At 36.6% G+C, this 72089-nt stretch overlaps 3 protein-coding genes and 1 long non-coding RNA gene across 4 annotated transcripts; 2 read left to right on the top strand and 2 right to left on the bottom strand.

Annotated features, from left to right (window-relative positions):
- The first annotated feature begins 32167 nt into the window (after positions 1 to 32167).
- Positions 32168 to 42132, top strand: LOC147404858 (cyclase-like protein 2). The gene is made up of 6 exons (XM_086440952.1): positions 32168 to 32637; positions 32744 to 32788; positions 36136 to 36208; positions 37962 to 38059; positions 38934 to 39004; positions 41750 to 42132. Exons 1-6 carry the CDS (start codon positions 32214 to 32216, stop codon positions 41873 to 41875), a joined length of 837 nt encoding a protein of 278 aa, XP_086297078.1. The 5' UTR covers positions 32168 to 32213; the 3' UTR covers positions 41876 to 42132.
- A 6761-nt stretch (positions 42133 to 48893) lies between these two features.
- On the top strand, positions 48894 to 51493 carry LOC147404857 (uncharacterized). The gene is made up of 2 exons (XR_015177262.1): positions 48894 to 49010; positions 51062 to 51493. It is a non-coding gene; the product is annotated as an uncharacterized LOC147404857 (long non-coding RNA).
- Positions 51494 to 51995: 502 nt separating this feature from the next.
- LOC147404856 (germin-like protein subfamily 1 member 11) lies at positions 51996 to 54643 on the bottom strand. The gene is made up of 4 exons (XM_086440951.1): positions 54518 to 54643; positions 53152 to 53240; positions 52687 to 52755; positions 51996 to 52602 (listed from the first exon to the last, which is right to left on the bottom strand). The coding sequence occupies exons 2-4, from the start codon at positions 53236 to 53238 to the stop codon at positions 52177 to 52179; spliced, it is 582 nt and encodes a 193-aa protein (XP_086297077.1). The 5' UTR covers positions 53239 to 53240; positions 54518 to 54643; the 3' UTR covers positions 51996 to 52176.
- Positions 54644 to 69375: 14732 nt separating this feature from the next.
- LOC147404855 (cyclin-D3-2-like) lies at positions 69376 to 71428 on the bottom strand. Its single transcript, XM_086440949.1, has 4 exons — positions 70330 to 71428; positions 70039 to 70243; positions 69819 to 69949; positions 69376 to 69723 (listed from the first exon to the last, which is right to left on the bottom strand). The coding sequence occupies exons 1-4, from the start codon at positions 70801 to 70803 to the stop codon at positions 69472 to 69474; spliced, it is 1062 nt and encodes a 353-aa protein (XP_086297075.1). The 5' UTR covers positions 70804 to 71428; the 3' UTR covers positions 69376 to 69471.
- Between the last annotated feature and the right edge of the window lie 661 nt (positions 71429 to 72089).

The raw sequence follows: 72089 nt of genomic DNA, 5'->3' as shown, positions 1-72089 counted from the left end.
GCGACACCTGCATGGTAGGAAATTGGATATCTATTCTCAACCTTGTATTGTTAATTTCTCTTTTATTTTCAAATGAAAGTAATATATATATATATATATATATATATATATATATATATATATATATATATATATATATATATATATATATATATGTAGCTATTTTGTGAGCTGTTAAAGAGTCTGTGAATGCCTGAAGGGATAGTGCGTCATATCATCCGGAGTGGTGTATTATCCTGGAATGTACGGTAGGGACCACCAAGCTCATACGTGGTATGGGACGCGTATGAGAGTGGAGTCACAATTGGAATCTGGGTTATTCCTCTCTATCATTACCAGTGAACTTGTTATGTAAAGGTGGTTGTATGGGACGTACGGTAGGGACCACCAAGCTCATACGTGGTATGGGACGCGTATGAGAGTGGAGTCACAATTGGAATCCGGGTTATTACTCTCTATCTTTACCAGTAAACTTGTTATGTAAAGTTGGTCGTATACGAATTGTTTGTATATTTGGGAATCACATGTACGCCTGATAGGCATTGACGAAGATGATTAGTCAGTGATCACTAACAATCTATAGTAGTCGAACGTTCTGACACATCGAAAAGAGACCCATTGCTTACGGTCACGTCAAACGACTAGCCTAAGTCGGATAAATGGTCAACCAACCGTGGTAAGTGCAGTGACCGGCCACAAAATCAGGAACTAGAAGTTAGAGAAGAATTATAACATCATGTCCCGACTGGGAGCGATCCGGTCGTGAATCCCAATTTTCTAATTCCAATACTCCATCATTGTGTATTATGTATCTGTTGTCTTATTTTGATATATAAAATGAATTGCATGTTTAATGTTTCCATTTGATCAATTAGATTTGTATAAAAATATAATGTTATAGTAAGTACTGTTGATCGATGTAATGTGAGTTTTAAAACATTTAGTTGCTCATCCCTGGCTATATGTACCGGTTAATCGTAGTTTATTATGTAAAATTTGATTATTTTAAATTGATTTAGTATGCTTATTCGTTCATGTTAGAAGAGGTTATTTGCAGAAATTATGTTATTCCTTACTGGGTAACCATTGTTACTCACCCTTTCCTTTTCCATTTTTTTAGTTTTAGATCAGAGGTTTGACGAGGCAGGTATAGAGCACGAGTGAGAATCATCTGGTGGGTCAGATTGACAGTCAGAGTTCATCACTTGGTGAGTATTGAGGTTATTACCTCTAGTGGTGTCGATTTGTCTGAGAATAATATAGATTTTGATTTTGAGCGTTAGGAATTTTGTTAGAGTGAGAAATAATTGTATAATCCTGTATTCTGGTTATTCTTCCGCACTCTGATCTTTCGTACGTTAGTAGACATATATAGGCTTCCGCTAGTATTCTATTTTTTGTGTATATATGCAGGATTGTATGTCATTTATCAGGTGCAAGTTATATGTCTTGAAATGCTAATATAAACAGATGAGACCATGCCGAAATTTCGAGGTGCCACCTTGTACCTCGAGATCTGACATGGGGATTTGTGTTAGTGTTCGGTGGGGCACCACATTTAAATTTTGAGAAATTTGATGGATCATCTCGTCAAATATACCCGTCAAATATTTTCTTGTAGAATTTTTTTTTGACGGCCTTAAACTATCAAATTATTGAAAAATGAGCTTAAAAAAAATATCCATAGAGTATAACCGTCGAATATGGAGGTTTAACAAGTATTAAGACGGTCCTCTAATTCACTAATCACAACAAACAAAATAGTAATAAAAAAATTAGAAAAAAAAATCATAAAACAATGATCACTCATAGAAACCAAATCTTGCCCACACAAGAAACTCAACTCACATAAAATCCAATTACAAATAAAATACAAAATGTATCATTCCAATACCAACTAATTCACAAACAAATTGTTCAACTAAAATTAAGAATGAGAAACAAAAATGTAGGTTCCAAATTCAAAACTACTTCTCACCAAAGATGTAAAGATGCCAATTGTTGATGCGCCCTTCCAAGCCCATTCATCATATCATCAACCTTAGATCTGTTTTGTTGAGTTTTAAATTTCATATTAAATCACATTGTCATGTCATATCAGAAATAATAGATTCGCAAGATTAATTGATTTTTTATGGACTTAATCTTGACCATGTAAGAGAAGAAAGTGATCGGCTGCCACATACCTACAACAAATACAACATAAAACCATCTTTGGAGCAATATTCTTCCCAATCTACACACACAACAGTAAATTTTCCTTGGGGCTTCATGTGGCGCCCCGCCAAACGCTAACACAAATTCCCATGTCAGATCTCGAGGTACTAGGTGGCACCTCGAAATTTCGGCATGGTTTCCTCTGTTTGTTTTAGCAGTCCAAGGCGTTCAACCTACACCTGATAAATAACATACAATCCTGCATATATATACAAAATTTAATACTAGCAGAAGCCTATATATATCTAATAACGTACGAAAGATCAGATCGCGAAAGAAGGAATTATAATACAAGATTATACAAAAATTTCTCACTCTAACATAATTCCTAACGCTCAAAATCAAAATCTATATTACTCTTAGACAAATCGACATCACTAGGGGGTATAACCCCAATACTCACCAAGTGACGGACTTTGGCTGTCTATCTGACCCACCAGATGATATTTTCTCGTTTTCTACACCTGTTTCGCCAAGCTTCGGATCTGAAACTAAAAAAATGGAGAAGGAAATGGTGAGTAACAATGGTTACCCAGTAAAGAAACAAACAATTTCTGCCAATAACCCCTCCTAACATGAACGAATAAGTATACTGAATCATTTTAAAATAATCAAAGTTTTACAGAAGAAATTACGATTAACTGATACATATAGCCAGGGATGAGCAACTAAACGTTTTAAAACTCACATTACATCGATCAACAGTTCTCACTATAACATTCTTTTTTTATACAAATTTAATTGATCAAATGGAAACATTAAACATGCAATTCATTTTATATATTAAAATAAGACAACAGATACTTAATACACAATAGTGGAGTATTGGAATTAGAGAGTTGTGATTCACGACTGGATTGCTCCTAGTCGGGACATGACGTTACAATTCTTCTTTGGCTTTTAGTTCCTGATTTTGGGCCGGTCGCTGCACTTACCACGTTTGGTTGACCATTTATCCGGCTCAGGCTAGCCGTTTGACGTGACCGTAAGCAATGGGTCTCTTTTCGATGTGTCAGAACGTTCGACTACTATAGATTGTTAGTGATCACTGACTAATCATCTTCGTCAATGCCTATCAGGCGTATATGTGATTCCCAAATATACAAACCATTCGTATACGACCACCTTTACATTACAAGTTCACTAGTAAAAATAGAGAGGAATATCCTGGATTTCAGTTGTGACTCTACTCTCATACGCATCCCATACCACGTATGAGCTTGGTGGTCCCAATCGTACATCCCAGGATAGTACACCACTTCGGATGATATGACGCACTATCCCTTCAGGCATTAACAAACTTTTTAACAGCTCACAAAATAATTACATATATAGATTATTTTCATTTAAAAACAAAAGAGAAATTAACAATACAAGGTTAAGAATGGATATCCAATTTCCTACCATGCAAGTGTGGCCACCCAACTTAAAATAAATAACATAACAGAAAGGTAAACAGCGCCTCGCGCTAACAAAAATTTAAATAAACATGCAACCAACAATATTATCCTTGGATATCTGTTCACCAACCTACACACAACACAACAACAAAAATGCAGACATCACCCCTCGGGTGTGACTCTGACATTTTACCGTTTCATACCCTTTTTTCCCTTTTTCCGATTTTTACATTTTTCAATCTCTTCAATAAAATATCAATTTTCTAATATTCATCAACTCAATATGAGTTCATTGAATATTAAATTATATTTGCCAACTATAAAATTTATTTTTATCAATAATATTGAAAAAGAATACAAATTTTATATCAAAACAGGATCCGAGCAGCGTACAAGACCCAATTTATGGAAATAACTAGTTAAAATACCCTACCCACGTATAATTTGTTAAAAATACAATTAAACATATCAAATATGCAATTTCTGACGTGAATTTTTGAAATAACAAAAGAATTCTATATTTTAGAAATACATCTAAATTTTTTTTGATAAAATCTTAAATGTAATATTATAATCTATGATTACTAATTGAAATTGAGAGTTCCTTACAATCTATAGGCGAAAGGATCGAAGCGCGTGCGCGAAAATCAAGGTGATCGGCGTGAAAATCGAGATAGACTGAACTTTGAAGCGATTGATTTTTGAATCTAATACGGTGGTTTTGAAGATCTCGATGTCGTCGTCCTTTCTCCCTTCTGCGACGGAAGACGGTTTGACCCCGAAATAGACGAAATCTAAGGTCGAAGTTTCGAAATCCCTATATATATGTATACGGCTGATTTTTGACAATATGGGATGAAAGAGAAGATGAAATGAAGGGATCTTAAGCAGGTTTTATAAATGTCGAAACTGCGGATCTTTTTTCCTTCTACGACGGTTGTTGACGGTGAGCCGTTTGTCGTAGATCTTCAGTGGAAAATCGAAGAAAAATAAAAAAATTTTAAAACCGTTGGCTGGTTTGGACGAGTTGGAGAAGACGAAGAATTAAAAGAAAATTTAAAAATGTTATTTATATAAAATTTGGGACGAAATTGGTATTTTACCTATTGTTTCGATCGATGATAACTTGACCGTCCGGACTCCAAAAGTGACGAATGAATACTCTATTTCGCCTAATTTTTCGTTCTAGATCAATGGTACAGTCAATTTCTACAAATTCTGTCTCTAACAAAAATTTACATTTTTGGCCTGAGATGACCCTTAAAATTGATGTCGTTTTTATTTTTGACGATAATTCGACTTTTTGATCTTCAAAAATGACAAATAAGTAGTCCATGCTCAATAATTTTTCATTACAAACCCAATGATATAATTGAATCATAATAATTCTTGCTCTAGAAAAAAGTCATTATTTTAGCCTGATCCGACTCGGTAATCGAGTATTTTGCAACTTTTATATTCGGACTCGCATTTGAGCGTGCTTACAGGCTAAAATATATTTTTTGATCATTTTGAATCTAATGGCGAGGTCAGATTCCATTAAAAATGATCAGAAACATCTTAAAGTTTTATTACTAAGTCCCACTTTCAAGATTTTCTGAAAATTCCAATATTTATTTTTCCTCGAGATACGAATTAAAAACTCGGGGTTTTACACTTCACCTATTAGGACCTTTTAATAGTAAAGAGTTCTAAGCATTAATTATAGGGTCAGGTTAACAGGGCATTTTAAAAACTATCTACTCCCATAGTTCTAATATGTAATCCACATATTATCACTATAAGTTTAAATATGTTTTATGTATAATTAACTAATCTAGAGAAAAGATAAATCTCATAAACAACAAACCAAAACCTCTTTACATCAACATGTATAGAAAAACCACAGATGGAAATAACACCCACAATACTATAAAGCACACATGCCTTTTAGTTCCTCTAAATTGACTAAAAATTTCTCACGGAGACTAGCGAGTCTAATACCTACTAAATTCCTACCATTGGCCAGACTCGGGAGATCCATCTCCATAAGAAACGAGGCCTTGACCACCAGCAGGAGTACCTGAAGGTGATCTAGACATGTCATTGCTTGCACGCTTTAGAGGCTAAGAATCAAACGAGGACCTCAACTCTGATGGACATAATTAATTAACCCCTCTACCCACATTTATGAAATCAAGAAGAGCCATCTAGTCCCAATTGCAAAACGTTTGGCCTTGTTACATTGCAGAACAGATCCAGTTCCATAAGACTTGTAGATTCAACAATGAACTCAAGGAAGATATGAAGTCATATACGAATTAAGAAAATATTACGTTCACTTTACCACTATTGCACCTATTCTCTATAAGAATGAGTAAGATGTTCCAGCAAAAGCAACCTGCAAAGATGATTAAAGGGCGCATAAGTAAATATATAACTCTTATAGAAAACATTTAATTATAATTTAATCATTTTATTTTAGAGAAATAAACAAGAACCTGAAAGGCATTTTCTGGGCATCTATAGAAGAACTTAGCAATAGTCCAAGTAGTGAGTGCAAGGGGTAGCCAAAGAGAAACATTAGAAACAGGAAGCCAAACTATCATAAAATCAGCAATTTTGCTATTACCTAAGAAGAAAGTTAACTAGAAAAGTAAACGTTAAGAACCATATAAATTCAAACATTCAATGGAGAAGAAAAATAGTTATTACTTCAAAAAAAGTGATTCTTTTGCAACTAGACAAGACACTTCTAATAGGAAGATACATACAAACACAGGCAAAAGTCGTGACCCAACATGCCATGTTATCTTCTAATAATCATAAAAGATACAACAATCTGAACCACTTTTTAAACTTAAGTACCAGTATTTTTTGACTTAAGCATCTAAATGGCATGAAAAAAAAAACTAAAAGTTACTTATTCACAACAGACCTGGGACAATGCTGGAAGTACTGGTTTGCCAATACTTTCAAGAAGCCCACTACAGTCACCAATTGAGAACATATCTTACATAGTAGGAACGCGTAACCACTCATCAACACCGATCATTTTAACACATAGAGAAATTATTAGAACTCCCTCAATATATACTAGCATATAGGCCTAAGCATAGTTTATGACAATCAAATGAAAGTAAAAGAGCTGTAGACACGTGATTTCACCATTACGATGACCACATCTACAATGCTTTGGAGTCGCCACCATTCATATTATAAGTGGGTGTGAATGGTCACCCGATGTGCATTTTTTGAAAAAGTGACATTTTTGACGTTTTAGTGACTCTCGATGGATAGGAACTATTCAAAGAATGAGATTCGAGGTAAGTGTCTCGATTGGAGAAAAGGGAAGGTGTTAGGCACCCTTTTCTTCCCACTAAAGAGTGGTAACCTCTACTCAACTCGATCATTTTTTATTTAAAAAGGTGTGAAGACAACGTGCCACGTGTTATGCATTTGTACCCTAGATAGGGGTTCATTTTCGGCTTGATCATAGGGTCATTCCATTGATGGAAATGACCCTTATAGACCTTTAGCCTTGGGGTCCATTCATCCTAAAAAATAAAATGAAGGGGAGAGGGTGATAGAAGAGGGATGAGGAGAGGGTGTAGAAGAGAGAGGGGAGGGATTGCCTTGAACCCACCTTGTATCTTCTTTCTTCTTCTTGAGTCCTTATTATTTTATGAAAATACAATTCTTGTATGGTTGAAGGAGTAGAGAAGAGATGATGAGAGAGATGAGTGGAGTATAATAATTTTTTTTTGTATATGAGACTTGAGGAGGATTGGTGATGGTTGTTAGTAGTGAGAGTTGGAGAGAATTTTGTAGTGAAAGTTGGGGGAATTTTTGGGAAGAGGATGAGGGTATTTATAGATGTTGATGAGTTATTTTAGGGATATAATGGGGTGAAGTGAAAAAAAAAAATAGAATGGTTATGAGTTTGAGAGAGAAGTGGGTGTAATTTAGAGGAGATTGGAGGATATTTAGGAAAGGGGGGTTAAATGGGTGAGTTTTGACCCAAATGGTTTGGATCCTACCCAACCCATTTGGGTGGAGTGTTTGGTGATGTGAGTTTAAGATGTTGGTTGAGATTAAATGGTATTTGGTTTAAGAGAATAGAGAATTTAAAGAGGTGGTTGATGATATTTTGGGAGGGTGAGGGAGATGATGCCATGTGTCAAAGTGGTTGGAAATGAAGGGTTGAGATAGGTTGATGGGAGAGGTTGAGTGTTTGACTTGAGAGGATGGAGTAGGTTTAGGTTGTAGATGTAGGTTTTGTAGGGAATGATTAGGGTATATTAGGGGAGGTATAGGTTAGGGGGGTGGGTTGATGTGTTTGATTTGAGAGAAAAGGTGATGGGTTGATGTGTGGGTAGATGAGGTTTAAAGAGAATTAATGGGGTAGGTGGTTGGATGAGGGAGGTGAGAGGGAGGTAATGACATGTGTCATCTTTTGATGATAAAAGAGTGATTGGTTGATGTGGGTTGTGGTTTATGGGTTTGGGTTGTGGGTTGGATAATGAATTGGATATGGTTAATGATTTGTGGGCTTTGTAGTGTTGGGCTTGGATTTTAGAAATGGTTTTGGGTTTTAAGGATTGGTTGAGGGTTATTTTGGAATGGATTTTGAGGGTATAGGTTGGTTTTAGATTTTAGGTGATGTGGGATTGATTTTTGGCTAGGGGTAAGGTGAGAAATCGATTTAGGAAAGTGTTGAGGGCTTGTGGGCCTTAGGTGGGCCTATAGTTTTTGTGGATTCAGAGGCGGAGCGGTGGTAGTAGAGAAGGGGTAGGCATCCCAAGTCTCACATTTTTAATTTTTTAATTTTTTTAGATTTTTGCAATCATTAGTTTGATCAAAAATGCCACGTGTGAAAATTTGGCGTTTTTAATTTTTGGAAGCGGAGCGGTGAATATTGGGAAAGCGTAAGGTAGGCCGAGTCCTTTTGGTGGGCCTCCTAAACCATTGAGAGGTCTTAAGGGCCTCGGTTTGGTAAAAATGTCACTTTTCAATGACTTGGGCCCTTAAGGCCCGTTGGCCCATTTATTTGGAAAATCAATATTTTTGGGTCCTTTGGAGAAGTGGCCCGTTCAAATTGAGGTGTCTACAGCTGCCCTTCTTTGCAGGAATTGCGTGCAAAGAACTGCAAAGAATAGACTAAACCCCTATTTGTACGAGCCAGAAAAATTCTGTAAAAACACAATCTTGAATTATCGATTGTATTGAAGATTTTTGTGGAAAATGGTTACTCAAGCACGGGGTCTGACAGAGTTTTGCCTTATTAATTCATTGATCTCGATGGCGCGGAGCTCGTGTGAGATCTTTGATTTGATGGAAATTTGATGAGTTTTGAAATCCGACTATTTCTTCGATCGTGTTTTGACAAATCGGAGTTGAGTGCAACTCGAAAGGATTTTGAAATTCTTTTGATTTTTTTTTTTTGCCTTCTTTTGTTGATCTTGCTCGGTTTCTATCATAAGCTAAACCTCTCAATTCATGCATTGTCCCTTGATACTTTTGACCCTTTCAATGGTGCAAGCACTGAGGTTGTTAGCAGTTGCCACAAATCCAAGAGAAAGTTTTGCAGTTGGAACACAATTGACCAAGATCTGGAATACGATAGTCCATAGGGATCCACCAGACCCAACTTCAGTAATTCTACCTCTATTTACTGTTAGCCCATCGAGGAGTATAGCAAAATCAAGGGGGGGGGGATGAGTGCTACACAGTATGGGTCTCCCCCATTTAGAACCACGTTCATTGCAACAATATCCACATGAGCATAGATTACAAAAGAGCCCGTTGCATCGATGCTACTCTCTTGTAATATCAACATGTTGTTCTGACTGGAATTTGGAGTATTAACTCGCAGTCGAGAAACACAGTTACCAGGGTCTCTACCATTAGCAATATGCGCCATTTCTTGAACAGCACCGCCATTAGAAAGAATGTCCCACTCACTTCTAAAGTTCTCATCGCGAAGGAAATTGAAAACTCCCTTTGGTGGGACTGGAAGCCAGAAAGAAGTAACTGCACTTAGCACAATACCAGGAGGCCTGCCGGGATCATCTATGCTTTTTCCAATCATGGCCCTTACATCTTCAGCGCCACTTCCAGATAATGTTGTCCATGTGTGAGCAGTAGAAGCACTTACACCAGAACAAAAACTCATCACCATTCTTTCAGCTAACTTCAACATACTCTTTTGCCCTTCTTGACTTGTGATCACACCAACATCTTCAGCGGGCATGTTACTAGCCATAACACTTGCAAGGCGTTCACATTGTTGATCTAGGGTAGCAACCCAACGCTTTGCGCCAAACCCAAGGCTGGAGTTAACCAGTGTTTTATATATACTATGAACTGCTTTATCATCCACTTCTACGTGTTCGACCCATATAACCTTGGAGTAACCATTTGGCATTTCTTGGATTTAAACAACCTGATGGCCTTCTTCGACATCTCGATATCAGGCTAGGACGCAAATGATCCAAGGAAACATCGATCACCACCCAAATTCCCTCAGCATGTTGTTTACAATACCTTACAAAGAAACTCTCTCGAGTCGGAACAAGAGGTGAAGGGACTTGAAATTCTGTTGTCATCACTTGAAGAGCTCCATTATAGTTTTCTGCTAGTTTGTTGATACGACCTCAAGAGTTGTTGCTTTTGAAATAATGTTAGAAAACACGGGGGACCACTGATTCACATCTATAAGGATCTCAACAAGGTTAATGTGATTCATGATAACAACGGCCGTTTCTCGAGAAACTTTTGATTTCAATCCAAATGATTTTGACCCAACTCCCCTCGAGAATGTTCACTTGTACTCATCTTCACTTAGAATCTCATAAGCATGATCAAGGCTATGCATCCATAAGGGTTTTCCTAGTTGGGTCATTCTTATAAACTCTTCCATTGCTACAACTGCGAGTTCGATGATCAATTGTTTATCTACCTCAGTAGGCTCGGAGAGTGATCTTAGGAGGGGCTTGCTTGCGGTCCCTTTTTCGATGCCTTCGCGTCTTGTCTAGTGAGTCGTGATGATGAGTCAGGCTGAAAAATTGATGATGAGTCAGACTGTCCGGCTCCGTGCTTTGTAAGAACGCCTTGACTCTTTTTTTCAAGATGTTTGATTGATTTCATTACAAAGTGTTGAAAGATTAATGCAAAGAAAATAGGTTTTGTACTTACTTGGCCTCAAGTGTATCTAATGCTTTGAAAACTTGAAGTTTGAATAAGTCCTAGAATCTTCATCATCGGCCAAAATAGTAGTTTTTCTTTTTTTGAAATTTTATGAAATATCTTTATCAAATGAGTACGATAAATTCAGAGTTTGTAAAATATTTGGTTGCGACGATCTTGGTGCTTTTGCCAATCATAGAGGATATAAACGTCAATTACTCTTTTGATTCCTTTAGAGTCATTCCCAGTGCCATGGTATTAAAAGACTATTTTGGGTCTCAGGATTTTGGAAAGATTTTGCCGTTCACAGTTTATACTCTTGCGGGCCAGGAGTTTTTTTTTTTTGTTAACCTTTATTGCCCCTGATGCCAATTACGGTTTTCATCAGACCCGGTTTTCACATTTTTACGTATCGACGTCCTTTTTGGGATTTTCATCGTGCTGGTGGCTTTGATCTTGTCATAGTCTGATTCTTTTACTCATAGCGCCCTTTCAGGTTTTCACTATGCCCTTTCAGACTATGCTTGTATTTTTCTAGATTTTTCATTACAATTCTTCTCGGAGTCTCTGTGTCTTAGTGGCTTGGTGACTTAAGTTGAATTGCAAGATCGACGACTCTACTCTTGTAGTGGCACTTTTTCTTGAGTAATAGATCTAAATTCTCCTCTCGAGCTTGCTGACGACTATTCATGGTTCTCCACCTTCAGTTGAGCCGCTAGATCGACTACTCTACACTTCGAGTACTCTTTTTTTTTTTTTGAATATCCGATCTGGATTCCCTTCTCAAGTCTTCCAACGACTAACAAGACTTTGAGGTCCAGATCAAGTTGCAAGATCATTGGTGCTGCCACTGTCATTATGTTGCTTTAGAACATTTCCTGATCAAAAAGGACTTTAAGTAGGACGAAACGTTGGTTTAGGCTTATGGTAGTGGAAGGTTACAAAAAGATTAAGGTCTGGGTCTTAGTTTATCTAAAGTGGAATAAACATGGGGTTCGTCTATTTTTGTTTCGGAAAAGTGATCTAAGTCTCCTCCCAGCGTCTCTCAAACTTGTTTAGGCTGAAGATTTGGGTCGAGCCAAGATCAAGTGTTCGAGTTTTTGACTTTCTTGATTTTTTTGTATTTTTAGCCGTTCACAGTTTATTCTCATGCTGGCCAGGAGTACTTCTGATGCTTTTGATTTTTCTATTTCTTTCTGATTTTTTTTTGTAGTTATTGACTTGCCCCAGTCTTAGGTTAAGAAATGAACGTGATGGCTCAAAAGGTTTGACTAGGGTGTGATGGTTTGTTTGGGATAACAAAAATGGCCTTTCGTCATCTCAGGGTCAGGTCTTAAGCGTAATATTTCTTAACAGTGTCAGCATTGATTGGTTGCGGGAAGACTTGTCCGTCCATTTCTGTGAGAATCAGAGCTCCTCCCGTCATTACCTTCTGTACGATGAATGGTCCCTCATAGTTTGGTCTGAACTTTCCTCTAGCGTCTTCTTGAATTGGTAGAATCTTCTTTAAGACCAGGTCTCCTGGCGAGAAATCCCTAGGCTTAACTTTCTTGTTATAGGCACGGGCTATTCGTCGTTGATAGATCTGTCCATGACAAATGGCTGCAAGGCGTTTCTCTTCAATCAGATTCAGCTGATCAAACCGGGCTTGAATCCATTCAGTTTCATCTAACTTTGCTTCTTTTAAGATTCGGAGGGAAGGAATCTCAACCTCTACGGGCAAGACTGCTTCCATTCCGTAGACCAATGAATACGGAGTTGCCCTAGTCGAAGTTCTGAACGAGGTTCGGTAGGCGTGTAGCGCAAATAGCAACATGTCGTGCCAATCTTTGTATGTAACTACCATTTTCTCGATTATTTTCTTGATGTTCTTGTTGGCTGCCTCGACTGCTCCATTCATCTTAGGTCTGTAGGGTACAGAGTTGTGATGGGTGATCTGGAAGTCTTCGCACATTTTGATCATATCTTTGTTCTTGAAGTTCTTGGCATTGTCAGTTACCAATCCGCTTGGAAGTCCATACCGGCAAATGATATTGTTTTTGACAAACTTCATGACGTTGCTTTTGGTGACATTGGCATATGATGCAGCTTCTACCCACTTGGTAAGGTAATCGATAGTGACAAGGATGAAGCGATGCCCGTTTGCAGCTTTTGGCGAGATCTGCCCAATGACGTCCATGCCCCAAAATGAAAAGGGCCAAGGAGTAGTCATATTATGTAGTTCTGAAGGTGGGGCATTAATCTTGTTGGCGTAGATCTGACATAGGTGACACTTGCGGACATGTCGATAGCAGTCACTCTCCATTGTCGACCAATAGTATCCCATCCTCATGATCTTTTTAGCAAGCATATGACCATTCATGTGAGGTCCGCAGACTCCCCCATGTACAGTCTCAATTAGTTGTTTCGCTTCTGTTTCTGCCACACACCTAAGTAAGATCTTATGGTGCGACTTCTTGTACATAATACCGTTGCTCAAGAAAAATTGTCCCGCTAGCTTCTGAATGGTCCTTCTATCATTTGGCATTGCATCTGTGGGGAGCGTTCGATCTTCAAGATATGCCTTGATGTCAGAATACCATGACTTTTCTTCAGCTTCTTCTACTTCGACGGGTAAGCAATAGGCTGGCTCATCTTGAATTCCAATCTCAATAGGGTCGATGATTAAGTCTTCCGAGATGTTGATCATAGAGGCCAGTGTAGCTAGTGCATCTGCAAATTGATTCTTAGCTCTCGGCATGTACGTGAATGAAATCCTATCAAAGCACGAGCTTAGTTCTTCCAGATACTCGTGGTAAGGGACCAGTCTCTGCTCTCGGGTCTTCCATTCTCCAATCGTCTGATAGACTACCAAGCTTGAATCTCCGAAAACATCGATTTCATCTACCTCTAGATCCAGTGCTACCTTCAACCCTGCTATGCATGCTTCGTATTCAGCCTCATTGTTAAAACATTGGAATTTTAGTCTGATTACGATTGGCACGTGGGATCCACCTGGCTTGATCAGAACTGCCCCTATTCTGTTTCCTTTCTGATTGGCTGCTCCGTCGGAGTACATTTTCCAGCCTGGTTCATCATTATCGTCTTCAACCTCAGTGATCAGTATGGCTTCGTTAGGAAAGTTCGTCTTTAATGGCTCGTAGTCAGGCAACGGGTGCTCGGCGAGGTGGTCGGCGATTGCTTGTCCTTTGATGGCTTTCTGAGTGATATAGGTGATATCAAACTCAGATAACAATAGCTGCCATTTTGCAGTACTACCTATTAATGCTGGTTTCTCGAATAAGTATTTCAAGGGGTCCATTCTAGCAATAAGCATAGTTGAGTAACTCAGTAAATAGTGACGTAGTCGTTGAGATGCCCAGACTAATGCGCAGCAAGTCTTCTCAAGCGTTGAATATTTTGCTTCATATTCCGTAAATTTCTTGCTGAGATAGTAGATGGCCTGTTCTTTCCGTCCTGATTCATCGTGTTGCCCTAGCACACACCCCATTGACGTTTCTTGTACCGAGATGTACATCAGCAAAGGTCGCCCTATAGTAGGAGGGACTAGGACTGGCGGATTGAGCAGATATTGCTTAATCTTGTCGAACGCTTCCTGACAGTCATAGTTCCACTTCTTTGGCGTGTCTTTCCTGAGTAGTTTGAAGACTGGCTCATAGATAGGTGTAAGCTGAGCAATGAAACGGCTAATATACTGTATCCTCCCCAAGAATGCCCGAACATCTCTATCTGAAACGGGTGCTTTCATCTCGAGGATATACTTGGTTTTTGTCGGATCTATCTCGATGCCTCTTCTGCTAACGATGAAACCCAGTAGTTTGCCCGATGTTGCCCTGAATACACATTTTGCAGGATTTAGCCTTAAACTGTATTTCCTCAGCCTGTCAAACAACTTCTTTAAATTTACCAGATGATCTTCTTTAATGCCGGATTTAGCAATCATGTCGTCTACGTAGACCTCCATTTCCTTGTGGATCATATCGTGGAATAGTGCGGTCATTGCCCGTTGGTAAGTTGCCCCTACGTTCTTCTGTCCGAATGGCATGACTTTATAGTGGAAAGTACCCCATGGTGTGATAAATGCAGTCTTTTCCTGGTCTTCTTCCGCTATTTTTATCTGGTTATAGCCTGAAAAGCCGTCCATGAACGAGAACATGCCATGCCCTGCCGTACTATCGACTAGAGTGTCGATGTGTGGAAGTGGGAAATCATCCTTAGGACTGGCCTTGTTTTGGTCCCGATAGTCAACACACATGCGTACCTTCCCATCTTTCTTGGGTACTGGGACGACATTAGCCAACCACTCAGGGTACGTAGAAACTGCAAGAAATTCGACTTCGAACTGTTTAATGACTTCGTCCTTGACCTTGAGGGTCTATTCTGGCTTTAATCTTCTCAATTTCTGCTTGATCGGCTTGCTTCCGGAGGCAATTGGTAGCTTATGCACAACAAGATCTGTGTCCAATCCTGGCATATCCCTGTACGACCATGCGAAAACATCTTGATAATCTTGTAAGAGTTTGATCATTTCTTCCTTTTGTTGCGACGTTAATAAGGCTCCGATCTTGACAATTCGTGGGTCCTCTTCGGTACCAAGATTGATTGAATCTGTATCCTCAATATTTGGCTGAACACCTTTCTCGTGACGTTCTACCAAGTCTTTGATTTTTTTAGGCGGGTACTCCATTTTGTCCTCAGACTCTTCTTCGATTCCCATGAGGTCAAAGTCGAGTTCAAGATCGAAATCATACTCGTCCCTTTCAAATTCTGTTTTATCTGGGTACTCATTTGATTTAGACATATCCCTTGAAAACTCTTTTTTTGACTTTTGGAAAATATCTATTTTTTTTGCAATTTTGAAAGTTTTTTTATTTTTTTTGACTTTTGAGAAATTTTTGATTTTTTTACTTTTTGAGGATATTTGTTTTTTTGTTGCTTTTCGAATACCTGAAATAAGAAGAACAATCATGTGAATTCATTAATAAAGATAGGGAGCCCTCAAAACAGTCTTTACCCGAGGACGAGGGCTTGTTATGATCCTCGGGAAAATTAGATTCGTTTAACGACGTTTTTTTTTGGAGGCCTCAACAGCCTCAAGGGTCAATGGGAATTCCTCCCAATTGTTCAGAACTTCTCCTTTTCTGAGGGGGCGGATGAGATGTGAAAGTGATGTGTTGGGTGATTTGGTTGGTGGTTCGGAGATAACCATGATCACCGATTGATTTTTATCAGATGGGGGCATAGTCCCTCCCAAACTCGGTGGGACGACGACTGATGCCCAGTCGATGCTAGTGGGGAAGGGTGATTTTTTCTCTTGGCTCACGGTGGTTTTCATGTTGGTGGATTCTGGAGTCGTTTCTGATAGACTTTCATCGGAATCCCTATTGAATAAGACATCAATGCCTTTTATGAAGGATGATTGGGACTCAACGACTAAGTCTTCTTGACTGTGCTGGGGTTTGAAACTCACTATTTTCTTCTTTCTGGCTGGCTTTGTTGACAGTGGTTCTGAAGGACTGTCGGGTCTGACTTGTGATTTCGGGAAACTGACGCTGATATGAGGAATCCTGCCCAGATTCCAAACATTATGCTCACGATTTTGTTTTCTAGCTAACCGGAGTTCCCTTTTTTTGTCGTTCATTTCCATAATATCTTTTTTCGTGGGCCTGAATCCCAAACCAAAATAAGGAGTATGTATCTTTGCTTCAACTAGCGTAGCTTTCCCTTTTCCTCCAGGTCCTAACCCTTGCTTGGGTCGATAACCTGCATTTTTCAAGACCCGACCGATCATCAGATTTGCCCTTGATAGTTCTGCCTTCACCTTATCTTTCCCTTTTTCAACGTGGTTAACAGCAGCAAACTGATAAGAATGATATAACGCCTTGTCTTTCGTCATCTCTATGTCAATAAAGGGGACGTCCGGAGCTCTCCCAGCTGGAATCAAGTTTTCTGCTAGTACAGATATCATCCTCTGTCCCATAATAAATTTGACTCTTTGATGTAAAGAGGAAGGCACGGCCCCAGCAATATGAATCTATGGCTTGCCCAGCAGCAAGTTGAAAGTTGTAGGTATCTCCATGACCTCGAATGTTACCTCGAAGGTACAGGGTCCTATAGTGATTGGTAAATCTATCTCTCCCAGAGAGTCTCTTCTCGAGCTGTCGAAACCTCGGACAACCTTATTGTGGGGTTTAACATACGACCAATCCGCATTAAGTTTTCGAAATGTTTCGAGAGGACAGACATTGAGAGCTGAACCATTATCGATTAACACCCTAGCAACCATCATGCCCTTGCACATGACCATGATATTTAGTGGCTCGACGTGCCCCCGTCCCTCTGGCACAAACTCACTTTCTGTGAAGATGATGGGGTTGTGAGCCATGATTTGACCCACCGTTTGTTCTAACTATGTCGGCGAAGTAGTTGTAGGTACATGCGATTTTCCCAGAATTCTCAGCAATGCTTCTTGATGTTCTTCTGACTTTTGTAGTAGACCCAAGATGCTGATCTGAGCCGGCTGTTTGTTCAGTTGATCCAAGACATTGTGTTCACTCTTACGAATGAGTTTAATGAAGTCTGCTGCTTCCTTGTCTGTCACCTTCCCTGTTTTCTCTTTTTTGTCCTCTTTTTTGTCCTCTTCGTTTATCTTGCCCTTGCCATTTTCCTTTCTTTTTTCCTCATTCATTGTTTCTTTTGTTTCTTCCCTGATGCTTACCCCTTTTTCTAGCAACTTTTGGCACCTTCCCTGCCTTTGTCATATGGCCAATGTCAGCTACCATTGCTTTCTTCATGGTTTCAACCGCTGCGGTTGTGGTGATGGTAGTCTCGTAGCTCCAAGGAATTGCTTGGTTGGAGCTATAGGGGAATGGTTTAGGTGAGCGGATGGTCATTGGAGGTGGGTCAGGTTTAACACTGAGAATGAGGGGTGGTGGTGATGATTTGGATGTGGTGATGATAGAAGGAGTTGCATGAGGAGTTGATGGCGTGTATGGAATGACGAGTGATGGACGTGAGAGTGAAGTATATGGTATATGGAGGGGGGTCGGGTTGATCCCGGAGAAGTTGACAATGTGTAGGGTATAACAAGAGGAGGTCGGGCTTAACTTTGATGGCTTAGTGATTCGTAAGGTATAACTAAAGGTGGTCGGATAGTGGTATTTTGATGAGTGGGATGGATGGTAAGGTCAGACAATCTGAGAGGTGGTAGTGAATTTTGGGATGAGTTTGTTGTGTGGTGGTTGACTGTGCTGATTGTTGGTGCTTCTGATCGCTGAATCAGGTAAACCCTGATTTTGGACCCGATAGGTACTATTAAATCTGAGGGATTGAAGTCGAGTTCTCCACAGACAACATTTACCCTGTGCCCACTCCCCTCTCCATTGTGAGTAGGTAGGGGATTTTGGTTGATGTTCTGTTGTTGGGGTGGGTTGGAAGGCCCATCTAGGATGAGAGCCTTTTTATCGATCAGGTTCTGTACTAGATGCTTGAGCTGCCAACATTGATCTGTGGAGTGCCCTGGTGCACCCATGTGGAACTCACAGAACAGGTTAGGGTTGTACCCTGGTCCTTTCACAGCCTCAGGATTTGGTGGACGTTTTACCAAATATTCTCCTCTGAGTAAGAGTGGCAGTAATTCTGATAGTGTCATGGGAAATCTGGTAAATACTCTGTTTACCCTGTTAGGTCGTGCCTGCTGGTTTTGCCCATACTGTGGTGCTGGTTGTGCTTGCAGAGGAACTGTCTGAAAGGGATTCTGTGGTGCTGGAGCCCAAGCAGCTCGAGGTACTGGCGCCCAAGGGACTTGTGGTGCCTGCGGCCTCTGAACTGGTGCCTGAATGAAAATAGGTTGGCTGGGTTGTACATTGTTAACTTGGGTTTCCTCTTTCTTTTTGACAAAATGCACGAACTTCTTCTGTGTCGATGTCCCTGTCGCTGTACTTAGGGCTGTGAAGTCAAATATTAAACCAGTCCGGATCCCGTCCTCGACCCGGTCTGCCACTTGAACTAAATTTGAGAAGGTGCCTGTGGTGTGTCCAACCAGATGAGTATAAAAGGCATGCCCTAGTGTTGAGATGAACGTGGTGTTCATCTCTTGTTCAGTCATTGCAGGCCTCACTTGTGAAGCAGACTCCCGCCATCTCTGGGCGTACTCTTTTACTGTTTCCCTTTGCTTTCTAATCATCTTGGCCATATCATTTCGATCCAGACCTACATTTGTGTTGAACAGATAATTATGCTAGAACATTTCAGCCAAGTCTTGCCAACTTTTGATAAGCGTATGGTCCAATCCGGAAAACCATTTGAGTGCTGGCCCTGTCAAGGTTCTTTGAAACAACTGCACCAGTAGCCTGTCATCTTCGCCGTATTGGCACATGGATCCGCAGTATAGTTTTAGATGTGACAGAGGACACCCCACCCCACTGTACTTCTCAAACTCCGGACATTTGAATTTGGCCGGCAACTGTGCATTAGGATAAAAGCAAAGGTCCCTGAATCTTGTCTCTCCTAAAGTATTTGTACCCTTTATTCGTCTCATTTCTTCTTGGAGAGACTCTATCTGCTGGGCCATTTTGTTATTAGTGGCATTTTTTGCCTCAGGCACCCTGAAGTCACACTCATCATCTGGGATTACCACCGGAGGTGGTTGATTCTGTGGGATGTAAAGTGGAGGGCCCTAATACATTGGCACCGTAGGAGGTGTGGTGGTCTGTTGATCTGGTCGTGTCTGTTCAAGGGGTTCCGGATTTGATCCAGATGCTTGGTGCTGAGCGGCTTGCGCTTGTAGGAAGTTAGTATTACTAAAAACAGCCATCAACATTTGTTCTTGTCTTTTCGTTGTTTCTATTAACTTCGCTATCATTGCATTAGCTTCAGCAAGTTTACTTGTCGTAGGTTGTGGGTCCTCTGAGTTGCTCATAGTTGATGTAGATCGAAGGAAATACGGAGGCTTCTCAGGGTGTTTGTACTTCTTTCGTTTGGCCACCTTTGGGTACAGAAGACCAAGCATTACTATCTTGTTTACAAAAAAAATGCCTCACATTTTATTAGGTCGGGTAAAAGTTATTTATTTTAAAGCGAACGAGTTTTAAAGAAAGAGTTCTTTGGTTTGGAGCCGACATTAACGCAAAGTTGACATCAACACGGGACTGGCAAAATATTTTGAAAAAGAATTACATCAGCACGGAGCTGGCATCGACACGGAGTCGGTAAAATTAAAAACGATTTCATTAGCACGGAGCTGGCATCGACACGGAGTCTGTAAAATTTAAAAACGATTTCATCAGCACGGAGCTGGCATCGACACGAAGTCGGTAAAATTAAAATGATTACATCAGCACGGAGCTGGCATCAACACGGAGTCGGTAAAATTAAAAAGATTTCATCAGCATGGAGCTGGCATCGACACGGAGTCGGTAAAATTTAAAAACGATTTCATTAGCACGGAGCTGGCATCGACACGGAGTCGATAAAATTAAAAATGATTTTATCAGCACGGAGCTGGCATCGACACGGAGTCGGTAAACTTAAAAATGATTACATCAGCACGGAGGTGGCATCGACACGGAGTCGATAAAATTAAAAAGATTTCATCAGCACGGAGCTGGCATCGACACGGAGTCGATAAAATTTAAAAACGATTTCATCAGCACGGAGCTGGCATCGACATGGAGTCGGTAAATTTTTTTTTTTTTTTAAATGATTACATCAGCACGGAGCTGGTATCGACACGGAGTCGGTAAAATTTTAAAAACGATTTCATCAGCATGGAGCTGGTATCGACACGGAGTCAATAAAATTTAAAAATGATTACATCAGCACGGAGCTGGCATCGACACGGAGTCGGTAAGACATTTTGAAAAAGAAGATTACATTTTGAATTTTGTACACCAACCCATTAAACAATTCATTTATGCCATGATTATCCACAAATAAACTGAAAGAAATTTCATTGAACTATTGAAAATTGTTTGCCAAATAGGATTTTCATTGAATAACAACTTTCAATAACTGTTACTTAAACTTTTTTACATGGACGCTTGGATTTGTTTTGATCGTCATCAGGATTGCTAGGACAATTAGGCTTGCTTCTCTTGGTTCTAACAACTAGCTCCTTAAACTCTGCTGGTCCATCTGGATACCCTAAGGTGCGCTTGTTCCAAGCCTTCTCAATGAGATGCACTAACTTTTCAGTCAATGGTTCGGGAGAAAAGAATTGTTTGTGTTGAGGTAGCGAAAACTCTATAGGTACTCCATACTGTTCTGGGATCAAGGCAGGTTGGTAAAAAGATGTCTCCTTCAGTCCAATCAAACGGACATAATAGGATCCTTTGGTACCTAAAATAGAGTAGTCCGTTATCCACCAAGGGCATCTCAAACCAATATGACGGACAAGGCGAGAATCCAACCATTTGCCCCAAGCCTTGACTGAGTTGTGACGCACTAACATGTTTCTCCTGAAAAAGTGCTCTGGCCTATACTCGAGGGTTGAAGGAATGTCCACAATTTTGAGACGGTCGCAGAGCCACATATAAAGTAGGTGAGGGCTTCCTTTGAAATCCCTTCCCTCACCATTTTTTATGGCATCCAAACCTGAGAAAGTTTCGGCTAGAATGAGAGGTACAGGGTTGACTTTTCTAGAGAGCTGGGAAACTATGTCTATGAAAGACTCAGGAACAGTTTGACCCTCACTTTTGGAGGTCAGTATGTATTGGGCTAAGATTCCTAAACACAATTGATAGTCTCTAGTGGCTCTCCAAGCTTCTGGCTTTACATTGATGGGATGACTACGAGAGTGGTATGGACTCAATAAGGGTACTAAATCCAATCTCCCGTTACGGACTAAGGCTTTGGCTTCTTCCTTTGAAATGTTTAGGCTTTTGGCGAGGTCACCCGAATATCCTATCTTCAATGAAGGCCTAACTAGAGGACCTGAAGTAGATATCCCCATAATGCCACAATAGTCTTCATGAGTAGGACACAAGTGCATATGCCTAATGTGGAAGATGTGAAGATAAGGGTTCCAACGCTTAGCCATAGCGCGCAAAAGATTCCAATCTATCTCAAACTCGTGAAAGTACAAGGCGCATCTCAACATGAATTTTGCAAAGTTGAATTTCTCTACGGTGTGCATCCCAGTGATAGTTGTTTTGACCAATTGGTCGATTGGGCAGCCAGCATCCTGAGTTGACACAAGAGAATAGTTCAGTACATTTCCAAGGTCTATGTAAAATTACTTTTCTTTTGAAAATCTTTGTTCTTATGAAAAACACTCTCTTGAAAACACTTTTCTTTTTTTTTTGAAAACATTTTCTTTTCCTAAAGAACACTCCTACTTTCTGGAAAATATTTTTCTTTTGTAAACCACTTTTCTTTTTTGAAAATTTGATTTCCATTTTGATTCAAGTGGCCCGGCCTATCATGATTATTAGATCGAGATGGACTGGGTCATTATTGAATTTTTGCAAGAAATAGATTCTTTATTGGGTTGGTGCACCCATTTTAATTTCTGAACACAAAATTTTGATCCTTGAGGACAATCATAAACTCTGATCTCATCATTCACATCATCCACATACATCAATCATCCGGTTCCATTCAACAACCCGGGAACACCTGCAATAAGTTCGAGTCGTGACTTACGGGGAAGGTTTCTAGACTCTAAGCTTACTATTGCAATGCATTTTTATCTGGCCACTCTTGCCCAAGCACACCTATATACCTCTCAAACGTACTCAATCAGACGGTACGTGGTGACTTGGTTTGATATACCGTATAGGTGATAATCTAAAACTTCAATTCACTTCTCTGAAGCCAAAAACAGCCAGTTTGATCCCCAGTTGAGAGGTGGCGCACGATGCTGAGCAAGGGCCCACTTAAGTACCTCTCGTCTAGAATAGATGTAGTCTATCCCCCTCGTACAGTAGGGTACAGCGGGGCAAGATCTTGCTTAGGCACTGATTTTAACCAAGAAGTGCAATTGATGTACTTGGATTATCTTTTATATACCTACAGGTATGAGTCAGGAGTTGTAGCTTTCATAAATGGTTTTCGCATCCCGCGAGGGGACCGACCACTTACTAGTACTACGTTGACAATCGGGACATGTGACCGTGCGGCTTATAATAGGACAAAGGCTCAGGTCGCTCCAACGTGGGTGTATCAATATACCTTTCAGAATCACCTGATCAAACGGTATTGATACCCCAATTTTATATACCTTACGGTACGTGATTGGAGTTGTGGTTTTCATTAATGACGTCGCATCTCCGAGGAGACCGGGCCATGCACTAGTGCCACGTTGGCTATTAGGGACATGCAAGCGTGCAATACAGTAAAGTAAACGTGCTAGTGGTGTCTGCAAATAGGATAGGGTGTGCCCGGGGCATTTTCCAGATGAGTGGGCCCGTTGGTCAGATCATAACTTTTTAGATAATTTGTCCATAAAGGTTGCACATTCATAGTTAAGCATCAACCAATCGATTTTTTTTTAATCATTTTTTTCAATTTTACGAATGAACTAAGCATAAAAGGACTTCTCTTTTTTTATTATAGTCCAACCGATGATCACTTTGAATTTTCATTTTGATCAATCAAAAAGTGGCGAGCGGTACGCCCTGAGTTTGAAAAAGATGATCCGTTTGATCTTTTAAAGCTTTAAAACTTAAAATAAAAATAAGTTCCAAGAGGAAAGTTTCCAAGACTGATGTAAGGAACAAGTTGAGCAAAAAATAATTTTTTTTTAAATTTAATTATTATTATTTTTTTTAATTAAATTTTTTTTTAATAAAAAATTTTTTGTGCTCATTTTGAGGCACATTGCCTCTGGTTTTTGGCTTGGGCCAAATTTTTTTCCTTTTTTAGGTTTTTTTTTCCTACTCATTTTGTATCGCGACGAGACGTCAAACGGAAATGATAGCGTAAGCGATAGTAAATGAGCTCAAAAATCGATTCTGACTTGTCAAAATGTTACTGACTATGCCACATTTGGTAGAAAATTTAGTTCTACCCTAAATCGATATGCACTAATAGCTAATCGGAGATCGGACGAGAAAGTGATGATCATTTTAAGTTTGACTGTCCATTCGACTAAAAAAGAAGAAAAACAACTTTTTTTTTTAATTTTTTATATCCATTTTGAGATACACTGCCTTTGATTTCACCATTACGATGACCACATCTACAATGGTTTGGAGTCGTCACCATTCATATTATAAGTGGGTGTGAATGGTCACCCGATGTACATTTTTTGAAAAAGTGACATTTTTGACGTTTTAGTGACTCTCGATGGATAGGAACTAATCAAACAATGAGATTCGAGGAAAGTGTCTCGATTGGAGAAAAGGGAAGGTGTTAGGCACCCTTTTCTTCCCACTAAAGAGTGGTAATCTCTACTCAACTCGATCATTTTTTATTTAAAAATGTGTGAAAGACAATGTGCCACGTGTTGTGCATTTGTACCCTAGATAGGGGTTCATTTTCGGCTTGATCATAGGGTCATTCCATTGATGGAAATGACCCTTATAGACCTTTAGCCTTGGGGTCCATTCATCCTAAAAAATAAAATGAAGGGGAGAGGGTGATAGAAGGGGGAGGAGTAGAGGGTGTAGAAGAGAGAGGGGGGGGGATTGCCTTGAACCCACCTTGTATCTTCTTTTCTTCTTCCTTAGTCCTTAGTATTTTATGAAAATACAATTCTTGTATGGTTGAAGGAGTAGAGAAGAGATGAGTGGAGTATAATAATTTTTTTTTTGTATATGAGACTTGAGGAGAATTGGTGATGGTTGTTAGTAGTGAGAGTTGGATAGAATTTTGTAGTGAAAGTTGGGGGAATTTTTGGGAAGAGGATGAGGGTATTTATAGATGTTGATGAGTTATTTTAGGGATATAATGGGGTGAAGTGAAAAAAAGGATAGAATGGTTATGAGTTTGAGAGAGAAGTGGGTGTAATTTAGAGGAGATTGGAGGGTATTTAGGGAATGGGGGTTAAATGGGTGAGTTTTGACCCAAATGGTTTGGATCCTACCCACCCATTTGGGTGGAGTGTTTGGTGAGGTGAGTTTAAGATGGTGGTTGAGATTAAATGGTATTTGATTTAAGAGAATGGAGGATTTAAAGAGGTGGTTGATGATATTTTGGGAGGGTGAGGGAGATGATGCCATGTGTCAAAGCGGTTGGAAATGAAGGGTTGAGATAGGTTGATGGGAGAGGTTGAGTGTTTGATTTGAGAGGATGGTGTAGGTTTAGGTTGTAGATGTAGGTTTTGTAGGGAATGATGAGGGTAGATTAAGGGAGGTATAGGTTAGGAGTGTGGGTTGATGTGTTTGATTTGAGAAAAGGGTGATGGGTTGATGTGTGGGTAGATGAGGTTTAAAGAGAATTAATGGGGTAGGTGGTTGGATGAGGGAGGTGAGATGTGGTGATGACATGTGTCATCTTTTGATGGTAAAAGAGTGATTGGTTGATGTGGGTTGTGGTTTATGGGTTTGGGTTGTGGGTTGGATAATGAATTGGATATGGTTAATGATTTGTGGGCTTTGTAGTGTTGGGCTTGGATTTTAGAAATGGTTTTGGGTTTTAAGGATTAGTTGAGGGTTATTTTGGAATGGATTTTGAGGGTATAGGTTGGTTTTAGATTTTAGGTGATGTGGGATTGATTTTTGGCTAGGGGTAAGGTGAGAAATCGATTTAGGAAAGTGTTGAGGGCTTGTGGGCCTTAGGTGGGCCTATGGTTTTTGCGGATTCGGAGGCGGAGCGGTGGTAGTAGAGAAGGGGTAGGCATCCTATGTCTCACATTTTTAATTTTTTAATTTTTTTAGATTTTTGCAATCATTAGTTTGATAAAAAATGCCACGTGTTGGCGAATCGGACTTTTTAAGTCCGTTAGTGAAATTTATCGAAAATTTGGCGTTTTTAATTTTTGGAAGCGGAGCGATGAATATTGGGAAAGCGTAAGGTAGGCCGAGTCCTTTTGGTGGGCCTCTTAAACCATTGAGAGGTCTTAGGGGACTCGGTTTGGTAAAAATGTCACTTTTCAATGACTTGGGCCCTTAAGGCCCGTTGGCCAATTTATTTGGAAAATCGATATTTTTGGGCCCTTTTGAGAAGTGGCCAGTTCAAATTGAGGTGTCTACAAGAACATAACAGACCAGAAAGATGAGAAGATAGTGAAAGACTAAACTTATTAGACAAAAGAATTCCATTCCTTATTCCTAAAGCTTCATGTATCGCTCATGAGCTTTTTGGTTCTCTATTTCCTCTCTGCAAGCAAACAACAAAATATACTCTATGAGGAATGCAAAAAGTATATTAAAATCATAGAATGTGCAAATACCCACAAAGTCTAAGAAATTTTTGTAATTGCCTGGTGAATGTTCTCAGAACTAAAACATTGAACAACTTATGAATAAGATAAATAAAATAAATTGAAAAAGAGAGAAAAACAAAAGTTGTTATCACAAGCACATTGTATAGTTTTGGCATTGTCCCTTTCCATTGGTTGAAAGACCAAACACAAATGCTTATCAACACAATTAGCTTGAATTTTAAAATACCAGATTTTCTAGTCTAAGCCCAATAATTGCATGGCTTAGGTCCTTGTGCATGTCCTTATCAATAGGGTTGAGTGTCCATAGTGTTCTACTTGGAAATGTTATGGTTGTAACCTGTACCTAATCATCATCTATTTTTCTTTTGCTAATTATTGTGGTAGCAGTGGCCATTATTTGACTTTAATAACATCACTACAATATATATGTTTGTATTTATATTAGACACTACAATACTAAATGTTAAATTGTGTAATGTGTCTTTAGAATTTGTGCTCAAACAAGGTGACTTGAGGAATAATACCAATATGAGAAGGCAGCGTGAGACAAGACCATCTCAGAAGTCGACCACATTCATAGGACCTAAGCTTTATAAACTTCCTATATTGAAGACAATCTCAGTTAAGGAAAGGAGGAAAGAAAAATTAGGGATACTTGTGATATGTTAGCATTTTGTTGAGATGATATCATACAACATTAAATAATTAAGTCCATCTATAAAATAGAAACATTAACACAAAAAGAAAATAAGAACTTGGGAATAAACTTGTATCACTCACTCTTGAGATTGCACAACTAAGCATGCTTGTGTGATCAAAAATTCCCTACAGTTAAATTCTATATGGAATTAACTCCAAGCTCACGAAAAGTGAAGACAATTTCTCCATTTGGTAAAGAAATGTGACAAAAACACCTCAATATGTTCATATAATTCCTAGAATAATTCAATTGTGCATGTAATAAATTCTGACATTGAACTTTTATGTTGGAAAAGAGTTAAGTTGACAACCGTAGGTTGAGATTATAAAAGTCCTTTGATAAAAGGTACAATTAAAAAATAAATTTATTAAGAGCCTTGCTATCGTAATTCAAAACAACACTTAACCTTTAATTGTCTTCAAGCGTATAACATATGTATCTTAAGAAAAAACATATATAGATTTCTACACACTCAAGTGCTACTGAAGTGTTATTTGAAGTTTAGCATTTTTCATAAAGGAAATGCTAGCCTCAATTGACATTTGAGGCATGACATGAAATACATGGATATTCCCAACATTTCTTAGAAACAAGTTTATAGGAAATTAGTACAAATCCCTAGGAAATCTTTAATCTTAACTCCCATTAATGCTTTGCCTCAAGCCTCCAACAATAAATAAGGTTGAAAGACTAATGATAAACATTAGTCCCAAACCTCTTTAGAAGATCTCTGTCAAATGAATGACTCAGATGAGAGGATATTCCTTAGGATGTCCCTAATGAAACAAATACCTAGGACAATTATCAATTCCTAGGAAAGCTTTGGTTTTACTCCCATCTCAATTGTTTATATGTTGTTATGCATCAAATTCTTTTATAAAAGAATTTCTATTTCAATTGTTTTTTTAAGTATATATTTGGCTATTCTTCCAAACAAGTCCATATATTTGCAAAATGCACCATACCCAATATGAATATAGCTGCTCTAATTCCTCCCTAAATTTAATCTTGAATTGTGAAGGTTTCTACTTCTATTTCCAGTTCTTTACCACCTCTAGATTTCCCATGAAATACCTACTTTTTTCCCGACAATAATAATTCAAATATCAAAATGTAAATAATAGACCTATGTCGAGTTTAGTTTTCAGCTTGGTAGATATGAACAAATCAATGATGGTTCTCACAAGAAAATTCAAAAGTTCTGAAGCGAGATTTGGTAATTGTAACATTCATCAAATAAGAAAAAATAGTATTTCCATTTCTACCAACCAAATTAGAAACTAAAGGTTAATAAATGCAAGAAACAAATGAACTCAATTTCCCTAACAATTCACACAATGAAAACTTCAATTTCAACAAATAAACAATCACATAAAAATGCATAATCAACCAAAAATAATGAAAATCAGTTTAAAGGGAGCATGCCTGCTTGTTGTAATCAATGTAGAGGGCTTGTTGGGGATCAATCTTCCTGTCTTTCTTGAACAAATGACAGATAACAAAGGCACATTGCACAAGGTGAAAATATTCAGCGAAATTGGACAAGGTACACACAGTTTGCACATTCTACCTATTAATTTACATTGATTGGGATTCCTCTAGTAAGCTATTTCACAATTAGATGCCCTAGGCACTCCAATTTCCTAAATATGTCTAACTGAAATTACATATCCAAGAAAACTTGGGATCACATCTATCATCCAGTGTAAGGGAATTCCTATTAAAGGCCTTCACCCATCATATAATCTGAGTTGAGAGAATAACAGGGCACTTTAGAATAACATTTTTCCTTGTGAAGAACACATTACCAATAAATGTTATGAATTGGATGATAACCGATTGATGAGATGAAGTGGATATATAAATCAGAAAATATATCTAGGGTTTAAGGGGATCATACCTCATTTGGCAAAGCCCAAATAAAGCTCAAAGTTATGAAATCTTCAATTTGAGTTCTAAGAACTTCAAAAACCCTTCAAACTCCATTTTCAACCTTGAGAGATTGAGAGAGAGATGTGAGATCGATATATAGAGACTATTAAAATTCTACCATTTTCAACATTCAGAGAGAGAGAGAGAGAGAGATTATTAGTGAAACAATCGAGAGATTGCAAGATCGCAAGAGATTGAGAGATAATGAGATTGTAAGAGATCGCTAGAGATGTGAGATCGGGCGATCATGGGAGATCAAGATATGTGAGATCTCCAAAGTTTTTGAGATGTTAGATGGAGATTGAAAAGAGAGAGATAAGAGGTAGAAAAGCAAATGAGAGAAATTATACATCGTTGTTACTTCTTCCCACTTCTATTTTCTTCATAGAGACTCTGTTTTATATATATAGAAAAAATATAAAAAATCCAATTTGACGGGTTAAAGCTCGCAAATAAAATTTTCAAAATTCTTCGACTTATGCCTCACGAATTTTTCCATCAAATTTTAAGTTTTTCACGTAGTTTGATCCCCTTTGAAGTGGATCAAAATTGTTCATAAGATCAAAGATCCTATCATCTGATATCAAAACTTAAGATCTTGGTGCTCAAGATGGTGATTGTTAAAGAGGTAAACGAGAGAATCGACATGTTGGAGCCATGGATTGAACAACAGAGCATTGATATTCATGAGTTGAGAGAGGAAATGCGAGTGATTCGAACAACCATAAAAGGTTTGGTTGTTTGTCGATCACCAATTCGAGAAGCACCACATGCTCTTGATATTGTGCATCAAAAAGGATAAAATCAACAAGGAGGTGCGATAATTCAAGGTCATTTGTTTTGTATTGATTTTCCAAGGTTTGATGGAGGTGATCTGGAAGGTGAATTTTTCAGACTGAACAATATCAAAAGTTGAACGGTTTACCCAATGAACAGATGGTTCCCTTGGTCTTGATTCACCTAACCAGAGACGTTATAACATGGTATCGTTGGATGACTCATTTGATTGGTTTAATGTCATGGGCCCAATTCACTCGAGCTTGATGCTCTCACTTTGGCTATTGGGAATTCGTAGATCTAGATGCGGCATTATGTAAATTCAAACAAACTAATACGGTTCATAAATTTCAAGGTTTATTTGAAAAACTTGCCAATCGGATTAACGATTTACCAAAATCATTTTTAATTAGTTATTTTGTCTCGGGCTTACGTGACGACATACATGCCAAAGTTTAGTTACTTAGGCCTTGATTATGAAACAAAGTATTCGACTTGGTTATTTATTAACAACAAACAATTAAGGTAACCTAAGAAATTTCTTTGTGCCAAGTAATACCTCTAGAGCCTAAGGCACCTCCTATTCATCGATTTTTTGCAATGAACTATTCAAATCGGGACATCGTTGCAAGAAACCTCAACTACTCCTTTTGGAAATCGATGTGAACACCCTTAAAGACGAAATTGCTTTTAAAATTTTTTCAACCTGAGGACAAATCATTTTGAAGGGGTAATGGATGTTAGGATATTTTATTTAATATTTTAGGGTACGTAGGGTATATTATTTAGTAGTTTTATTAATTGTGGACTCTTTAGTTGATAATTGACAGTTTTACTATTTTGGGACTTTATATTCTATTAATTAGGAAGTTTTGTTAATTTAGGAGTCTATTTCCAAATCATAGAGTTATAAACTCTATATAGAGAGTGAATGTATTGGTTATTCTCAATCAATAAATTAGATTGGAGGAAGATCCTCCTTGAAGTGGATCAAAATTGTCCATAGGATCAAGGATTATATCAGTTCAAACTCCCTCTTGAAGAACCTTAGATTTCGTGCAGAATCCATTTTTTTACTGACGAGAGAGAAGAAGAAATCCTAATAATTATTTGATAAAATTTAAAAGTCAGGGACAAGATGAATAGTTGTTATATTTCATGAAAGGCATACTTGTCACACTAAAATATTACAATTGCTAAGTGCCATAAGCAAATAGCGATAAGTAACATCCTCTAGCTTATAATTTTCACTCAATTTTCAGCATTTTTTGCTAAAAATACCAAGTTAACAACCACACTATTTTAAGGATAAGTGCTCGAATTGACGTAAACAAACAACCTCTTAGTTTCCTTCGTTAATACTTGGGAAAAATTACTTAAATGACCCTAATGGAGGGATTTTTTTCTTGATAGTCCTTAGTTTTGGGCGTTCTCTTAATACTCCATTTAGTAAACTTTTCTTTTCTTAACAGTCCTTGAACCTTGTCTCCAACGTTTTTCACGATTGAATGCCCTAACTATTTGAATTCATCATTTTCATAAATAAAAAAAAAGGATTTTTAGCATCTCAATCGATTTTCGAAGACTCCATAACAACAACTCTCTTATTATTAAACCCATACAATTTCTATAACAACAACTCTCTTATTATTAAACCCAATTTAAATGATTGTTTATCACACCCTAATTGAAGATTAAAACACACTCTTCAAACATTATCAAAGTTTGATATAGACTTTCATCTCAATATTACAAAGCAATATAAAATTTGTACAAATAATTTAAATAGTCGTTTGGAATTATGATTAAGCTCATATAAAATTCTAAAACCACAAAATATTGAACAAAAAAAATTCTAAAAAAAAAAAGGCATTTTGAATTGAGACATCACACAGGTTGGCCAAGAAAGCTGGGAATGCTTTACAATGTCCATGGATTTAGGAAAAAAACATTTTAATACATAATGAAATAATCGGACAACAATCCCATCGTATCTAGATCATTCAAAATATCCTGAAAAATTCATGATCAAAGTATACAATAAAATGTTCAACTAAAATGATTAAAGAGATTACAATAAAATGGTTAAAGTTTTTGAGTTGCAGAGACAATAATGGTTAAAGAGATTAAAATAAAATGGTTAAAGCATTTGAGTTTATGACAGTCGTTCGGCGATGAACCTCATTCGACGATGAGCCGTTATTCTTCTCCTCGTTTGACAATGAGCTACTCTTCATTTTGTTGAGATTAGGGATTTAGGTCAAGTAGGACAATAGATGTAAATCTTAAAAATATAAAAGGACAAAATGATTGGCCCATAAATTTATCGGTGCTGAGCGTAAATAGTTATCATTGTTAAATTAAAAAATTTCACTTAAAATTTCAGTCAATTTTTCAGTAATTTTTGTTGAATTTTTATTATAAACAAACACATTAATTTCGTAGCATTGCTGAAACTGAATAATTTTCAGTGTTAAGTTGTTATTTTTCTTCAATGATGCGTCGTGGATTGTAATACAACAAAGCTGCATAAAACTGCAAGAAATATAGGCTACAGAAGATCCACTCCCATAAATAAGTGACATGTGGACGCTTGCCCGTCACATGAATTCCTTAACAGCAAATCTTATTCTTCAAAAAGATAAAACTAACTTCGACAAGTTCTCTAAGAACAAAATTAGTCTCTTAGTTCATGATCATGGGAAGAACAAGAAGGATGATGAAGATAAAGATATGGTTGACTCTGCTACTATGCACCGTTGACATGCTATCTGTAGCACCAAACGAAGCTTACCCATCAGTATCAGATTATGAAGAGTCGTGCAGCGTGAGTGAGTACCTTGTCCCACCAAGGAGGGAAGAGTTTGGAGAGGGAAGAATATTGGACATAACACACAAATACAGAGTTGACATGCCATCTTGGTTTTCATTAGATGAAGGTCTTGGTCAGTTTCTTTGGCTACGTGAAAGCATGAAGAATGGTTCCATTTGCAACATTTCTGAGATGAAGATTACTACCCATTCTGGCACTCATGTTGATGCTCCTGGTCACTACTTCGATAACTACTTTGATGCTGGTTTCGATGTCAACACACTCGATCTTGATGTCCTTAATGGTATATATGTATCCATTAATTCTCTTTTTTTTATGCACTAATCTTTGTTTGTCAAAACTACTTATGCCTTTTTTTAGTCTAATCTACTGGTTTGATCAATTAATAGGTCCTGCCTTGTTAGTGGATGTCCCAAGGGATAGCAACATAACTGGTAAATTCTACTTAAATTCGAAAGCACACTGATGTTCCTCTCAATGTTTTTAGATATATTATATTCTAGATATTAGAAAATTTATATGCCAAGAATTGTTAGAAAATTTGGTGAGTTCATTGGCTGCAAATCCAATTTAAATTCAGAATTTAATTAAGTGTCCAACTTGGATGTGCATATATAGTTGCTTTTTGAAGATTTGTTCAAGCCTTCCTTGAGGTGCAAGGCAGACACTATCTGATGCTTGATTAGGTTTAACCCCTTCAGATATGCTAAAAGGGATCTGTTTTACAAATTGCCCATTTCAAGTCCTAAAATCGTAATTAACAACTACTTCGTAATTAACAACTACTTCTGCTAGCAGATTTCCATTTTAGAAGAAAACATAAACAAGCCAATGAATCTATCTTCAGGTAAACTTGATTTAAAGTTTCATTTGAGGCTCAATTAATAAAACAAAACTCAAAGGTGCTATACTTTTTTGTGATTGATCAGGGATTCCCATAAAAAATATCTCGTGTTCTTTCCTTTACGCATATGTTCTTTTGTGCAACCGATTGATGGAGGTACTCAGAAAATTGCCACCACAGAATTAATTTTGATCCCTTTTGGTATGAGCACTAAAGGTTTCCTTGTTTTGCCCCTTTCGTGGTTTTATATAGGCCACTTATGACTTAGCTAAGAGTCACTGAAGACTTTTTTTTTTTTTTTTGGTGTGGAAAACTAGGTATCTAGTCTCTTAGACCATCTGACTAATCATCGGGGCACATGCAGTCTCCTCCCCCATGCCCCCCCATGCGCACCAGGTAATTTCTAGGATGAATTTCTTATAATTTGCTTTAAAGTGATCTTGTTATCCCAAGGTGCATAAGGGTTGGCATTGTTTCTTCACACCTAACTCCTATCTATGGGGAAGTCCAAGAGTCCACTTGGTTGATGAGGATCCAAGAGTTTCTCTTAAAATACGTTGTTATTTGGATGATCAATAGTCTGGCAACGATCCAAAACATGGTTGAATTTGATGTAATCCAGGGGCCTTTTGCTCAAATGATCACAATCTTAGGTTGTGCCCCATTTTGGCTGGATGGCCAGCCTAAGGGTTGGTACCTCTGGATAGGAGAGTTTGACTATGAGAGAGGTAGTGGTGAAGTTATTCAAAGAGCATTAGAAAGTTTAAATTCTCATAGCAAGGTAGTAGAGACAAGGCTGTGCAACGGCCCCCAATTCTCAACACCAACCTACACAAGTGATTTTAGTACCAAAATTTATCAAACTTTGTTTAATTATTCTTGCTTGTATCACTTCTAGTTTCCCTCTTCCTTTGATTGTTAATTTGAAATCTAGGACTTGATAAAATCCCTTTTGTTGGTTTGCTTGAAGGAAGAAGATGAAAACTTGTGTGGGATTTTCCTTAATCAAAATAGGGCCCAAGAATTGGACCAGAGTATATGATCTAGTGTTAAGCCCTTACCTCAAAGTCTCTACACATAAATTTTTGTATTTTGATCATATTCTCAACTGTGTTCATGAGAGTGATATATACATATTTATATTAAATGGTAATAAAATGATATAAAAGTACAAATCTGATCTATCATGATTTGGTGCCTCGTGTAACCTTCATTGTACTCTTTTAAGGGTCAAATGACCATCAAATTGTCCAAGTTTCTGTCCTTTGATTGTAGCAACGAAGGAACATAACTACCCCAAAAGGATAAACATTCCATGGTAATTTAACATGGTTAGCAGGTAGAGTACACCATGGTCGAAACATGTATAAAGATGAAGTTTTTGAAGCATTCCACAAGAAAAACAACTTTGGGAAGCGAAATCCAACATTTGATGAAAATAAACGAACTAGAAAGTTAATCATTTTTAAGTAGAAATGCTTCAACAACTTCTCATACCATAGGAGATAAAGGTTTCATGAGATCTTCAAGGATGGTCAGGGGCGATCACCAAAAGTCCATCACTCTTACTGAGGTAAAAATTACTTTGGACAGTTCTGTTAGCTGTTTGTTGGAGAACTTGAAGGCTCTAGTGATTGGAAGAACATTTTCTTTGTTGTCCCAATGTGTTGCACAACTAGCTTCAGCCCATATACCATATATGGCCATTTGAAATGCAAGGTCCACCAACATTATAGGTGTGAGAAGATGACTTGGCTGAACTTGGGAATAACACTCAGCAATAGTATGTTATTGTCGTTAACATTCGAGATTGGGTTTTTTGAAGCGGTGAAGAACTGATGTAACCCAATACATGGGGGTATTCTATTCAAATGATTTGATGTGCGAGCCGTATTCATTTTTATTAAATGGTTGAGATAATGCGAGGAAAATTTACTGATATAGATTTTCGATGGTAGTTCCTGGTTGGGTTCCATCCGACTTGTAGATCATGAGCTTCCGCTCATGACAGTGTTTTAATGGACTCATAAAGCGTCAAATCCATTCCTTTTGAGATTCTACCCATTTGTAGCACATGAAACTTCACCCATAGTGGGATTCCTACCGACTTGGCGAATGTGAAGAATCGCATCGATTAATGTCCCCAGGGATCCTTGAGTTGTGCAAGATCTTGATGAACTTTGAACGTGTACAAAATTGAGATGTCCCTTATATTAATTATGGCATGTCACACCTATTAAGTAAGGTTCAAAAGGTCAGATTGTGTTGGGCCTACAAATCAAGAAAATGTACATACAATAAATACACGTATTGGATCGAGAAAACCCAAAAATTTCATAATTGAGCGGTTCGTCATGCAATACTCTTTCTCTAACCATGATCTCCACTCAAATCAATCTGCAGATTCATATTTAAATGTGCTCATACCTTGTTGTAGGGCCAGGTGAATTAGGCTCTTGCTTTCTTCCAAACTTACAATGCAGCAATATGTAGTTTCTGCTGTAGATATTGCATTTTGTGTATCATAAATGGAAGTAAGTAAACAATTAGTTGCTAACAGCTTTTTTTGCTTAGTCTATTTATCACGAAATGTTGAGTTATATAGAAGTTGCGTTACCAACCTATTCTGTATATTTAGCAAGTTATGTCACAGAAATGGACACAACAGACTATTTTTCATGCATAGAGAAATTTTGTTGAAGAAATATGACTATTTTAGTGTATGTATTTTGGAATATATGCCACTATGATTAATGTACAGAAATATTCCATCTTTTATTTATCCCTTCATGGAAGAACAGTTTGACTCTAGACAATGTTGCAATTTTTAGTTCTTGTGAAAAACTATTAAATAGCCACATTTATTTCATAACTGAGAATTTTATGTAATTTGTTATTCTCATACAATAACTTAATTAATGACGGTTCTACTTGCAGCTGAAGTTATGAAATCCTTGAATATCCCAAAAGGAGTACGTCGTGTGATCTTCAGAACATCAAACACTGATAGGTATTCCATTTGTTTTTTTCTGATAAGTAATCAATTTTATTGAAGTGGTCGAGGTGACCAACCGAAAAGAGAAAGGTTACAAGAACACTAGGACATTACAATACTACACATCCATTCCCACCCAGCAATAAAATCATCAAAGAACACCCCACCTAAATTCCGTATAAACCTTACCCCAAAAGAACACACAAGAGAATGTCTGAGCATGCGAAATCCCCACTTGTTACTTTCCCTTCGAAAATCCGCCTCTGTACTGTCCATAAATATAACTAGTTTCTTGAAAATATAACTAGCAATTGGGAAATATAGCTTTTAATAATTTTCTCGACTCTTGATCAACAATAGATTAAGAATTTTGGTGTAGTGACTAATTACTTAATATTTTTTAGAAACTATATATTTTATTTCTTTAAAAGATTTCATTATTACACCCTTACACCATAAGAAAATCATTATCATTAGAGCCAGTCATGGTTCAATGTATCACAATGACCAGTATGTACTGAATATTTCAGAGAATTCCAAATGTTTCAGGGATGTTTCATTTCATTTTGGTGATTTTTTCCTAGATCGAAATGTTCCCCCAAAACAACAATTTTTACCTTGGAGCCACTCATCTACTATTTTGTTTGCTCTTCAAGCACAATGTTAAATTTGATTTGTTGGTATTCGCCTATTCGGTATTCCTATTGTCTCGTTAACTCTCAAAAAATAAATAAATAAAATCCAAGCCTGTCCTAACTCTCAACTATTTGGGGTTAAAATGCAAATCCTGTTTTCCATTCTGTTCTATCCAATGTTATTTTTATTTGTGAATTCATACCCTCCACGTGATTAAAAAACCAAGTTTCTTCCTTTTCTATTCAGCTATATATATGATCTCTAGATTCTTCATCTACTCTTATTAGTGAATTCTCGCATATCATCATCATCCACACGATCGTCATTTTTGTTAACCAACCAACTACTCCAAAAGATCGATTTATTGGGGAGGGGGAGAACCATGAGTAGAAGAGGGTCACGGGGCTTAACTGGGGTATGACACACCCGAGAGTGGGAGGCTCCCTCACCCATAAGGGTGGAAAGAATTGAACCCATGACCTATACAAACTTAACGGCTAGTGCTCTGATACCATGTTAACCAACCAACTACTCCAAAAGACTGATCTCTTGAAGAGGGGGAGAACTGTGAATATAAGAGAGTCATAGAGCTTAACTGGGGTATGACACACCCAAGAGTGGAGGAAAATATACACTCGAACAATTTTCATCATCATTAAAGCTTTAGCCCTGATATTTGGGCTTGTGTAAGTGAATCTATACTATCTAAAGCCATATCTCTTGTTATTATATCATCTACACTGTCAAGTAATATATCATAAGCATTTTACACTTCGTAAGAAGGGAATGTTGAAACAACCATAAACAGAATGACATAATGGTGCAAAGTTCTAGTTTTCTTAATTGGAAAGGGTCTTTATTTCGTAGTGAGAGGCATTGGGATCGAAACGCATTTGAACCTTGAAGTTATTGATCTTATTAAAAACAAGCTTACCTGTGGCAGACTACTTCCAACCAACAGAACAAATTTGGTTGTTCTTCCGTTTTAGGATTACAATTAAAAAAAATCGTAAGATTCTTTTCATTACCATATTCAAATGGTAAATTTTTTATCATCTTGGATTCAGTACGGATTTCTCGTGATGTGAATAAGCTCAGTTCCATGAAAATAAACATTTTTATTTCACTTCAGGGGGCTTATGTGGAAAAAAGAGTATGACACAAGCTATGTTGGATTTCTGAAGGATGGCGCCGAATGGCTGGTAGAAAATACCGATATCAAGATGATTGGTAAGATGTGGAAAATACTGAAGTAACAATGAAATTGACATCGATTGGAACATTGCTGATGTGGATGTGTCTATAGAACCATAGATGCTTTTCATCGAGATACAAGTGAGAAGCATCTATGGTTCTGTATATATATATATCTTTATTATATACTGCATGAATAAATGTTATTTCAGTAACTAAATAACAAGTAGAAGATAAAAACATGGGCATAATTGAATACTGAAATCTTCCATGTATGACAGTCTTTATCATTGGACAATGTTGATGCCAAAACTACTTCTTAGAGGAGTAATTTATAAGAGAAGCATAGCAAGACTAATATCCTTTTTTTCCCTCTATAGATCTTGATGTATCATTACTAAATGTTTATATTGAAAATCATAAAGATGAAAAGTTGAATGTGAAAGACCTTTACTAATATTGGTACATGCTTTGCACATTAGTTTTTAATCTCCTAAAGAAGAATGAATTTTTTTGGATTTTGATCATCCTTGAAATGGAAATATTTCCTATGTCCACAGATAAAAGGGAGATCGATCCACTATCAACGATAAAGATCACAAGCTCTCAAACCTCTACAATTCTCTTAGCTTTCAAAACTTCAAATATTTTCACTAGTATCGTTTTTAATTGAATTGAAAAATATATTTTGGCTTGCTTATCTATTCAAAGTCAAGGTCCCGTATTTATATTTGTTCAAAATTGAAACCAATTCATCCAATAACATCTATTTATTGATTGTTGGTTTGTTTTAATACCTCTTATATATATATATATCTATATATATGTGTGTGTGTGTGTGTGTGTGTGTGTGTGTTGATTACTCACAAAACATGTTTCTTTCGATGTATTTATTTGTTATGATTTGTAGGAATTGATTACTTATCTGTTGCTGCCCACGAAGAATTAGCTCCTGTTCATCATGTTTTTCTCAAAAGCAGGGTAAGACCCATCTTCAAATAGTTGGAATATTTTATTATTTTTATTTTTATTTTGCATTCACTAGGTGCTTCATCCATATTCATTGTATTCTTGTGTATAATTTAATAATTTTATGTAATAATTGTCTTTTAATTTTTAGAATTCATAGGTTTTATGTGCCCTTGGAATGTGGAAGTTCTACCAATGTTTTAGTATGGAAATTTAATTTTGATAGTAGAGTACAATTCAACTGTTTCTATTAATCATTGGGACCCAAAGAATAAATACATTACTGTTCTACTATTAGGTGCTTATTTGGAATAATTTTCAAGAATCCAACTATTCTGTTTTGTTAGAATTGCTCATTAAGGTATTAAAATAATAATATTCATTGGCAAACTGTCCACAATTTGAACTATACCATGATACTAGACAATAGCATTAAAGGAATAATAGGTTTTTCCTGATTGTACCCTTAATTTAAGAGCTTTTATTGATACACCAATTTTTGCTAATGCCACCCCAAGATGTGTGCTAATTCTTTGGTGATTTACATATGAATTGGGGGTGGCGTTAGTAAAAGTTGGTGTGGCAATAGGATATCTCTAATTTAATTAGAGCTAGGTTTGCTTGAGTGGGAATGGGTGTGGATTTAATTATAACTTTGGTTTGTTGAGATAGTAGAGTCAAAACCCCCTTCCACCCTTCTAACTTTTTTCAAATATTAAAAGGATTCCATGTAAATTGACCACTTTTCAAATTTTATAACCACTTTGCCCACCTTAGAGAAGTCTCTAGAATTTGTCCCCAAGGACCTTTGTATCCCTAGTTAGTTAGAGAGCTAGCTTAAGGAAGTGACCAAATAGAACAAAAAGCTCCACTTAATTACATGTCATTTGGCTTAGATCTCTCACAATTGACCCAAATCATGAGGTCTATGACCATTCTACCCTCCACTAAAAATTCTCTGGAACTTTCGGTGCAAAGACTATCCTATTTCTTGATCATCAAGATTAGTATGACTCTATAAGAGATTAAAGACCATCAAGGCCAAGGTTAGAAGGTGGAATTAATACTTTTCATGAAGTTTTTTCCTAGAATATTTGGGTAATCAAGGTTTTAGGACAAGTTTATCCTCAAGGATCTCCCAAAATCCTATAAATAAGAGACCCTTTCAAAAAAAAAGGGAAGAAGAGTTAGAGTTCCAAAATTCTATCAAAATCCTTTCTCAAAGCTCTTAAGTCTTCCCAAAATTTTGTCCAAATTATCCTAAGAAGAAATACCCAAGAAAGAAAAAGAAGAAGAAAAGGAAGAAGAAGAAGAAGGTCCTCTCTAATTCTCCCATCCTCATCTCTCCTCATTCTTTACCTTAGTTGTTTAATTTTAAGTTTTCATTTATGTTTCTTTAATGATGTAGATCTCTAATCCTAGCTAAAGCTTCAGGGTAGAGGATAATCCCTCCAAGAGGTGATTTCCCCCAATAAGCCCTCAATAAACTCCTTGAAAGCACTAGAATATGTTGTCTTTAATTTCTTACTTATTTAATTAAATTTATAATGTAGATGCTTTATCTTCTATACTTTTCGTTGCACTCTAAGTTTTCTAGAATAATGATTTTTTTCTGCTTTATTTGATGGCAATAAAGCTAGAGAGTAAACCCTCTTAAGAGGTAATCTTCTATTGTTAAATCCATCCCATGCATACACATCCCACACACCATATTTTACTTTATAAAAATGTTAAGAATCAAAGGTGATGATCTCTTTAGATTCTCACCTAACTCTCTAAACCAACAAAAAAAATAGTCTAAAAATGATACAAATCATGCATGAAAGTCCCTAAAGACCCAAAATGATGGAATCCAAGTGGATTCCCACCAAAGTTTTTGGTTCACAAAAAAATCCAGCAAGCACCTAGGGGCTTGCTCATCATCCTAATTTGCCCATTTTCTAAACATAAACTATAGCCAAATTTTCCCAAATTTTCTCCATAATCTCCTCTATTTTCAAAATTCAAAAAAAATAGTTTTAAGACTTCATTTATGGTCATATTGGTAACTATGTTTGGATGGGAGGGACAAGGTGCCTAACACCTTCCTTGTCCCTCAATCGAACTCCCTCACCTAGAACTCTAGGTAGGCCTTTACCCATCCATTTGGATATGAGAATCACTACAAGCCAAGGAAAATGAATTTTAGAGCCTATTTTAGTGGTGTCCATTCACAACCAAACCTTTGAATGGTAGCAACTCCAAATACCCAAGTAAATGAGCTCAAACCTTTGCAAGGTTTCGAAGCCCACGTATCTACATGAGTATCACTCCTTTTGCAATTTGTTGGGGGTGTGTGTGGAAAGAGAAGAGCGAAGAGTCGTACTTTTGATGGAAAATGAAAATGAGTGCAAGGATACGATTTTGTCCATCTTGAGTTTGTGATTTTTTGGTCTAAGGTTTTCGAGGAATTTAGGGGCGTCTTTTTTAAGATTTATAGGAAATTGGGAAAGGGAGGGTTGTGTGTATAGGCATTGAGTAGTTTTTTTTGTACTGTTGTTCGCTTGGTTGATCATCTCAGCTGGCCTCGCTTTATTTTAATGAATATCTGCTTATCAAAAATAAAAAATCAAAGATAAAAAATGTGATGAATTTTGTCTATGATACTTGTCCATTTTTATTTTCATCTAATTAGATTGTAAGAGAGGATAATGGTTTTGTTTTACTAGTTTTATATCACAAAGACTGCCAATGACAATGCCCTTGAAAATGTTTCAGGAAATCATTATTGTGGAAGGCTTGAAACTGGATGACATAAAAATTGGGATATATTCTGTACATTGCCTACCTCTAAGATTATCGGGTGCTGAGGGATCACCAATTAGATGTATTCTCATCAAATGATAATCTTTGTAAGTCCTACATTGCTAATGATATATCATTTTTGTTTGTTATATCTGGACATAGCTTGCATTATTGGCGTCGATCGAGCCCCCGAATCAGAACTTGTTTCCATGTACACTTCACTATGTTAGTATTTAAAATACACAACATTACCACTATCAAAGGATTTCCAGCTTTCTGTACGTTGTAAATTCTGCTCAATTGAAATAATAAATGGTTGAAACTGCCAGCTTTGTAATTTGAGTTCAATATGTTGTAATTTTAACTATTTTAGGCATTTTAAAATACAAAGTGTTTTTAGCTATTTTGGTATATATTAAAAATTAAGTGGGTATTCTTCACTCGTAAGTATTTTGGTGTTAACAAAACAGAAGTAATTTTTTACCTTTTTAATTGTTTATGGTATATCCAACACACAAATGATTAGTGTTTAAATTGTTCTCTAAAACATTTAGTCCCACATCGACTATGGGAAGGATTTGTTATACATTTATATAGTATCTTGCTTTACTTGTGTGGTAAGGTTAGAAAAAATAAGTAGAGGCCTACACGCGCACGGGGGCCAAGAGGAAAATCCAAGGTTCCAATTGGAATTTAGATTTACGGATCCGAAAACTCTAATGAGTGTGTGGCACATGCACAACATGCCCAATTGGGCATGTTCTCTTTTCTTCTTATTATTCTCGTTTTTTCTCTAGTTTTTTTCTTTTCTTACTTTCCAATAAGAAGCGATCTAAGCATTCAATTTTCTTAACCATTGCGAGTGTATGCTTGGTTTGGGATTGCGATTGTTAAACCTTGGAGGTTATTCCACTGTGACCAATTGCATCGAGATACAATCTTTGTGGGACGCGATATATTCTTAAGGGTAGTGAGTCATCATGCTTCAATCGATTTTTTCAATTTGGTTTTTTATCTTGTTAGTGAATCATTATGTGAAAACTGGAAAATTCGACATAAAAAAATTGACGGGCCAAGGCCCACGAATTTTAGAAACTAAACGTTGACAGTCTAGGACCGTCGAAATTCTTTTTGTTCCTAGATTTGATGGCTTAGAGCTGTTGAATTTCTCTCATCCTTCATTAATTTGACAGTTTCAGCTTGTAAAAAAAAAAAATTTTGACATTGAAAAATGCAACGCCAATTCGACCTCTTGGTCAGTCGAATTTTATGAAATTTGACAGCCCAAGGCCATCAAATTTGGGCTATTTTCACATTGTGAATATTTCCAACACAATACCCACCTTCATCACATGCCTAACAACAACAACAAAGTCTTATTCCAAAGATTTCGAGTCAGTGAAGGTGCCAGCTAGCTTAGTTGGTCAAGTCTATGGCAACTAATAACGAAGTTAATGATCTCTTTAAAAACATGTGTAGATACATGGGCTTCGAAATCTTTGGGGAGGTTTGAGTTCATCTACACAGGTTTAAAAGTCACCACCATTCAATAAGGTGTAAATGGGCATTATAAAACGATTTTATAAAATCCTATTTTTTTGCTTGTAATGACTCACAATTCAAAAGATAAGAGGGAAATGGTCTATTTAGAAATCTAAGGTAAGGAAGTTCGGTTGAAGGACAAGGAATGTGTTAAACACTTTATCCCTCCCATCCTAAGATAATTACCAATAGATGATCATATGTGAAGACAAAAAAAGTTATAGAAAATTAGGAAAAGTAAACTATAATTTTGTTTTGAAAAATGAACAAATATATATGATGAGCAAACCTTTATTAGAAGTAGGTGTTTGTTATAATTTTTTATGAGCTTGGGACTTTGATGGAAATCCACATGGATCTCATCATTTAGAGTCTTAAAGCTTCAAAACAAGTATATGTGCTCCTTAGGGAGACTTTATTTATTGGTTTGATCCTTTGGTGAGATTCATGATTTGAACCACTTCACGTATGAATCAAGACTACATGCATGAGATTTTTTCCATTTTTAAATTGTTTTTGTTGGCTTTAAAGGTTAAATATAGGTTCATAGGGACCTACACTCTTGTTTGTAGCCATTTTAGAAATAAGTGTGTGTATACTATATGGATGTGATGGATTTATTAAGAGAAAATTATCTCCAATGAGGGTTTACTCTCTACCTCTATTGTCATAAAAGGAAGCAAGATAAAAGATACTTATTCTAGAATTGAAATTGCAAGGAAATAAAAGCATCTATGCTATAGAAATTAAATTGCATAAAGAGTAAATGAAAGTAAAACAACATAATCTAATGTTTCAAGGAGCTTGTTGAGGACTAATTGAGAGATATTCCTCAAAAAATGATTATTCTTTCTCCCCAAGCCTCTAGACTAAAGGTCTAGGAAACTACATTAAAAAGCATAAAATTAAACTTGTAAATAAAAAAAGTGCTTAAAATAAAGAGGGGGTATAAGAAAGGGAGAATGGAGGGTTTAACCCCACCCTAGTCTTCTTCTTCTCTTCCTTTTTCTTCTTGTTCTTATTCTTAGGTTGAGCTTCTAAGAATTTTGGAGAGGTTTTTTGGAGAGGTTTTGAGAGAAAAAAAAAAGGCTTAAAGTGGTTGGGAGAGATTTTGGTAGAATTTTAAATCACCAAATATGTTCTTTTCTTTGCCTTGGATGGGGGTTCTATTTATAAGATTTTGAAAGACCCTTGGGGATAAATTTGTCTTAAAGCCTAGGGTTCCCAATATTTTCAATAAAATTTCTAGAGAAAACCCAAATGACCTTTCCTCTCCTTGGACTTGATGGTCTTTCACTCACCTATAAGTTTCAATAATCATGATGATCAAGAGAATATAGTAAAAGGCCATAGTTTCTAGAGAATTTTTTCAAGATGATCGAAAAATCCTAGGTCATTGGCTTTGGATCAATCAGGAAGGAATTAGGTTAGATAGCATGTCAATATGAATTGGGATCTTAGATATTAAGGTCATCTAGCCCAACTAATTCTCTAACAACTTAGAATTAATCTAGTCTTTTCTCACAAGTTCTAGAAAAATCTATAGGTCGAGCAAAATTGTCACAAACCATGAAATTTGATCTAATTACATTGACCCTTCTAAGATTAATGATAGACTTGGGGAAGATAAGGTTAATCTACCTTAGTTTAGTTATAACAATATGGGGTTAGGGTAGTAATTACATTCATGTAGGAATCAATTTGACCAAGGGTCTTTGTTAGAAGAAAAAAATAATTTACAAGAAAATCAAAGTGGTGGGATTATTGAAGAATTGAAGGAAGGTTAAAAGAGTAAAATGGTGGGATTTTCTTGAGGAAAAAGTCATTAAGGAGTGAGTTAAAGGGTAATTATCCCTAACAAAATTTGAGTTCACATGGGCTTGTAACATAATTGGCCTTGAGTGAATCAATATCTGAACAAAAATTATGCCTGACCGTGGGTCACCCTTGGATTAGACAAAAATACTACTTAACATGGGTTACCTTTGGCTAGGCGAAAAAATATGCTTGGCTAAGGGTTAGATACGGCCAGGCTGAATTTAGAATATGAAAAATGACCTTCAGGCCTTTCAGATGTTTGAAAGTTGGGTTTTTGATCTCTCCTAAAAACTACCTTGGGTCAAGTCCCTTCTCGGAAGGTTTTTAGTGCTCTCGGACTTAGCCAAGGCAAAAATGGGGTGTCTACAATAAGTTTACTTGTTAAGATTGTGAAGTTTGAGCGATCATATCATGACCTTGGGTTCAAAACCCACCTTCACCTACTAATTACTAACCATTAACCCACTTGCTTATTTAAAAAAAAAAAGATTTTGAAATGTCTAGTTTCATCAATAGTTCTAACTTTTTTCAATTGTAAAGAACAAACCGGCGCTAACTACACCTCTCGTGTCTGCCCTAAGCTAATCTTCTAGCCAATATATAATACACAACGAGGATCTTTCGGCCTTTTATATCTCGTTGACCATCTCATGATCAATGGAATTGGGTCAAAATTACTCATGATCATATTCATCATATAATGGTTCCGATCTTGTAGTAGATTCTTATTTTTATTCATAATCTCGGAATGATGGATGTAAATATTATAATAACCTTTTTCAGAGCATTTTCCCAACACGTAAGTGTCACCATAAAAGTTATAATTTTTCGAAGAAGTGGAAATTGAGTTTTCCATAGAAGGTAATTTTGATCATTTAATTTTAATGGGACAAAGGCAGTGTTCATAAAAGAGGGAAAAGAATTCATTCTATGTGAGAAAAAACCTAGACAAAATAAATATTGCTAGATTTTTGTGATACACAAAGAGAATAAGAGATACAAAACATGCTTTCTTAATGCACCTCTAATACTGAAAAGAGCTTCACTATATGTAAATGAAAATTTTACAAATACATCTGAAATGATATTGTGAAGAAGATATATAAATTATAAAGTATATTGGAATTTATCGGATCTGAATTCGAGTTGAATTTGATTTAGGATCTAACCCAATAGGGACTTGATCTGATAAGTTATCAGATCAAATTCAAGTCTCTCTAATTGGATTGGTTCTAGATCAAGATCAAGATCGAGATCGATCCAAATCTGATCAATTTACAGTTATTAAGCATGCATGCAAGAAGCAGCCAAGCTTCAGAGAATTGGGACAGAGGGCAAAGCCAAAGCCTTGAGTCATAATAATTAAAATGCATGTTGTCCTGTTCTTCTCAGCACCTAAAGGGACATTTGAGGTCTAAAGGGCACCTACCCCCCCCCCCCCCCCCCCCCTTCTCTCAAGTTAGGACCACATTGCCCATGACATAGTTCTGCCTTCAATGTGCCTCGTGATCTCCTTCTTCAATGTTCCCTAGTAAAATTACTCATCGCAAGGAAGATAAAATATGATTGGAGTAGGGGTATCATGGGCATTTTTGACACTACATAAAGGCCCATTTGGGTCTTCTAATCACCTAATGGTCTTGTTAAATGGTGCCCTAAGGGCACACGTTAAAGTGCAATAAATACAGTTTGGGAATAAGCATCTTAAGGGCATTTGGTAAAAAAAAAAAAAAAATTTAGGGCATTTTCGATACAAAATTCAAATTTTCAGGTGTGATTAATACACTTTAACATGTGCTCTTAGGGCACATGTTAACAAAATCCAATTAACATATATACATGAAATTTTGGATGACTTGAAATCAATCAGTGGGCCATTTAAATATTTTGGATCAGTTTTTTAAAATCAGAAAATTCGATTAGTTTGCATTATGTAGGGCGAATGAAACGAGTGGCTCACGATTGCGGTTGGTTGAACTAATGTTGCTTCTTCATTCAATTTTTGTTTCTTTTTATAAATGAGTAAAATCAACTTCATGGAGGTCCATCACAAAAGTGCTATAGCAAGAGTACCATATTTAAAAAGTGACACCTCAGAATTCTAGGGTTCATGATTTAGATCAAAGTAAAAAAATTGTTTTCACCTAATCAAATGGTTTGAAAATGTATGGCCACTAAAATCTCAAACTCAAATGTAGTGGAGTGATTGTACTATAATGTCAAGGATAATGTTTTCTCAACTGTCGAAAATACGTTATAGGGTGCTACAAGGTAAAAAAAACGCTTATGACGTTAAACCTCCCTAAATATAGTTGCCAAATTAAAATGAGAAACGATAATTATATACCTTTTTCACAATTATATTGGTCAAACTTGAGATATTATATATGAAGTCTAAAACTGACCAATAATAAGATGATATATGACCAATTAGGGGTGCAATCAGGTTTGCTTCAAATCGATAATCGAACCAAATCAATAGCTTTGGGGTGGTTTGGTTCAGTTTGAAACAAGTTGCGATTCGATTCTAAGATTGAGCTTGTATAGAATTGAACTAAACCGAGAACTAAATCCTTATACAATAAATAATATTTATACATATATAATAATAATTATGAATTATTTTAGGAGTTAGGACATTGATTAATGATCTTTTATGGATAAACTAATGACTTTTTATGGATATATTAGTGATTTATTGTATAAAATTTTATGTTTATATATATATAGGGAAATGTTCAGCAACAAACATTTTGACAAACATTTTGGCAAAACATTTTTCAAAACATGGGTTAGAGGTTTTGAGATGAGCTGATTTTTGGTGAGGATGATCTCTACGGTGAGGAGATCATCATCACCAAAAATGAGCCCATTCCAAAACTTCTAACCCCATCAAAAATGGTTTACAAAAAATGGACGGTCCACGATTTTTCATCTTGTAAACTGGGGCAAGAAGTTTTGGAATGGGCTGATTTTTGGTGAGGATGATCTCCTCACCGTAGAGATCATCCTCACCAAAAATCAGCCCATTCCAAAACCTCTAACCCATGTTTAAAAAAATGTTTTGCCAAAATGTTTGTTGCTGAATGGGACCCATATATATATATATTTCATTAAAAAATGTTGCTTATAATTTATAGAAATTAACAATGCATAGAACTGAACCAGACCAAATCAAACCGATTTTAGTTCGGTCTGGTTCCAATGGAATTTGGTTCAGTTTGAGTTCTTATTTAGTGGAACCGGCCTATGTTGGTTTGGTTCCAATTTGACCTCAAACCGAACCAAGTTGCACCCTATGATCAATCAATCTATGCAATAATTGTATTTGTTTATTGATTATTTATCATATTTTTCACAAAAATTATGTAATACATAGTCGATTAATTTATTTATAGTTAAAATAAGATATATATATATATATATATATATATATAGGGAGCGGTTCGGCGGCCCTAAACTTAAACAAGTTTTGTGCCAAGTTTTTATGGTCGTGCGATCATAACAGATCCAACGGTTCGGCGGCTGTTTTACGGTTTTAAAAGAAAAATCCGTTTAATTAAAACCGGCTCCCTCAAATTACAGTTTTTTTTGTTTTAAATCCCTAAACATTAAACAAACCCCTCTTCTCTTCTTCTCTTCTTCTCTTCTTCTCTTCGAAGCTGCTGTAACCTAAACCCATCTTCTCTACAGCTCTCTCTCTTTCTCTCTCTCTCTCTCCAGCTCGAAAGACCTCTCTCCCCTCTCTCTCTCAAGATCTGGTTTGAACGAGTTCCTTGTGGAGAGCCAAGTCGCCGTCTCCGTCGCCAATCAATCTCTCTCAACCCTTTCTTGCCGTCGTCGTCGCAAATATCTCTCAAGTTCGATTTAAAAGGTAATTCTTTCACTCACGAAAATCGATTGGTTTATTAATTTTTAATTTTTTGTAGTTGTTGAACTTGAAACTTAAATGATTTGGGTTTTTTTTTTTTTTTTTTGAAACTTAAACGAGTTGTTCGAGTGGCATATAATTTTCTCGATTGTTAGGAATATAGTTGGGTTTTTTTTTTTCGTTGAATAAGTTCTTGTCCAGTGGCTGTACCTGTAACACATTTTGTTTTATGAAATAGTAAATGAGGCAAAATTTCTCCATAAACCAGGCTTCCATTCCTCTGCTGCACACCCTTCCGAGTATGAGTTTTTAGATTAGATAGATAAGATCAAATCTGAAGAAATTAGGATTAGGACTGATCTCCCATCGGTTAGGATTTGCACCATTTTCTCTATAATACTATAGCCTATTCATAGTGTTGTCTAGAGTCTTTATAATGGAACATCTTTCACCTTTTAATGGAATCAGTATGATGCCGCAGCTTTGAAAACTTGATGGTGAGTTCGTTGTAACATGGAAGGTAAGATGTAGGGAAAATTTTAACATCTTTAAACAAATATAAAATCAAAAATAAAAAAACAAAGAAAAGAAGATAGGCTCAAGTGTGGGCCAAAAATGCCAACTTTTCTAGTCCAGAATGAAGATTTCCCTTAATCAAATGTGGACCCATAGGTTTGGAACAAAAATGAAAGCTAGGTGGCTCAAAATTGATGATTTCCATTGACTGAAAGTGGGTCCATAGGACAGACCATTTTGGAAGCATTAGGCTCCATTGTTTCCATCAAGGTTTTTGGTTCTAAATATTTTGAGTTATTTATTATTTTTTTGTTGCTCTGCAGACTGCAATTTCTAATGTACATTGTTAGTCCCATAGAGCATTTGTGACTTCCAAGGTTTAGTTAGACCAAGGAACTTGAGCTCTTTTATTTTTCCATATATTGCTCTTAACAGCAAATTCAAACTCTCTTTTTTCCTTGAATCTTTGATTTTCTTTATAAATGCTTGCCAGTCTTCATTCCACGCAACAATTCTTCATATTTTCTTGTTGAGTAGTTCTAAACTGGCTTCTTTCGACACTGTGCTGATGTAGCAGTGTGCAAAAACCATAGATTTGTTTCCTTGAAATACAAGGAAAAAACTCTATGCTTCTCTGCCCACTGCCATGTCAGCACAGTGTCGAAGGAAGTCAGTTCAGCATTTCTCTGCCCACTGGATATTGTCAGATGGGTTATTACGGCTTTCAAAGCAATGATACAGAACAGATATCAAGTTCCATGCAGATATGAACTTTAATATGCTCCGCTGTTGGGGTGGTGGATTGGCAGAGAGGCCTGAATTCTATCATTACTGTGATATATATGGTTTGCTGGTAAGCTTGAGCGCACACACACACACTGAAACTATGTGTTGATGTGTTGATACAAATTAGCTTGTTTTGAAGTGTACAATTTAGATAAGCGATGTAACTTAAAGCCCTTATTCAGCATGCACTAAAGCCCTTATTCTCAATGCTTTTAAAGGTATTGGATGCTTACCTCATGAGGCGCATCTTTATTTTTAGATCATGAAAGACCTTGAGGATTTAACAGAAGGCCCTTTTATATTATGTTTGCAACTCCAACAATCTACAGCTCTTCATTTTCATTCACTATGTTTGTATTTCCTCTATCTATATTTCTCTTTAATTAAACGGATTTTTCTTTTAAAACCGTAAAACAGCCACCGGTTGCCACATTGTATTTAACAAGGACATAGATACTTGTGTTGTTGCCACATTGATATAATGAGAAGGAAAATCGATTGTTTTGTTTTGTTTGTTGATTGTGGAACTTGAAAGATAATGTGGATTGATTTATCAAATCAATTCTCGCAATTCCTTCAACTCATTTGATTGCCTCCAAGCTTCTTGTATTATGGTTACTAATCATATCTGCTTAGATTCTTTCTATGTATTATCATTTATGCTCCAATTGGATTTTGCTAGATTTTGTTTATTTAAGTTTCAATTTTGTTTATTTGATTAGTCATTTATTTAAAATATTATATTTTTACAGGTATTTAGGATGACAATGTTTTATGTCGTTTTTGTTGGAAGTAGTCCAGGGATTTATACAACGTGGGAAGAATGTCACAAGTATACAAATGGATATAGGGGTAATTGTTTTAAAGCGTTTGCGACATTTGAAGAAGCCGAGAGGTATTTTTTGACTTACAATCAACTTCACTATGGAAACCCAGCACAATTACCTGAAGAAAGTCAAAGGCAAAAAAAGAATTCACAAATTCTTGAAGAAAGTCAAGAGTCAACAAAGAGATCGCATAACTGCGAATGGCCATTGTTTTATATAATTTTTTTTTATTGTATTTATGGTTGTGTTAATGATGTATAAATTTATTGAATAGAAGTTTATCTGATGTATAAATTTAGACTTGTAAACGTTTGAGCGACTACTTATTTTATTTTTGTGATATTTTTATTTCTCATATTATTGATTGTAGCATTTTATTTAGGATATATCCAATAAATTGTTCCATGGCGGTCCATGTATTAGTTAGGGATTGGGATCCATTGACTGATAAAGAATGACCCACGAGTACGCAAATGCTTGATCTAGACCGTGAGAATACAAAATCCACCGCTCAAGTTTTGTACATACCTCCATAACACATATCTCGTACGTTAATACTTATCTCAATTTAAAATCTCAATAGTTTGATTTTGTATTTAAAAGGTTGGGATTATGTGTTTTTTCCACAAGTCATTCTTTACGAGGCACCTAATCATGACACTTCAATTAATACTGTATAGGTTATCTAATTTTGGACAAGATTTATGTATGGACTTCATGAATTTGTGGGACAAGGTCTGCATATTTGGCAAATATCAGATTAATATGTTGAGTTGCAATATGAAATACCATATGTACCCAGAGTGAGAGAGAGAGAGAGAGAATACTGAACCAACCATGTTTATTTTAATATTTATGAAAGATCATCCCCAGCGACATCCACAGTAACAATAGAAAACAACTTCTTCACCATTTGAAAACAGAAAGATGGTGGTAGTAGTAGAGGTAACAAAATAACAATAACATTAAGGGTTCTTCAAAATCTCAAAACAACTAACAAATGCGGTAGCATAGTACTACCAGTAGTGGTAACAATAGCATCAAGGGTTGCCCCCCAGCGCCAAGAATTGAGCTTGTAGTTCATCAACTACCTCCTCATCTAGCTTGAAAGCTCTAGCCAGAATGTAAGCAGGCACTGATGGGTTTGCACCGAAGATTGCATTGGCTTCGGTGAGCACACCTGGATTCTGGCTATTTAAGGCAGCGAAGGCAAGGGCTGGTTCCTTCCCGACATTTTGTTGAAAATGTACAAGTCCACGTGGGAATACGAACACGTCACCCACCTCGAGGGTTGTACTGTATAGAGTGTTGTTTGGGTTAGTGGTGATGAATCCAACGAGGAGTTTGCCTTTTATCACGACGAGGATCTCACTGGCCCGAGGGTGATGGTGGGGCCGGTTTTGCCCACCTACACGACCCTCTGATATTCTTTGCAAGCTAAGAATATATCCATCTTCAATTTTCACCTGAAACACCACAAGCCCAAATTAGCCCACTTCACCCAAATTTGATAAAATAAGCTTTCATGGTGAAGTATTCATGCATTTTACCTGAAATTCCTGGCATTTGTAACCACGGAAAATGGTCGATGAAGCGCAAAACCCAACCAGCGTAGGAGCCTGATATTGGAATAGAACACAATGATATTGGAATTCAGTATTGACCATTTTTTTTATTGGTAAATAGGAGCAGGTTCAGCTTAAAGAGAAATATAGATAGAGGAAATACAAACATAGGGAATGAAAACGAAGAGCTGTAGATTGTTGGAGTTGCAAACATAATATAAAAGGGCCTTCTGTTAAATCCTCAAGGTCTTTCATGATCTAAAAATAAAGACGCGCCTCATGAGGTAAGCATCCAATACCTTTAAAAGCATTGAGAATAAGGGCTTTAGTGCATGCTGAATAAGGGCTTTAAGTTACATCGCTTATCTAAATTGTACACTTCAAAACAAGCTAATTTGTATCAACACATCAACACATAGTTTCAGTGTGTGTGTGTGCGCTCAAGCTTACCAGCAAACCATATATATCACAGTAATGATAGAATTCAGGCCTCTCTGCCAATCCACCACCCCAACAGCGGAGCATATTAAAGTTCATATCTGCATGGAACTTGATATCTGTTCTGTATCATTGCTTTGAAAGCCGTAATAACCCATCTGACAATATCCAGTGGGCAGAGAAATGCTGAACTGACTTCCTTCGACACTGTGCTGACATGGCAGTGGGCAGAGAAGCATAGAGTTTTTTCCTTGTATTTCAAGGAAACAAATCTATGGTTTTTGCACACTGCTACATCAGCACAGTGTCGAAAGAAGCCAGTTTAGAACTACTCAACAAGAAAATATGAAGAATTGTTGCGTGGAATGAAGACTGGCAAGCATTTATAAAGAAAATCAAAGATTCAAGGAAAAAAGAGAGTTTGAATTTGCTGTTAAGAGCAATATATGGAAAAATAAAAGAGCTCAAGTTCCTTGGTCTAACTAAACCTTGGAAGTCACAAATGCTCTATGGGACTAACAATGTACATTAGAAATTGCAGTCTGCAGAGCAACAAAAAAATAATAAATAACTCAAAATATTTAGAACCAAAAACCTTGATGGAAACAATGGAGCCTAATCCTTCCAAAATGGTCTGTCCTATGGACCCACTTTCAGTCAATGGAAATCATCAATTTTGAGCCACCTAGCTTTCATTTTTGTTCCAAACCTATGGGTCCACATTTGATTAAGGGAAATCTTCATTCTGGACTAGAAAAGTTGGCATTTTTGGCCCACACTTGAGCCTATCTTCTTTTCTTTGTTTTTTTATTTTTGATTTTATATTTGTTTAAAGATGTTAAAATTTTCCCTACATCTTACCTTCCATGTTACAACGAACTCACCATCAAGTTTTCAAAGCTGCGGCATCATACTGATTCCATTAAAAGGTGAAAGATGTTCCATTATAAAGACTCTAGACAACACTATGAATAGGCTATAGTATTATAGAGAAAATGGTGCAAATCCTAACCGATGGGAGATCAGTCCTAATCCTAATTTCTTCAGATTTGATCTTATCTATCTAATCTAAAAACTCATACTCGGAAGGGTGTGCAGCAGAGGAATGGAAGCCTGGTTTATGGAGAAATTTTGCCTCATTTACTATTTCATAAAACAAAATGTGTTACAGGTACAGCCACTGGACAAGAACTTATTCAACGAAAAAAAAAAACCCAACTATATTCCTAACAATCGAGAAAATTATATGCCACTCGAACAACTCGTTTAAGTTTCAAAAAAAAAAAAAAAAAACCCAAATCATTTAAGTTTCAAGTTCAACAACTACAAAAAATTAAAAATTAATAAACCAATCGATTTTCGTGAGTGAAAGAATTACCTTTTAAATCGAACTTGAGAGATATTTGCGACGACGACGGCAAGAAAGGGTTGAGAGAGATTGATTGGCGACGGAGACGGCGACTTGGCTCTCCACAAGGAACTCGTTCAAACCAGATCTTGAGAGAGAGAGGGGAGAGAGGTCTTTCGAGCTGGAGAGAGAGAGAGAGAAAGAGAGAGAGCTGTAGAGAAGATGGGTTTAGGTTACAGCAGCTTCGAAGAGAAGAAGAGAAGAAGAGAAGAGGGGTTTGTTTAATGTTTAGGGATTTAAAACAAAAAAAACTGTAATTTGAGGGAGCCGGTTTTAATTAAACGGATTTTTCTTTTAAAACCGTAAAACAGCCGCCGAACCGTTGGATCTGTTATGATCGCACGACCATAAAAACTTGGCACAAAACTTGTTTAAGTTTAGGGCCGCCGAACCGCTCCCTATATATATATATATATATATAGGGTCACGTTCCTAAGACTCATATTGAGACTCACATTGCAACACACCGTTTTGTCTTATATGGGCAAAAATGTTTGGAATGAGCTGATTTTTTGTGAGGATGATCTCTGTGATGAGGGGATCATCCTGGTAAAAAATCATCCCATTCCAAAACTTCTAACCCCATCAAAATTGATTTACAAAAATTGGACGGTCTATAATTTTTCAACAAAAATTGGACGGTCTAGAAGTTTCATAATGAGCTGATTTTTGGCAAGGATGATCTCCTCACCATAAAGATCATCCTCACAAAAAATTAGCCCATTCTAAATATTTTTGCCCATATAAGACAAAACGGTGTGTCGCAATGTGAGTCCCAATATGAGTCTTAGGAACGCTGTTCATATATATATATATATATATATATATATATATATGAGAGCAGTTCAGCAACCCTAAAGTTTGCCAAACATTTTTCAAAACATGGGTTAGAAATTTTGGAATGAGCTGATTTTTTGTGAGGATGATCTCTATGGGAGGATATCATCCTCCCATAGAGATCATCCTCACAAAAAATCAGCTCATTCCAAAACTTCTTACCCCATCAAAAGTGATTTACAAAAATTGGACAGTCCACGATTCTTTAATTTGTAAACTAGGATTAGAAATTTTAAAATGAGCTGATTTTTGGAGAGGATGATCCCTTTACTGTAGACATCATCCTCACAAAAAATCAGCTTATTCCAAAGCTTCTAACCCATATTTTGAAAAATGTTTAGCACAATGTTAGGCAAACTTTAGGGCCATTGAACCGCTCCAAATATATATAGGGTCCCATTCAGCAACAAACATTTTGGCAAAACATTTTTCAAAACATGGGTCAGAGGTTTTGGAATGGGCTGATTTTTGGTGAGGATGATTCTCACAACAAATCAGCCCATTCCAAAACTTCTAGCCCCAGTTTACAAGGTGAAAAATCGTGGACCGTCCATTTTTTGTAAATCATTTTTGATGGGGTTAGAAGTTTTGGAATGGATTGATTTTTGGTGAGGATGATCTCCTCACCGTAGAGATCATCCTCACCAAAAATCAGTCAATTCCAAAACCTTTAACCCATGTTTTGCCAAAATGTTTGTTGCTGAACATTTCCCATATATATATATATAGGATGGCGTTATTACGACCCCTATTACGACTTATATTGCGACACACCGTTTGTCTTATATGGGCAAAAAGGTTAGGAATGGGCTGATTTTTTGTGAGAATGATCTCTGTGATGAGGGGATCATCCTGGCAAAAAATCATCCCATTCCAAAACTTCTAACCCCATCAAAATTGATTTACAAAAATTGGACGGTCTAAAATTTTTCAACTTGTAAACATGGGGTTAGAAGTTTCATAATGAGCTGATTTTTGGCAAAGGATGATCTCCTCACCATAGAGATCATCCTCACAAAAAATCAGCCCATTCCAAAGATTTTTGCCCATATAAGACAAAACGGTGTGTCGCAATGTGAGTCGTAATAGGAGTATACGGAACCCGACCCATATATATATATATATGGTCGGGTTCTACGACCCTTATTGCTACTCACATTGCGACACAGTGTATTGTCTTATATGGGCAAAAATGTTTGGAATGGGCTGATTTTTTGTGAGGATGATCTCCATGGTGAGGAGATCATCCTTGCCAAAAACCAGCTCATTATGAAACTTCTAGCCCCATGTTTACAAGTTGAAAAATTTTAGACCGTTGTAAATCAATTTTGATGGGGTTAGAAGTTTTGGAATGGGATGATTTTTTGCAAGGATGATCCCCTCATCACAGAGATCATCCTCACAACAAAATCAGCCCATTCCAAACATTTTTGTCCATGTAAGACAAAAACGATGTCGCAATGTGAGTCGCAATAAGGGTCGTAAGAACGTTACCCATATATATATATATATGGGTCGGGTTCCGTATACCCCTATTACGACTCACATTGCGACACACCGTTTTGTCTTATATGGGCAAAAATGTTAGGAATGGGCTGATTTTTTGTGAGGATGATCTCTATGGTGAGGAGATCATCCTTGCCAAAAATCAGCTCATTATGAAACCTCTAGCCCCATGTTTACAAGTTGAAAAATTTTAGACCGTCCACTTTTTGTAAATCAATTTTGATGGGGTTAGAAGTTTTGGAATGGGATGATTTTTTGCCAGGATGATCCCCTTATCATAGATATCATTCTCACAAAAAATCAGCCCATTCCAAACATTTTTGTCCATATAAGACAAAACGGTGTGTCGCAATGTGAGTCGTAATTGGGGTCGTAATAACGCTGTTCTATATATATATATGGGAAATGCTCAACACCCTAAGCTTTACCTTACACTTTAACAAACGTGTTTTGTCCTACATGGGTTAGAAGTTTTGGAATGGGCTGATTTTTGGTGAAGATGATCTCTATGATTAGAAGATCATCCTCACTAAAAATCAACCCATTTCGAAATGTTTAGCCCCATGTTTACAAGTTGAAAAATCGTCACCAAAAATCAGCCCATTCCAAAACTTCTAACCCATGTAGGACAAAACACGTTTGTTAAAGTGTAAGGTAAAGCTTAGGTGGGGAACGGACCTATATATATATGTGTGTGTGTGTTTTGTCTTATATGGGCAAAAAGGTTCGGAATGACTGATTTTTTGTGAGGATGATCTTTATGGTGAAGAGATCATCCTTACAAAAAATCAGCTCATTTCGAAACTTCTAACTCTAATTTATAAGTTGAAGAATCGTGGATCGTCCGATTTTTATAAAATCACTTTTGATGAGGTTAGAAGTTTCAGAATGAGCTGATTTTTTGCAAGGTTGATCCATTCACCATAGAGATCACCCTCACAAAAAATCAGCCTATTATGAACATTTTTATCTATTTAAGACAAAACACATTATAACTTCATGTGTCTACGGAATATACATACATACATACATACATACATACATACATATATATATATGGGTCGGGTTCCTGCAACACACATTGTGACACACATATAGACAACGTGTTTGTCTTATATGGGCAAAAATGTTTGGAATGGGTTGATTTTTTGTGAGGATGATCTCTGTGATGAGAGGATCATCCTGGCAAAAAATCATCAAATTCCAAAACTTGTAACCCCATCAAAATTGATTTACAAAAATTGGACGGTCTATAATTTTTCAACAAAAATTGGACGGTCTAGAAGTTTCATAATGAGCTGATTTTTGGCAAGGATGATCTCCTCACCACAAAGATCATCCTCACAAAAAATCAGCCCATTCCAAACATTTTTGCCCATATAAGACAAAACACATTGTCTATATGTGTGTTGAAATGGTTGTCGTTTGAACCTGATCCTATATATATATATATATATATATATATATATATATAGGGTCCCGTTCGCCACCCTTAGTTTTACCACACACTTTAACAAATGCGTTTTGTCTTACATGGGTTAGAAGTTTCGGAATGAGCTGATTTTTGGTGATGATGATCTTTATGGTGAGGAGATCATCCTCACCAAAAATCAGCTCATTCCAAAACTTCTAACCCCATCAAAATTGGTTTACAAAGAATGGACGGTCCACGATTTTTCAACGTGTAAACATGGGGTTAAACATTTCGGAATGGGCTGATTTTTGGGGAGGATGATCTTCTAATCATAGAGATCATCCTCACCAAAAATCAGCTCATTCCAAAACTTCTAACCCATGTAGGACAAAAAACGTTTGTTAAAGTGTGTGGTAAAACTTAGGGTGCTGAACATTTCCCATATATATATATATATATATATATGGGTCAGGTTCAAGGGCCGTCTGAGAAACCGTCTAAGAAAACTTTCGACGGTAAACAAAATTTTAAAATATGGGTTAGAAATTTTGGATTGAGCTGATTTTTTGTGAGGATGATCTCTATGATGGGAAGATCATCCAAAAAAAAAATCAGCTCAATTTGAAATTTCTAACCCCGTTAAAAGTGATTTAGAATGTGGACCGTCGATTTTTTACCACTTTTTATCACTAATTTGTAAATCACTTTTGATGGATTTACAAGTTTCTGATTGAGCTGATTTTTTGTGAGGATGATCTTCTCATCATAGTGACCATCCTTGCAAAAAATCAGCTCAATCCAAAACCTCTAACCCTTATTTTGAAAAACGAAAGTTTTCTTAGACGGTTTCTCAGATGGCCCTTGAACCGCCCCCTATATATATATATATATATATATATATGAACAGCGTTCCTAAGACTCATATTGGGACTCACATTGCGACACACCGTTTTGTCTTATATGGGCAAAAATATTTGGAATGGGCTGATTTTTTATGAGGATGATCTCTATGGTGAGGAGATCATCCTTGCCAAAAATCAGCTCATTATGAAACTTCTAGACCGTCCAATTTTTGTTGAAAAATTATAGACCGTCCAATTTTTGTAAATCAATTTTGATGGGGTTAGAAGTTTTGGAATGGGATGATTTTTTGCCAGGATGATCCCCTCATCACAGAGATCATCCTCACAAAAAATCAGCTCATTCTAAACATTTTTTGCCATATAAGACAAAACGGTGTGTCGCAATGTGAGTCTCAATATGAGTCTTAGGAACGTGACCCTATATATAATATATATATATATATATATATATATATATATATATATATATATATATAGGGTCACGTTCCTAAGACTCATATTGAGACTCACATTGCGACACACCGTTTTGTCTTATATGGGCAAAAATGTTTGGAATGAGCTGATTTTTTGTGAGGATGATCTCTGTGATGAGGGGATCATCCTGGCAAAAAATCATCCCATTCCAAAACTTCTAACCCCATCAAAATTGATTTACAAAAATTGGACGGTCTATAATTTTTCAACAAAAATTGGACGGTCTAGAAGTTTCATAATGAGCTGATTTTTGGCAAGGATGATCTCCTCACCATAGAGATCATCCTCACAAAAAATCAGCCCATTCCAAATATTTTTTCCCATATAAGACAAAACGGTGTGTCGCAATGTGAGTCCCAATATGAGTCTTAGGAACGCTGTTCATATATATATATATATATATGGGTCGGGTTCCGTATACCCCTATTACGACTCACATTGCGACACACCGTTTTGTCTTATATGGGCAAAAATGTTAGGAATGGGCTGATTTTTTGTGAGGATGATCTCTATGGTGAGGAGATCATCCTTGCCAAAAATCAGCTCATTATGAAACTTCTAGCCCCATGTTTACAAGTTGAAAAATTTTAGACCGTCCAATTTTTGTAAATCAATTTTGATGGGGTTAGAAGTTTTGGAATGGGATGATTTTTTGCCAGGATGATCCCCTCTTCACAGCGATCATCCTCACAAAAAATCAGCCCATTCCTAACATTTTTGCCCATATAAGACAAACGGTGAGTCGCAATATGAGTTGTAATAAGGGTCGTAATAACGCTCTCCATATATATATATATATATATATATATAGGATTAGGATCCGTATACACAAAAAACTACTCATAAAGCTACAACGTGTTTTATCTTATATGGGCAAAAATGTTTGGAATGGGCTACTTTTTTGTGAGGATGATCTCTATGGTGAGGAGATCATCATTGCCAAAAATCAGCCCATTATGAAACTTCTAGCCTCATGTTTACCAGTTGAAAAATTTTAGACCGTCCAATTTTTGTAAATCAATTTTGATGGGGTTAGAAATTTTGGAAGGAAATGATTTTTTGCAAGGATGATCCCTTTACCACAGAGATTATTCTCACAAAAAATCAGCTCATTCCAAACCTTTTTAACCATATAAGACGAAAATGTTATTGCTTTATATGAGTAGCTATATATATATATATATATACATGTATGTATGTATGTATGGGTGGCCTTCAGAAGCTCTAAAGAGAGCCAAACATTTTTTTCAATGTATATATATATATATATATATATATATAGGGAAATGTTCAGCACCCTAAGTTTTACCACACACTTTAACAAACGTTTTTTGTCCTACATGGGTTAGAAGTTTTGGAATGGGCTGATTTTTGGTGAGGATGATCTCTATGATTAGAAGATCATCCTCCCCAAAAATCAGCCCATTCCGAAATGTTTAGCCCCATGTTTACAAGTTGAAAAATCGTGGGCCGTCCATTTTTTGTAAATCATTTTTGATGGGGTTAGAATTTTTGGAATGAACTGATTTTTGGTGAGGATGATCTCCTCACCATAGAGATCATCCTCACCAAAAATCAGCCCATTCCGAAACTTCTAACCCATGTAGGACAAAACGCATTTGTTAAAGTGTGTGGTAAAACTTAGGGTGCCGAACGGGACCCATATATATATATGGGTCCCTTTCAGCAACAAACATTTTGACAAACATTTTGGCAAAACATTTTTCAAAACATGGGTTAGAGGTTTTGGAATGAGCTGATTTTTGGTGAGGATGATCTCTACGGTGAGGAGATCATCCTCACCAAAAATCAGCCCATTCCAAAACTTCTAGCCCCATGTTTACAGGTTGAAAAATCGTGGACCGTCCATTTTTTGTAAACCATTTTTGATGGGTTAGAAGTTTTGGAATGAGCTGATTTTTGGTGATGATGATCTCCTCACTGTAGAGATCATCCTCACCAAAAATCAGCCCATTCCAAAACCTGCAACCCATATTTGAAAAATGTTTTGCCAAAATGTTTGTTGCTGAACATTTCCCTATATATATATATATATATATATATATATATATATATATATATATAGGTTCCGTTCGGCACCCTAAGTTTTACCACACACTTTAACAAATGCGTTTTGTCCTACATGGGTTAGAAGTTTTGGAATGGGCTGATTTTTGGTGAGGATGATCTCTATGGTGAGGAGATCATCCTCACCAAAAATCAGCTCATTCCAAAACTTCTAACCCCATTAAAAATGATTTACAAAAAATGGACGGTCCACGATTTTTCAACTTGTAAACATGGGGCTAAACATTTCGGAATGGGCTGATTTTTGGGGAGGATGATCTTCTAATCATAGAGATCATCCTCACCAAAAATCAGCCCATTCCAAAACTTCTAACCCATGTAGGACAAAAAACATTTGTTAAAGTGTGTGGTAAAACTTAGGGTGCTGAACATTTCCCATATATATATAAGGTCAGGATCAAGGGCCACATGAAAAAACATATGTAAAAACAATATAACATCAATAATATTTTAAAATATTAGTTAGAAGTTTCTGATTGAGTTGATTTTTTGTGAGGATGATCTCTTTGATGGGAAGATCATCTGGAAAAAAAAAAAATCAGTCCAATCTGAAACTTCTAACCCCATTAAAAGTGATTTAGAATGTGGATCGTCAATTTTTTGCCAATTTTTATCACTAATTTATAAATCACTTTTGATGGATTTAGAAGTTTTTGATTGAGCTGATTTTTTGTGAGGATGATCTTCTCGTCATAGTGACCATCCTCGCAAAAAATCAGCTAAATCCAAAACCTCTAACCCATATTTTGAAAAACCATTATTTTTTCATATGTTTTTACATATGGCCCTTGAACCGGCCCATATATATATATATATATATATATATATATATATATATATATGTATATATAGGGTCAGGTTCAAACGACAACCATTTCAACACATATATAGACAACGTGTTTTGTCTTATATGGGCAAAAATGTTTGGAATGGGCTGATTTTTTGTGAGGATGATCTCTGTGGTGAGGAGATCATCCTTGCCAAAAATCAGCTCATTATGAAACTTCTAGACCATCCAATTTTTGTTGAAAAATTATAGACCGTCCAATTTTTGTAAATCAATTTTGATGGGGTTACAAGTTTCGGAATGGGATGATTTTTTGCCAGGATGATCCCCTCATCACAGAGATCATCCTCACAAAAAATTAGCTCATTCCAAACATTTTTGCCCATATAAGACAAACACGTTGTCTATATGTGTGTCGCAATGTATGTCGCAGGAACCTGACCCATATATATATGGGAAATGTTCAGCAACAAACATTTTGGCAAAACATTTTGCAAAACATAGGTTAGAGGTCTTGGAATGTGCTGATTTTTGGTGAGGATGATCTCTACACCGAGGAGATCATCCTCACCAAAAATCAGCCCATTTCAAAACTTCTAGCTCCAGTTTACAAGTTGAAAAATCGTGGACCGTCCATTTTTTGTAAATCATTTTTGATGGGGTTAGAAGTTTTGGAATGGGCTGATTTCCGGTGATGATGATCTCCTCACCGTAGAGATCATCCTCACCAAAAATCAGCCCATTCCAAAACCTCTAATCTATGTTTTGAAAAATGTTTGGCCAAAATGTTTGTTGCTGAACGGGACCCTATATATATATGGGCCGGTTCAAGGGCCATATGTAAAAAACAATGGTTTTTCAAAATATGAGTTAGAGGTTTTGGATTGAGCTGATTTTTTGCGATGATGGTCACTATGATGAGAAGATCATCCTCACAAAAAATCAGTTCAATCTGAAACTTCTAAATCCATCAAAAGTGATTTACAAATTATTGACAAAAATTGATAAAAAATCGACGGTCCACATCCCAAATCACTTTTAATTGGGTTAGAAATTTCAGATATGACTGATTTTTTTTTTTCCAGATGATCTTCCCATCATAGAGATCATCATCACAAAAAATCAGCTCAATCCGAAACTTCTAACCCATATTTTGAAAATTTATTAATGTCACATTGTTTTTACGTATATTTTTTCATATGTCCCTTGATCTTGACTCATATATATATATATATATATATATATATATATATATATATGGGTCGTTCCGTAGACACATTTTGCGACTCACATTGCGACACAGTGTTTTGTCTTATATGAAAAAAAATGTTTGGAATGGACTGATTTTTTGTGAGGATGATTTCTATGGTGAGGAAATCATCCTTGCCAAAAATCAGTTCATTATGAAACTTCTAACCCCATGTTTACAAGTTGAAATATTTTAGACCGTCCAATTTTTGTAAATCAATTTTGATGGGGTAAGAAGTTTTGGAATGAGATGATTTTTTGCAAGGATGATCCCCTCATCACAAAGATCATCCTCACAAAAAATCAGCCCATTCCACATCTTCTTGCCCATATGAGACAAACACTGTGTGTCGCAATGTGAATCGCAATATGGGTCGTAGGAACGTCACCCTATATATATGTATTTATGGGTGGCCTTTAGAAGCTCTAAAGATAGCCAAACATTTTTTTTCAATGCATGAGTAAGAAGTCGGTGAAAATCATTGTCAATCATTTTGGTAAATCTTCCATGCTGATGTATCGTGCCTAAACACGTGTTGTTGATTTGATGATTAAAATAGGTGAATAAGGTTCAAACACATGGGATAAAGATCACGTGGTTCATAAATGTGAAATAATATCAGATTGTGTGAGAGGACTATACACATATATAAACATTTACTGAACTCACGCAAAAACAATGTAAAAGGGCGGTGCATTGGGCCCAGACCCAGAGAGCAAACATGAAGCAGATTGTACACTTGCTGCATGTCAGAGTCACTGTGCCTCTCTATTACTCTTATTTCTAGAGATCTTTATGTGATATTCAAGTAACAAATAGAGAGAAAAATCTAAATGTGTGGACCTCTCTCTACTCGAATTATCTCCATCACACACACACACACACACACACACACACACGCACTCATGCATGTTCAAGCCGTGTAATAACAGTGCTTGCTGCTGCATACATGAATACAGCTTGGTACTTGGGAAATTATTGCAAATCCATGTAAAAATAAATAAAAGAAAATTTAAGATCTATAAGTTTTTTTTTTTGTCCACAAATTGAAGTACAATTTTGTCGGGCGTTTCTTTGTCAACCTTTTTAGTTTTTACTGCATGTCTATTGTTATAGACCTCATCATGATTTTCCTTAAGATATGTTCGCAATAATTTGACCACCAGATGGGTGGCCGAGTGGTAACACTTCGGGATTAAGGGGTGTGCTCCCCCTGTGGTCTCAAGTACGAATCCCACCGGCTACTAATATTAGTGGTCACGGACCACAGGATTAAAATCCTGTTTCGCATGTCTTGTTTGGGGAGGAGGGAATAGTTGGTGTGCGCAAACTTGCCCAGATACCTTCTAATAAAAAAAAAATGTTTTCAATAATTTTTTTTCCTAAATATTACTGCAAAATATCAGTTTTTTTTTTTTGATGAAAAATAACATAGATCCACTTGTTGTACATTTGCATTCCACCAGAAAATCTCTTGTAAAATCATTTCATGTGCTTGGTTGAGTTGGCAATGCAAATAATTTTGCAGTGATTTCTTTTCAAAATAAAAAATAGTGAAAATAATTTTAATTTATTCAATCTCATCAAATAAATAATTCAAATTATAAAAAGTAGTTTCAGTACTTGTTTCGTTAACATTAGCATATATATGAAATTATAAAAATACCCCCATGATGAAGGGCATCTTTATTATAATTTTGACGAGGAGGTATTTTTGTGAAATAATATGCAAGTTATAATAAGCATTGAAAATTTCTTTGATGAGGGGCATTTTTATAATTTCATCAAACAAGTTAATATATCTTTGATGAGGGTATTTTCGTAAATTCAATTTCATATTATTGTAACAAGCATGTAACTTTGACAAGTGGTATTTTTGTGAACTTCTATAAAAGTTACCATATCAATTACTAAAAGAATTAATTTTATAAATTGAAAATTTCATTGATGAGGAGTATTTTCGTAAATTCATATGCATGTTAATGTAACAAGTAGGGATGCAATGCCAATAGAATCAAACCAAACTAAGATTAGTTCAATCATATGGATTGCCAATATCTTATTATTAGAAAAAAATTATAAAATTTCTTATAATAAATCATTAGCCTATTCATAAAAGAAGTCATTAATATATGTCTTAACTTAAAAAATAATTCATAATAAATTAATATATATTTATTTATTATATGAAGAATTGATTATCAATTTGAACCAGACCAAATTGCACCCCTAGTATCAAGTACTAATGTTTTTCATGATTTGAATAATTTTTTTGATGTGATGTATCTTCATAATTTGAGTGCTGATCTTGACAGGGTGACTGAAAAACTCATTGACGTGGCAAGTGCAAGAACCTTAGATTTTTTTCTCTCGAGTGTATCCCAAGAGAAAAAATATATGATTCTTGCAGGGAACACGTCAGTTGAATTTTTAAGTCACCTTGTCAGGTTGAGTTACAAAATCATTACATTTATAATTTTGATAGGCTTAGCTTGGAGTCGATACTTTTGTGCTTTAAACTATTTGCTGAAATTTCTTAAGAAATTAAGTGATTCTTTCAAATCTTTTACAATATAAATCATTTAAATTATGTAACCAAACCACGAGAAAATTAATTTCATAAAATGTTTTTGCATTTGCAGTCCGACAAGAAGCAAAAATGATCGAATTTAAAGCCAGAAATCACCAATCAAAACCACTTTCCTTATGTGGGTCCATTAACAAAGGTCTAGTAGAGTCTTAGATCAAAGGCAGTTGTGCTTGAAGATGACAGACTATAGAAAGGATAAAATATAGGGATGTTGACCAAATGTTTTATTTCCTCCTTTACAGTTGTAATAGAGACAAAGTAGAGAAAACTTCTCTGAGGTGGAATCTCTCTTGAAAAATTAATCCCCTTGTTTTTAAATAGAATTACTTTTACTTTGAAAGAGAGAGAGGGAGAATTTTGTGATATTAATTATGGGTCCCATGAAGATGCTTGAAGGTCAAAAGAGACCTAAGATAGCCATATATTATTCCACATTTATAGGGTGTTGACAATGTGAGTACTCATTTTCAATCTTTGGGAGGGAACTGTTTAGTGAAAAATCCACTATTGCTACCTTAAAAGCGAAAGAAAAGTGAAACAAAAACATGCCCCCCCCCACCCCCGCTCCCTCTTTCACTAATGCTGGAATGACATTTTGATGTGGTGGCACGAACATAACCGTAGATGCTTTTCCTTGAGATACAAGTAAAAAAGCATTGCCACCACGTCAAAAAATGTCGGAATTCATCAAGATTCATTACAACTTCATTGCCAAATATCTAGTGGGAGTGATGCCCTTGTGAAACCATAAGGATCGAGGACTTCAAAGTGTGGAGAATGTTGAATCACTAAGGAAGTTTCGCTAACATTTTGTATGTTCTTGCCTACCAATAGATGGAAAGCAACTTAGGCCTCCTTGATCCATCGGTAGTACCACTACTCAAATTTCGTGAAGTAATTTTATAGCCTCTTAGAAATGTCCACCTCTCAATATAACCAGAAGCCTAGTCCTCTTGGTGAAGAGATTTATGGTCGTCGATGCTCCCTCTCATTCTTAGATAGTGTTGAAGTACAAGATGGGAGTTAACCCCTTAAGACTCCACTAGACCATGAGGTTCCCGACTCCGGAAGGAATGAGGGAGATTCAATGAGATCAGAGTGCAACACAAATACCTTCATAAAAGGCATCGAGCCTTGGGAGAAATAGCAATTATATTTAGTACCCTAATGAAGAGAGTCCCAAAAAAGGCACTAGGGAAGGCCTTGCCTTGGTTGAGACCACCAAATAAGTGGAACACAGCTCACGCCAGATAAGAAACGAGTTCTTTTTTATATCTTCACTTTGGTGCAGACACAAGCTGAATGTTGATCCAAATACTAGGACAATAAGATAGAAGCCAAAGAGGGCCTCTATTGCTCTGCAAGAGGTTGATTGATTGATCAGAGTTGTTTTCATTTGGGAAGCACAATATCTAAAGTGGGTATTCAATGTCATTGAAGAGAATGAGATGGTGCAAGTGTTCGTTGATTTCACGATTTTGAATTATGCATGCCCTAAAGATAGTTTTAGATTGCATCACACTCCAACAAATATCACTTTCTACGACAACATTTTTAGCTCATTTTGTTACATCAATGACACTTCAGAAGTACAATGCTAGGTATACTTCAATGGCATGCTCATCAAGAACTAAAAATGTGAAACCACTTGGAACACCTTCGAGTGACTTTCATGCCGTTGAAAGAGTTCCAAATGAAGATCAATCCCAAGAAGTGCATTTTTGGGGTAAATATAGGAAAATTTTTGGAGTACTTATCACACGAAGAGGAGTAGAAGCAAATCCTAATCAGAGCAAGAAGATTTTAGAGATGCCATCTCCGACAAGAAAGAAGGATGTCCAAAAGTTCAGCAGAATAATTGTGGCACTAAATCGTTTCACATCTTGATCTTCTGACATTAGGAACAAGAGAAATTAATTTAAGTAGATTCTAAGGCTGGTGATGACTAGGAATATTTATTCCCGAATAAAATACCTGAGAGGATTAATTGAAGGACTTGAGACCTCGTCCAACTATGAATGATAAAAATAGTGTTAGCCCATTCAAGTATACCAGGACTGTTGTCAAACAAAAATCTCGGATCGGAGTGTTTATGGATGATAGAACAAATTGTAACACCATTCTACATGTAGCAAGCATGTAGAATAATTGGTACGCGAAACTTCCTGGCCAACTTATGATTCAACTAGATAACATGCATTACAACTAGAGACCCCATGACTATAAATAGATAATTAACAAGTGATAAGATATGCCATTTTAATTATTTAAAAGTTAAACTCAACCAAAATCTATTACAACTTGATTGTCAGAATGTAATCATTAAGAACAAATTGGTTGTCCATCGAAGAGCAAAGGATTAGATGAGTCAAGGAGACCACGGCCAAATTTTGTTATGTTAAGGATTACTCCTCTAGCTTGGAACAATTTGGCTCGTACAAATCATCTTGGTCTCTGTGGGAGCCTCGAACAGATGAGGTATAGTGGGCTTGTAAATTGATATGCAAATGTTTTTGTTGGTCTCCGGATAGTACTGATCACATTTCTCAACTCTCTCTTTCTCAAAGAGAGCTGGCAAGGCAGGTACATTGGGAATCTACCTTTTTATACTTCACTGATAGTAATTAGTGGAAAAAACCAGAGACTTACAAAAGAGAGATTCAAAATTGATGGGCCTTTGATGGGATCCTTGTAAGGTGGTGTTTTTTTGTTGTTGCACATTGGGGGGGGGGGATGTTAATATGCCTATCTCTTCTCTACCACTTCACTCAATATTTTCCCCTTTCGCATTGGGGGGGGGGGGGGGGGGGGGGGGGGGGGTGGGGGGTGTTAATATGCCTATCTCTACCACTTCACTCAATATTTTCCCCTTTCGCATTGGGGGGGGGGGGGGGGGGCGTTCGTTAATATGCCTATCTGTACCACTTCACTCAATATTTTCCCCTTTTTCGAACTTTGGTAAGAGAGTTGCTCTATGTAAGTTTTATCTTTTATGGACTTATGTTTGCAAAAAATGCAGAGAAGAAGGCGAGTTAACTTGCATTTAAGAGCAAAATGTATTTAGTACATGGGTAGTAGAGTAGATGGAGAATGGAGATAATTAAAATGAACAAAATTTATTGAATAAAGGAAGGAAATTGCATCTGCTTGTCTTGGACTCTAGTCCTCTTAAACATAGGCTCTGGCAAAGATGAAATCGATGAACCCACATAGCCCAAATCTTTCGAGCTATCGCAACTGAAAGACACATCAATTACACCCTTTGGGCTGTGGGGTATAGATTCATACTTGCGTTTATGGCTTTGGGAGTGGCCATAGCTGCCTAAATCCAATTCCCGGATGAGTCGATAACAATCGTCAACCTTTTCCTGTAATTGAGATTAAAAAACGTTAGTTGGTTTTCATTGTAGATCAATTGATTTTGATCATCAGATTCAGATAAGCAAAGCGACAAGTGGACAACCTTGCTGATTTTGAGGACGTCTATGAGCTGGTTTTCGTATTCGATTGAATTAAAAGGTTCAATTTGATCAATAACGTGCAACATTGTAGCAGTAGCCAATACAGAAGGAAGATAACTAACAAATCTTGAATCTGAAATCAAAAATTTAAGGTATTAGTGATCAGAAACTAAGATAAAAAATAATAAAAAATGGGTTGGGTTCATCTGTTTGATTGCATACCTACAACAATGGAGAAAAGGAGACGCTCAAACCTCCTCCGAGGAAATTCCGAATGAAGTTGAGTCTTAAATCCAAGCATCCTTACAAGGTGATCAAGAAATGAAAGAGGGGTTACCGGATTCATCTTCCAATGAAGCGTTGAGAGCACAAGAAGCTCCATTCTTTGAATCGTTTTCGCCTCGAACACATACTTAGCCTCCTCTACCTGAAGAACATAGAAACACAAAATCAAGATTTGTCCCAAAAACTGATTAAAAAGTACCCATTAAAGTTGTTTTATTTTTAACTTACTTGAAGGTCTAAGAGAAGTGGGACTTGGGTTTCCTCAACCTTAGCAGCCAAAGAGAGACAAGAAACTGCAATTAGTTGAGTCATCCAGGGCTTATCCTTTTGGAAATTAAAGTGTGAGAGGAACCTATCAAAGTAATTGATAGAGAGAATTGTAGTGAGAGAAGAGAATGCATAATGGGCATTGACACTTAGCATCCATTCAACTGCCTCTCGACGAGCAATTGAAAGAGCTGGATCCTTGTAGAGGTTTGTGGTGAAGAAATGTGTCTCTTTTTCTTTGGTGAAGAGATAGAGAAGCTCTTCATCTTCATAAAACATGTCTTGTTCTAATAAGAGTAGAGGAAGATGAGATGATGGGTTTGTTCTCTTGTTATTGGTCTCTTCTACATCTTCTTCCACCACCCAATGTTCTTCTCTGCAGTAAAGAGAGTCAAGAAAAAATTCAGGGTCTGATTGTTGTTGTTGTGAATCCATCTTCCTCTGAGAAGAAAAGGTTTAGGCTTCTGTTCATCATTCAAACCTTAAGAAGGAAAAAGAGAAACATAATCCCACAGATCCCTGTCTCTCTCTCTCTCTCTCTCTCTCTGTGTTTTGGGGACCTCTGGTTTTCTTTTATAATTTGTAATTTGTATTAGAATTTTGCTCTTGGAGTTGTGTTAGCGGGCAAGAATGTCAAGGCACACACACCAAGCCGGACCCATGAAAACAACATCATAGAGAAGCAAAATAAAGAGACTGTTGTGGGTGAGAAAGAGGGATAGGGAAAATTATTAAGGGAGAAACTGGTTTCTATTTTTTTTATTTTGTATCAAATGATGCTTTATTGAAATTTACTCAAAAGGAAAAAAATAACACCATAACTCTCTAAGGTTAAATGATAATATCTACTACCACATTAACAATCCAACACCACAATCCTCTAAATTTCATGGAAAAACTCAGATAACATACGAGTAGTACTGGGGTGACATTGGGATTTACTGCGATTCTCATATTTTTTTACATGGGGTGCCTCGAGATACAAGTAGAAAGCATCTACGGTTATGTGTGCACTTACGTGTCAGAAATGTGAGAATCGCAATAAATCCAATGTCACCCTAGCATTAGCGTATATATACATTCCTTTGTATTTGATCCAGGGTTTTGAAAATGGATGGGCACTGAACTTCCACCTAATTCCCAGATTTAAAATTAAACGTCATTGGTGAAAAAATAACATTTTTTGAAATATCTTTTTCCCAAAATTCATAGAATTTTACCGTCTACAACTCCGACCCATCTTATCATGATTTGGATGTCACAAATTGAGCTCAAGGACCCTTAGTAATGCTAGTTGAATTGTAAATCATTCCGCAATTACATTGACTTGAGACAAGTGAAAGCATTTTAGTCTTCAGGTATTAAATGCTCTTACAAGTTAAAATAAATGCAACTGCAACAAATGCTATAAATACTTTAAAAACAAATAACATTAAGATTTTGGCATTTACAAAAATTAATTTTACAAGCACCAAAATACCATATTTTTTTTTCCTATAATAAAAAATAATTGAAGGCATTCTTATTTTTTGTGGAGGATGCCTAGATACCTATAAAATATTTGACTTAATAGAATAAGGACAGATATCCTCTTCAAGGTTAAAGGGAGTAGAAGAGGTAAAGTAAAAAAATTGGAATGGATATCCTTGGAAAGGAGAGAGAAAAAAAGTTATCCTCCAGATGTGCGTGACATTGAATCTAAATCCATTTTCGTGAGTGAG

The sequence above is a fragment of the Akebia trifoliata genome, chromosome 4, assembly GCF_017979445.1.
Source record: "Akebia trifoliata isolate Shusen 1 chromosome 4, ASM1797944v1, whole genome shotgun sequence".
Lineage (NCBI taxonomy): Eukaryota > Viridiplantae > Streptophyta > Magnoliopsida > Ranunculales > Lardizabalaceae > Akebia > Akebia trifoliata.
The sequence above is the reverse complement of the archived record's forward strand: the minus strand, read 5'-3'. Positions and strand labels throughout refer to the sequence as shown.

What these genes read in the sequence shown, in the direction of transcription:
- LOC147404858 (XM_086440952.1), top strand. Translation starts at nt 32,214, where the DNA reads ATGATCATGGGAAGAACAAGAAGGATGATGAAGATAAAGATATGGTTG. An exon ending in AGAACATCAAACACTGATAG is followed by an intron (nt 36,209 to 37,961) that starts GTATTCCATTTG and finishes ATTTCACTTCAG; the next exon opens with GGGGCTTATGTGGAAAAAAG. An exon ending in TACCGATATCAAGATGATTG is followed by an intron (nt 38,060 to 38,933) that starts GTAAGATGTGGA and finishes TATGATTTGTAG; the next exon opens with GAATTGATTACTTATCTGTT.
- LOC147404856 (XM_086440951.1), bottom strand. Translation starts at nt 53,238, where the DNA reads ATGAACTTTAATATGCTCCGCTGTTGGGGTGGTGGATTGGCAGAGAGG. An exon ending in GTGATATATATGGTTTGCTG is followed by an intron (nt 52,756 to 53,151) that starts GTAAGCTTGAGC and finishes TTCCAATATCAG; the next exon opens with GCTCCTACGCTGGTTGGGTT. An exon ending in ACAAATGCCAGGAATTTCAG is followed by an intron (nt 52,603 to 52,686) that starts GTAAAATGCATG and finishes GTGGTGTTTCAG; the next exon opens with GTGAAAATTGAAGATGGATA.
- LOC147404855 (XM_086440949.1), bottom strand. Translation starts at nt 70,803, where the DNA reads ATGGATTCACAACAACAACAATCAGACCCTGAATTTTTTCTTGACTCT. An exon ending in CACTTCTCTTAGACCTTCAA is followed by an intron (nt 70,244 to 70,329) that starts GTAAGTTAAAAA and finishes TATGTTCTTCAG; the next exon opens with GTAGAGGAGGCTAAGTATGT. An exon ending in CCTTTTCTCCATTGTTGTAG is followed by an intron (nt 69,950 to 70,038) that starts GTATGCAATCAA and finishes TTTTGATTTCAG; the next exon opens with ATTCAAGATTTGTTAGTTAT.